Here is a 72,089-nt window from a genome sequence, read left to right on the forward strand (position 1 = left end):
CCAGAAAGCCTAACTGCTTTGGGGAGCTGGGGTCAGACCCGAAGCTCTTAACCCATGTGGCGGACAATGGGGGTGACGCAGGTGCAGCCCACGGTCACCAGCATCTTCTCCAGCTGGAAGGAGTGGGGGCAGTTCTGAGATTCCCTGCGCAGGACCAGGATCTCTTGCTGGATGGGGACGGAGTTCATGTGGAAGTCTACCTTCCCTTCGGCGTTGACACAGCCCAGGTGGCGGCACTTCGCCTCCCAGATCACAGAGGGGTATCTCTCAGGGTCCTCGTTGCGGCTGTAGGGGAGACAAAAGCCAGGAAGAAGGTGAATTCCTGGTCGAAGCAGGAAGGCAATGAGACAGGAGTAAACGAAGGGAGGCAAATACGCAGAGTGACAAATTACAGACATTTCGAAGTCTCTAAGGGCTGTGAGTCTGAAAAGGAAGCAGTTTGCAGAAAACTTGGATTTTTAAGCACACGAAGTGTTATAGAAAAAAAGACAATAATCTGTTTTTTCCCAATTTCTTTGAAGAATGAACAAAATAAGATAGACTGAGACTATAGAAAGGATTTAAGTTTGACACAAATGGTAATTTTTTTAGAGTATGTAGATGGAAAAAGACCAAGGGAGTCATCTGCGAATAAGAGAGCTGTTAATCTGACTTAATGAAGTCTGCCTTTGAAACAGGGAATGCTTCAAAATCCTAACTGACAGCACATTCTTGGGACAGAGCCCAGAGCTGATATGAAGGGCTGGATACAAAAGCTAAGCCCCTCTAGAACCTTCTCTTCTCTCTCCTCCAGCTGAGTGAGTGATTTCAGTTGACTTTTAAATTGATTTATTTGAACTATTCTTACTTATGGGAAGAGGAGAAGAAACCCCACAGTCTGTGAATTTGTAGGCTCCACAGAACTGAGGCTTTCTTTGCATAAAATCAACTTATCAAAACACATTTTGTATTTAATTCTTCATGGGGTCTAAGTAGTAGACGCACTAGGGACACGGCAAATGCAGGTCTGTTGGGAATGTAGATCAAGACTATCTAACTCAAAATGGGATGGAAATATCCAACATGACACTTTCTCTGCTGGGATTCAAGTTGTATTTTCCCAGTGCTAATATGACCAAAAAAGAAAAGGCGGAAAGATCCCAGTTGATTGCTAGTTATTTCAATGGTAGCTCTGGTAAAAAGAATTCAAGCATTAACCTCCTATGATAAATATCTTTTTTTAAAAAAAAAAAAAAAGACTCGTGGTATCATAAATATTAGAATGATGACCAACATTAATCTGGGTGAGTTTTTGGTGTCAGTGACAACGAGATCTAACAGGATAGGTGTTATGGAGTGGAGCAGGGTTGGGGGCTGTCCTGTGTCCTATCAAAGAAGTCTGTAGAAGGAAAGCTTGAGAATCATTGTTTTGCACAATGGCCCTTCCAGGCTTGACTGATGATTCTGAATCAGTAAAATCATCCTCAAGGTGACTTAACTGACAATGTGGTGCACAAAAGGTAGACGAATACAGAGATTTTGTCTGGGGCCCTTACGTACTGGAGATTCCAAGGGGAGGTGGAGCGGTTGTGGTAATCTGAGGCCCTTCTGGAATTCGTTTTCCGGTTAAGGATGTTTAGGTTGATCTTCACATTCTGAGGGAAGTTCTTGTCCCCAGTGTTCGGGCATTCCGGATTTTGTGGGATTACTATTCCCGCCTTCACGATAGCCACCAGACTCAGCAGCAGCAGCAGTGACTGGAACTGAATGGGCAAGGAGAGAGAGGGAGGAGATTGGATTAGCATGGGATTTTGTTAACAAATAGTGATGATGATTGTATTGCTAACCATAGAGAACATACTATGTTCCAGAACAATCTATATTGAATTTTCAGATCCATTAAATGAAAAACTGGCCAGTTCAAAATAATGTTAAGACCATTGAGTTTTCACCAGTCTTGAATAGTCTTCATTTGACTGAGGAAAGACACATTATTCACTGGCTGGCAGTAATTTTAGTAAATATGGCAAGCCATCATCCTGTCAGTATATGCATCATTGTCAGGTCACTGGAATAATAATGACTTTGATTTTCTGGGAGAAAACGTCCTCCTGCGCCATTGTTCTCTGTCCTAGTGTTCTGTGAAACCCTAGGTGAAGGCAAATGTGCACCTTAGAGGGAGGAGCTGGAGAAAATCCATGTGGTTTCAGTTTTAGTGTTAGCAATGCTGTTGGTACCATTTGCAAACATCCAACCCCAAACCGGAGCCCCCTTATGTTTTCTTAGGTATATTTTCCGGTTTTCCTAAATTTGCATATATTGATTCTGTAATCAAATTGGGTTTCAAAAAGATGCTTTAAGTTAAATATTTTAAAAATATAAAAACTATTTACTCTTAACCACAGTTACACATGTACCTACTTAGAATAAATAGGTTTGGTCTACCAAGACTATGGTATAGTAATAGGATGATGGAAAGAAAAGTCACTGCCACAAATTATTAAATCCTCAAGGAGAGTGATCCATCTTACTTTGGATTAAAGAAAAATGCTGTGGGAGAATTATATTAAATCCCTTGTACTCAGAAAACCAGATTTTCAATAAGCATTCCTTCCTACTGCACAGCATCATGTGATGTTTCTTGTGCGGTTTAGCCTCAGTATAGCTATCTTTCAGTTTTAATCTTAACTTTCAGACTGATGTATGTCAGTTCGTGAAAATGCTATACCATGACAAGTATCTACTACCAAAGATTTCATTTGCTATCCTATGTATACAGTATTCTTGAATCTCCATAGTTAGAATCCAGAATTTCATGCCCGCAGCCCAGAAACATTAGCTGGTCCAAATCAACAAGAGCATTGCACTTTAGTGCAGGACTCACCACGGATGAAGTTCTCAGAGGAGCCATTGTAGTTTCTCCTGATTAACTGGAGATGGATGAGCTCTTGCCTGTTGTGAGATGCTGAAGTATAGCGCTATCTTCTCCCTTTTTATAGGACTTTACTTCTTCTGTGGTCACTTACGTTGGCGTGTCGGAGTGGTTTTAGGGGTGACACCATTTTAGTTAAAAGTTCCATCCCCAAATGAGGTCAGAGAAGAACCTCCCCTTTATGACGTGTAATATCTGCTTCTGAAGGAAAATGGGAACGGCATCATAATTTAATGATGACAGGACATATTATTTCATTGAATTAACACTTGCTTTGTTGAATGCCTACTCTGCTCAAGGAACTAATAACTAGGTTCAAGAGATGCAATATTTACTGTTAAAGGCATGTTTAAAACTACATGTTACCAAGCAGCTTGTCAACTCATGCAGTTCTTCAAGAGGAATGAGATGGAGATGAAGAATTGAGGAGAGGTAGCCAGGCAAAGGAAGGAAATGAAAACTGAATTGGAGACTGAAGAATGGTGATGGAGGTAGAGAAAATGAAGACAACAGAGAGTAGAGGGTGATAAGGACAAGAAGAAAGAGGAGGAATGAGGAGGGATAAGAAGGAAAGGGAGGAAGGAATGGTTCTCTCCTTCCTTTCCTCTACTCTCTAATTGAGACGAACTTTGATTTCAGGTCCTTGAGAAGAGTTCCTCCTCAGGAACATGGAGGACTACCACAGGCTGATAAAGATGAGGGGTCAGTGGATAGAGATGTGGCTGGCTACATGTCAGCCTCTCTCTGACCCTCTCCCCAGTGAGGTGGATAATGGCTCTCAGGTCCTCTCAGCTGGTTTCTCACATTAAACGGTAACGCAAGGAGGCTGACCAGCACTTCTGACTCAACAGTTGGGGTGCATAAGAAGTTTGCTGGATCTTGGGCCTCCATTCCTTCTTGTCCTGCTCTACTCTGTATCTCAGAAGACTGACCCTGCAGGTGGCTCTCTTAGACTCCTTCGTCAGGTGGATTCAGCCAAAGGGAAATTGGAGGGCAGAAGAGTTGGAGTGGGGAGAAGGAAAGAGACGAGAATAAAGGGTCTCCCCACCCTCTCTTCTGGAGCGCAGCTTGCTCTCTTTGTCCCTCCAGTCTTGGTAGTAGCTTCTTGCTGATGCCAATCTCAATCACAATGGTAACCAGTTCCTTCCACTAAATTTCCTCTGTTGCAAATGCCTGAAGTGACTTCTGTTTTCCTGGCTAGGTCGACCCTGATTGATCAGTGAGGGAGGCCATGAGCAGCTGAATCTCAGTGGTGATGGTAGATGACCTTGATAGGTGAAGCAGATACAGACAGAAGAGGAGGTAGGGAGCAGCTTCTCCTGACTTTCCTAGTTCTGGTGTTGACATCACCATCTACCCATAAAGACACAGAGTCACTGTGAGCTCTCCTGTCCCTCCTTTACGTCTGGTCAGGTAGCAATCTCAGAAGCTGCTGTGCCTCTCACATCTATTCCCTATTCCCTGACCTATTGCCATTCCTTTAACTTAGACTCTCAGCCACTTGGACTGTTTTAATAGCCACCTTTGCTTTTCCCAGTTGCCGCCTTCCACCCTCTTCAACATTCCTGCAATAATGATCCTTAAAGCATGGCTCTGATTGTGCCTTTTCTTGTCCCATTACCTTGCATATATAACAAAATGAAAACCCCTTAGCATGTGATCTAGTATTTGAGTTAGTATTTGAGATCTGCAATCTTTCTAGCTTCACGTCCCATCATGCTCCATGACCTGGGCTTATGGGGTCCCGATTGTCCTTCCAATGCATACACGGCTTTTGTTAAGGTATTGTCTCTGAAATACCCTTCCCCATCCTTGGTTTATCAAAATGCTACTTGTCCTTCTAAATCCGGTTCAAGTGTGTCTTCTAGGTGTGGAAGTCTCTCTTGATTACCTTAGTTGGAATGAACAGCTCCCATAACACATAGCTTATACCTACCTGTCTAGTAACTTTTGCTTCATTTTGTACTGTCTTTTATTTGACTGGAAACTATGTTTAAGACATATATCCATTTCTGGTTTTAGATTTTACTGTAGGCTTTCAAGGCCAGTGTGTTATTCATCTTTGTAAGTCCCAGGGTGCTAATGTTGAGCTTTATACAACACAGGTCTTCACAGACTGCTTTTGTGTTGCTGGTTTTTCTTTGGTACACAGCCGTTCACGCATATTTCTAGCATATTGCATATCATTTGTTTACATATTTGATTTTCCTGCTAGAGTGCAAGCTACCTAGATACAGGTAGCCATCTCATTAGTCTTCATATCACCTACCATAATATCTAGTAAATAGTTAGTGATCAATATTTGGCTGATTGACAGTATGAATAATGCTATTTGGATAGTTGAGAATCTTGAATATTTTTGGGGGGAGCCAATTGCATTCCAATGGCCATACTGAGCCATCTAACACCTTGACTCTCCATCCTGATCCTTTTGAAAGCAGTGTGACAAGGTTGTGACCTATTTTGGACCACCATGGTGTGGAGAATTCCCTGCTTGTTGATTTCTGGCAAGGATAAGGTGGAAGAGAATGTCTTTGCTGCCAGTTCTTTTGGTTGATGGCCAAGGGGGCAAAGCTGACTCCAGTTGTTCTCTCTGTGCCTGCCTCCTACGCCAACGGAATCCAGCCTGCGTGCTATCCTTTGATACACCAACCCTTGCTTTAAAATGAAGATGGGGAAACAAGGTGTTAATGGCCTGGTGAGGGCTGAGAGACAAGAGACAGAATCCTTTTTCAACATTTGGATTCTTTTTTTTCACCATTGGTCCTTGTAACTCTCGGTGGGTTGTTCTTCCCTGATGAAGACCCTCTGTGAACAGCTCCTTTGAGTAACTAATTTTTTTTCTTCTATTATTGGTTTTTGATGCTGCCCCTTCCTAGTCCCGATTAGAATATTTTTATATGATGGAATCAGATCACAAAACTGTTTGGTCATCTTTTAAAAACAAATCTAATCTCTATGGTCAAAAGAACGTTGAACAGACATTACGTTATTCATGTGAGATATTTGATTGAAAGGCTTTCTGTTCGTCGTGACTTCCAAATACTGCGTAATGCCTTTATCATTTGGGTGAGCGGGGCTAGCTCTTACACATCTTCCCCAGCCCTGGAGCACTGAGATAATGCCTGGAAGCTGTGTAAGAGATCAAGCTGTGCAAGAAGGAAGACACACCACATCACGTCATCTTAAAACAACCGCAATCTATCACCGTTTCCCCAATCCCTACATTAAAATCCGCAATCAACCACATCGTATTAGCATGTCAATTTCTCCTTTGAGTAATAACTACTAACCTCATGGAAACCAACTGTCTTCCTTAGGTGGGTTTCTCACTAGCTTTTTACTGAAACACTGATTTAAAGTGGGTCAGAAAACTTTCCATTTCTTTTCAAACGAATAAATTTAGTATTCTATACCTGTATGTTACCAGGCACATGCAAATTTGTTTTACGGATGTCCTTCCCTTAGGTAATGCTGACTTCATCTGATATCCTGAGAATTAAGGTCAGCAAATGACTGAGGTTTCAAGACTGAACGGATGTCACTGAAAAGTGAGTTCTAAAATTAAACATGCAAACCAAACCTGAGGTTGCACTATCAAGTTATCAGCTTTATTTTCTTTTCAGCAATTTTGAAGTTAATATGACTTAGAGAAAATCACAGAATGTATTTAAAAGGAAAGGTACAGCATATGAACCTGGAACAAATTGCTACTTGGTTTTTCTTCTTTAGACAATTCTATGTGAGGTGGCTGCTCTGCAAAATGGAAATATGACAACATCAGTACATGACGATGCTATATTCCTTTATTCCAAAATCCTTCGAAGGATTTGAGATGGTGTGCAACAAAAATTCAAGTAATAAGTTGACATAAAAATATGAATCAGGCCCAGGGAACATAGAGACAAAAGTCAAGATCTGGGAAAAGAAAACCCAAAGTCATAATCCATAAGGACCAATATAATCATTCTAGTTGAGGTCTACATGTTTCTCTGAGCTTCCTGGCAGCCAAAGAAAAAAGGTAGATATGCTCAGTGACATCGTTTTCATTATCAGAAAGGAAGAATCCTGCTAATTCCTTAGAGGAGATGGAGTTTTTCCTATCCTTATATTTTGAAATAAAATTTTTTTCTGGGGCTTATAAAATACTAACTTTTATGGGATTCAGGGCATGAGAATCTGTCAGAATTTGTCAAATTTTTTTGAGAGAAGAGAGATATTGGATCTGAGGGATACTAGTTATTTGCTCATTTGAACATCTACTCTGTGAGAAAATGGGGATATTTCTTCTGGCTTCCACATGGCTGGAATGAAATAGGCTTTCATTCAACAGATGTTTCTGGAGCATCGATTTTGTGCCCGGCACTGTGCTAAGCTCTGGGGAACAAGCAGACAAGGAACTGCCGTTTAGGGTCATCCGGGACCTTGATTCATATTCTGTGCTTACCAAATTGCTTGCTGGTAACGAGTCAGGCTTTTTAGGTACCTAGATAACCTGGAAACTAGTGCCCTGGATAGAAGACACACGCATTCCCGTTACTGGAAAGGAAGAGTCCCTGATATAAATTACTAGTTTGTCCTTTTGGTTTATATATTATTGGACTGACAATGAGGGAATCTCAAGGTTTACTATATCTCAAACTTAACTCAGAACTGCCACCTCATATATGTACATGTGTGTATATTTATATCTCTGTATCTATCTACCTATGGATCTACGCACACGTGCACCCCCCCCCCCACACAGACACATATGTAGTTTTTCTCCTGACCATGAAAGTGATAAATGCTCATTATTATACAAAATAATGGTGGTGGGGGGAAGGAAAAGCAAAAGGAAGGGTGCAAAATCAATCCATAATCCTAGTTCTTAGAAGCAAGCTTTTGGAGTATACTGCTCCTGTTAATTTACAAAATTGAGATCATTTTAAGTGTATTCTCCTAGTTTTTAAAAATACACTTAAAAAATCGTAAGTATTTTATTTTACACAATTGGGCCATATTAGAATACTGTTTTATAACCCATCTTCTCACCTTTCAATGTATTATAAATATTTTGCCCCTTTTTTTTAAGATTGGCTCTGAGCTAACATCTGTTACCAATCTTTTTTTTCCTTCTTCTCCCCAAAGCCCCCCAGTGCAAAGTTGCATATTCTAGTTGTAGGTCCTTCTAGTTGTGCTATGTGGGACGCTGCCTCAGCGTGGCCTGATGAGCGGTGCCATGTCCTTGCCCAGGATCCGAACCCATGAACCCTTGCCTGCCGAAGTGGAGCGTGTGAACTTCACCACTCGGCCGCGGGGCTAGCCTGTATTCTGCCCCTTTTAAAGCTTTTGTTTGTTTGTTTGTGTACTTGAAATAGATTGGCTACCTAATATTCTGAGAAATGGATGAAAAGCAGACCATTTAACCAATTGCCTATTGTGAAATATTTTGATTACGTCCAAGTTTTCATTATTTCTTTGACTTCTCTATGTCGTGTCCCCATAGCAGTAACAAACCTAATACCTGGTTATCTAATAGGATTACCTAGGTAATTCTAATACCTAGTACTGGGCTCAGTAGAATTATTGTAGAGTTCTACATTTGCAGAGTGACTGAATTTGGCTGAAGAACGGTGTTGTCAAGACATAAGGCAAAGAAGGAGAAAGACCCACAGGGTTATGCATGCTTGGTTGTGTGAGTAGAGTGACTTTTGTGAATTCATGACTTTGGGAAGTTACAAGTGTTTTTAATGATGGCTTGACTCAGAAGGAAGGAACTCCAACTCAAGAGTTAAAAAAAAAACTTAGTGACAAGGCCCAACAGGATGGGTTAGGGGAACACTAGGTGATCTCCTAGGTAATTATAGTAGTATGAAAAGTTTAATTCTAATGGGAAGCATTCAATATTTTAATGATTATGGTAGGTAAATTATTAAACAAAAAGATTTGTTTGTTCAGGCATGTCTAAGTTGAAGTTTTCTGGTTTGCTCTTTCCCATGGTGGAGAAAGGAGTGAATATTTTGGTTCAAAATAGTTTCCCACCAAGTTTTGCTTGATAGAATGAATAGAAATTGTGCTGATGGCAACAGCTTTTTAAAGGGAAGTATGCTATCTTGTCCACAAGAACATGAATATAATGTAATCCAATCACAGATGTATGAAAATCAAATATAATAAGAAAAATAATGCTCAGGGGCCAGCCCGGTGGCGCAGCGGTTAAGTTCACACGTTCCGCTTCTCGTTGGCCCGGGGTTCGCCAGTTCGGATGCCGGGTGTGGACATGGCATCACTTCGCACACCATGCTGTGGTAGGCATCCCACATAGAAAGTAGAGGAAGATGAGCACAGATGTTAGCTCAGGGCCAGGCTTCCTCAGCAAAAAGAGGAGGATTGGTGGCAGATGTTAGCTCAGGGCTAATCTTCCTCAAAAAAAAGAAAATAATGCTTAAAATAAATTGTCAGACACCTATAAAACTTGTTAAAAATTCTAAGTAATGTTATTACAAGGGTAATAACTGTTAAAGACATCAACAAAAATATTTACAAGAGAAAGACCTATGATGGTATGAAAAACAGTGGTCTACCATACGGTAGGTGTCAAATAAATGTCAATGATATAAATTTTGTAATGTCACAAAGCAAGACTTCAAATTTATAGAAAAGAAAACTAAGGTTTGGCAGATTTCAGTAACTAGTGCAAGGTCATCTAGTCGCAGGTGGTGGCCCTGAGATGCATCACAGATGTGGCTGATTTTTAAGTTTGTGGTCTTTTGACTATGACAAACTGAAAACATTGATATTGGAAACGTTTTTAAAACATTTTGCAACTGACTTCCAGTTTTCTGAAGGTGACTTTCTGATATTTTTGAAGTTTCAAAAATCTGAAATCTTAAAAATCCTATTATCTTTTGCTCATTCATTTGATGGTGTCTCCTCTTTGATTTATCCCTGTCCATTATCTCTGTTTTAAGAACAGTCCCTCTCTCTCTAGTGCTATGACTATATCTAGACTAAGATATCTCCAACATGTATTTATTTTGTGATCCCCTTTAAGCGGAGATTTCCATAAAAATAAATAAGGGAAGAGCAGAGAGAGGTGGCTATATGTCTATGTTTCACTGAGGATCCAAGTAAGAGGATTAGTGCTCAATTTCCTGGCTGGAGTAGAAAATCAGTAAGCTTTTCTTAAAAAAAAGGGCTGGAAAAAGTAGAATTTAAGCATGAGAACCACATAGTGAATGTTATATGAAAGCTATGAATCAGATTGGTTTTCTGTTTGATCTGAAGAACTAGGACATTACAGTCATAATGCATTTTATCTATGGAGAAAAACTTTCCAAGAGTCAGGGTTTTAAACATTATACCAGTATTGAGTTAAATCTTGTGAACCTCATGCCAAGGGTGAGATGATAGTAGATTAAGAGCAATTAATTTTGAAAACTCTCCAGTGTACATATCACTTTTAAGTATTTGGTTAGAATTCTGTTATATGTATATATCATAATTTATTTATTTAATCTCCTATTAATGCATTTTAAATTCATTTCAAATTATTCACTGTTAATTGATACAGTGATTTTCCATGTTCTTCTGGCTCTCCCAGGTTCCATGGTCTCAGTTCCAAGCCACAGTCTCAGGAGAGCCCCACTGGCTTAACTTGAGTCACGTGTCTAATCAGCCGTGGTTGAGCAGGATCATATTGCATACACAGGGATGCTGGGGTCCAGCCTTGTGGTTACATTAACCTTGTTCTCAAAGACAACGAGTGTGGGCTGTGATGACATTCTAAAGGGTGTGTGTATTCTAAGTAAATTTTCTCCTACCACAGAGGAAAAGCATATGTAGGTGTCAAAGCAGTTTCTTTCCTCCATACTATCAACTCTTGGTGAAGATGCCTCCAGCTCTTTGAGCTTTATTGTTCCTTCTCAATCTGAGTGATATGATTGTTTTTATTTTGTTGATGGCATTATCGTTATTATTATTTTGGTGAGGAAGATTGTCCCTGAGCTAACACCTGTTGCCAATCTTCCTCTTTTTGCTTGAGGAAGATTGTCCCTGAGCTAACATCTGTGCCAACCTTCCTCCATTTTGTATGTGGGACACCATTACAGCATGGCTTGAGGAGCCGTGTGTAGGTCTGCACCTGGGATCTGAAGCTGCGAACCCTGGGTGGCTGAAGTGGAGTTCAGAACTTAACCACTATGCCAAAGGCTGGCCCACTAATGGCATTGTTTTTTAAATATATATAATTTATATACTTTTACATATATATATTTGTATTACATAATTTACATATGTAATGTGTGTATATCTATATATTTATGTTTAAAATTTGTTTTTGTCTATCTTCACTAGATTTAAACTTATTAGCATTGTACAAAACATATATTGTAGATGTTTAATACATGCCTGTTCATTATCTTTTCAAGATGGTCTCCCTGTCTGTAAAGGCTGGATGCAGACCCCTTGTCTGTCACTTTAAAAATAGTTATATGTTTTATATAAGTCTATGTAACTCCTGCTAAACCTATGTGGTTTTTAAACTTTTCTTTGATAAGATCTGCTGCATAAAGCATGGAGACCAAATGTGGTGTGCTTAACTCCTGAAAGTGAGAGACAGGGAGCCAGGGTCCTATGTGGGCTGAACACACCATCTGCTAGACATGATGAGTAAACAGTCATCAAGGAAGTGGTTGTCAGACCATTTGACCGAGGTGAGAAACTCACTCGTCTGCCTTTATGCTTATTGCCAGAAGAGACACTTCAGCAGGCTTCCTAGTGTATACACAGAAAGGCTCTAGAAGTGCTTTTTTTGGGAGCCTAGGTCTCAGCCCAGCAGAAATATATTGCCCAATGGTTGTCCTAATTCATCAAACATCCCCATCCATCCATCCATCCATCCACCCACCCAGCCATCCACCCATCCATCCATCCATCTGTCCATCCATCCATCCATCTGTCCATCCATCCATCCACCCATCCAGCTATCCCATCTGTCCTTCTAGTAAACATTTATTGAACAACTACTGTAGAAAAAGCAGCAAGAATTACAGTTTTAGATGGAGTACTGGTTGAGACACATTCAGAGTTCACACATTAATGGGAAAGCTTTGAGGTAGACACATCTGAATTCACTCTGTTGCCTGCTAGCTATGTGGCATTAGTCAAGTTACTCACTATTCTCTAAGTCTCAAGTTCTTCATCTTTAAAATGGCAATAATAATAATAGTAGTTACATCATAAAGTTATTGTAAGGGTTAGAAGAGATGCTGTAGGTAGTGTTTTTTGCACAAAGCCATATATATTATTTTTAATCAGCCCCATCATATTCATCATCAACCACAATGAGTTCTTATAGGAGCTCAAAATTGTATGCATTGTGGGCCAGCCCGTGGCGCAGCGGTTAAGTTTGCACATTCTGTTTTGGGCGGCCCCAGGTTCATTGGTTTAGATCCTGGGTGTGGACCTATGCACCACCTGTCAAGTCATGCTGTGGTGGGCATCCCACATATAAAGTAGAGGAAGATGGGCACAGTTGTTAGCTTGGGGCCAGTCTTCCTCAGCAAAAAGAGGAGGATTGGTGGCAGATGTTAGCTCAGGGCTAATCTTCCTCGGCAAAAAAAAAAAAAAAGAGAGAGAGAAAAAAATTGTATGCATTATGGAATATATAGAAAGAAGGGAAGTCTGCTTACCACAGGCTGTCACTATAAGGAGATTGCTTTGTGTGGGTTGTGTCCATAAAATAATAAGACACCTGAAGAAAAAAAAATCCAGGTTATCAGAATGTTTTGCCTGCTTGTTGCCAAATATAACTTATTTCTTATTCACGTACTATGATATCCAGATGGGCTAAATTTTTCACTTGTTTTTTTTTTTTTGAAGATTAGCCCTGAGCTAACATTTGCCTCCAATCCTCCTCTTTTTGCTGAGGAAGACTGGCCCCGAGCCAGCATCTGTGCCCATCTCTCTCTACGTTATATGTGGGACGACTACCACAGCATGGCTTGGCAAGCGGTGCCATGTCCGCACCTGGGATCCAAACCAGTGAACCCCGGGCCCCCAAGAAACGGAACGTGCGAACTTAACCACTGTGCCACCAGGCTGGCCCATATTTTTCCCTTCTTATCTGTAGGTTTGCACAGCATGTAGACATGGCTTTAGTTTCATAGACCTACAGAGTGAAAAATGAAAATAATCCAGAGAGTTTAACCAATCATAGGTGTTTTTAAAAGCTTGCTTAACTTGCTTAAATATCTACGTTTTATCTAAACACGTTCAGAGAAAGAGATGTTCTGACTTGGAAATTTATCCTTATTTCTAACCGAACTCTCCCCATTTGTAAATTCAGTTAATTTGTTTTGTTTTATCCGAAGCGATATCTTCCAAATTAACGAGGTCCAAACTTTTTCATTGTCGTTGACTTCTCATTGCCTCTCTCTCTTCCCTTGCTGCTTCCCTTCTGAGTCTTGTCACCAAGAGTAACTTGTTACTGAGTCATATTGATTCTCTGATATTCTTCTTTCATGTGGTGGGAGAAGCTCTCTTCATCCTTGTTCAGGTCCCCATTTCCTCATGCTTTTCCAATAGTCATCGTCTCCTGCTGTGGACTTCCCTATTGCCAGCCCTCCTCCTTGCAGCCCAACTTGCTCACCACAACCACACCCACCTTCCTTACCCATTGCTCTCCTCCGAGGTTTTCCTATGTAGAGTTCTTATAGGATAGGTAAAGTTTGGACTTCCGTGTTGTGCATCAAGGACACCCATATGTGGGGCTGCCCTTCTTGTCCAGCGCTGTCCTTTATAATGCCCAGCTCTGCTTCTGTTCAGCTAGTTTTCTGTCTTGCAAACATGGTGCTCCCTTCTTTCAGCAAGTCTTCACTCTGTAAATTATTTCTGTGGAAACTAGACAACCCCTTACTTTTTGACTGTCATATAGCTAAATGGTTCCAAAACTGCACAATTATAAAGGTTAAACTTTTGCTGGCAATTCATTATAGGAGAGAAGAGAGGGGAAATGGATGACATAGGATTTGTGGATGTCGTCTCCACCTACACGGCTGGGAAAAGTGTGGTTTCCTCAGACCAGAACCTGGGAACTATAGGAGATTGTGAGACAAGGATTCTTAATTTAGGGTCCATGGATTTCTAGGAAGTCTATGGATGGGATTCAAGAGACCTGTGAACTTACTAAAATCACAAGTAAAGATTCACGTGTATGTGTATTTGTTTTTGGGGGAGGAACCATCACTTTCATGAAGAAAAACAGGACATTTGACAAGAAGAAGCTTTGGTTAGGGGTTTGACTGGCCAAAAGAAGGCAGGATGAAATTGGGACTGAGCCAGGCCAAGATGAAACTTGTCACCTTGTGCCACACCATTGTGGTGAAGTCTTTGTTTGGTTACTATTGAGAAGTTCGAGGTCAGGAATCCAAGTCTCACTAACGGCTGAGCCACACTAGCACCGGCCAGGAGAAACATGTACAAGAGGATCCTAGAATGTGCAGGGCATCAGAGTGCTGAAGACGTAGGCCCAGACTGGCAAAGCGCTTTTCTCACTTAAGGAAGTCAGAGATCAAGCGACCACAGATTTGGGCTGATAAGCATTGATTTTGGGGGTAGGATGGAAGCGTGTGGTTGGAGGAGGTTGGGGCCATGTGGGACATGCTTGAAAGACTAAGAATTGGATTCTGGAAAGGACAGATCCTTATTAATATGGCCGTCCTGAATGACTTCAGGTAGGAGTATCTTTGTAGATGAAAAGAAGAACAGGAACTCTGTGTATTTAGAACCTTCTGCTGATTAAGAAATTTGTGACTAGTTTAGCGGTCTGAGCTTCATACCTGTTATCTTGTATCTTCAATCTTCTTTTGGTGCTTTCATATTTTATTTATTGTAATCTTTCTTTTTAGTTTTTAGTAATGGCATTTCAAAGATGTGAATTTAATCTGTTTTGAAGAAGAGGAAACTTAGGAAAGTGATAGGATTTCATGAGGAGGATGAGAGGTTCTGTCTTAGCTGGACAATGGATGATGCAGCTGTTGACGAGGAGAATCCCCTTCTGCACCTCTAATTGATGGATGCCATGGGGGTTCTTCACACACAGCGCTCCCACTCCAAACGTCCATAGCGTGACTGTCCATTGATCATATTCAAGTCCATGAGGCTATCACTCCCTATTGAACCTCTCACACATCTCTTACTCTCTCTTCCTAGAGCAGTGATTCTTGACCAGGAAGGAGGCTGGGGAGCTTTTCCAAAATAAATTCCCATCATATTGTCCAATGGAACACACACATTGTGTGTACTGCTTGTTAAGAAAAATGATTTGATATTAATTTGTGTGTTATTTATCTTTCCTAGTATTACTGTAAGTTCTTTCAGGGTTGTTGGAGTCAGACGCATGTGTTCAAATCTTGGCTCTTCTATAATCTATGCTATTTGCTATAAAGTATACAAACTTGATATACCATGGTTCTTCATCTTTAATTGATTAGTTTCTAATGGTAATGTGACAAACTCACTACAGGCATCTAAAAATACTGGATACTGAGAAGAATTGAGGTTGATAATATTTAAATGTAGAAAGAACACACTTAAGACTGAAGAACCTGAAACAATGTATCCTAAATTCCCCGTCTACTAAATATCATAAAAATAGTTTTTTTCCCAAAGAGACACTTCAGAAGTAAATGAATCCAAATTTAACTAAGTGGAATTGTTTGGTAAATTAGATCCATATTAGAACTATAAGGTATAAGAAAAGAATGTCTAATAGGTTTCATGCAATTAAGTCTAAATAAGGACAGGGAGACAAGATATATATAGTTTCTTATTAAGAGGTATTATTAAAATTATTAAGGGAAGAAGAATCATAGTTTATACCCCTAGCAGGAAGACCAAATGTTGCCCAACTGTTAACAAAATAGGTTAATACTGTAATTTAAATTGCCGGATTACAACATGTTAATCTTTGAATGTTAGTAAAATAGATGGATTCAGTTAAGAATATTTTATGACCTATTTTCTAAGAAATAAAGTTTCAAGTTTACTTACAGAAACTACGCAAGTGAAAGAGATCATAACTCAATAATGACAAACTGACAGGATGAGAGAGGTAAAAGAATTGTAATTTCCCTACAAAAAGATTTTCCGACTGAAGCTAAAAATCTGACAGTTCAATCTCTCCAAGAAATGGAAAGATACACATTGATAAAAAATTATCAGATGGTTTAGAAGCTTTCAAGACTTGTGAATAAAAGGAAAACAGCATGTAATGGGAAAGCAATATTGAATAACAAGAATCTAATGATTCTGAATTTATGTCTCCAACAAAATAACAATTAAAAAGACAGTCTGGAAAATGCATCAAAGGTAAATGTTTGAAATATAAGAAGGAATGGACTTGTAACTGGAATTGTAAGGATGTTTTATGAAAATAGATATAATTGTGAACTTTGTTCTTCAGATGTAGTTGATGTAGGATTTTGCAGAGTCTCAGCACCTTAACACAACCCAGCAGAAAATAGTCCTCTTTCTTGCATATGACACATTAGGAGGCCTGGGACACTCTTGGATGCCCTTCAGGCACCTGAGCCAAGGACTGCCAGGCCTCAGAGGTTATGGTCTACCTGTTGCATTCCTGGTCATTAGGATACATGCTTCTATGATAAAAAAAAATCCTCTGAGATGCTGGGAACCCTCTTGGAAAGCCACATCCATCTTTGTTACTCTCGGGTAGCTAGAGACGAGTGAAACCTTGTTGTTGACATGCCTATTAGATACATGGAGCTTAGGTCTGATGCTATAAGAAGCAGATGCCTGAAGTGGAGTGGGGAGTGAGGAAAATGAATACAGTTAGTTTTTCTTTTGAGATTCACTCCACATTTGGGTGAGTCTTAAGGATCCGGGTCAAGATTGATAAACTGTGCAGGAGAATGAAACCTTCTCATTGCTCAAAGGGAAAGAAGACAGAAGGTTTAAGGTTCCAAATGCCAAAGCCCAGGCTGCATTAGCATTTAGGCAGTCTGAATGCCCAATGTCTTCAAAACATGGCCCATCATCACATTTCTCTCACCAAGCAGTCACTGTAGCACTTGAGATGTCCCTGTCAGAGGTAAATTTCTTTGCCTGTAGACAAGTATGCCCATTCCCTGGAACTCTCTTTTTATTAAAAAAGTGATGTTAAATTAAGCACATGATGGTGTAGGTTACTTTCTAAGACTCTTTTCTAATACTCCAAGGGTACTTGGGAAGCCTGGGGGTAAGGGTGGGAGGAGAAGAGGGTGCAGAGAGGAGTGTTGAAGGGCGAAAGAGATAAAACTTCCAACTTCATTGTGTGTTCAGAGACCCGTCTTTTGTATTCCTAACCCCTGGGGTTGCAGGCTCGAGTGGGGGCTCCATGACCTGTAACTGTTACTGAACCAGGTTTGTTTTTGCCCATTGCCCAGAAAGCCAAACACCAAGACAATGAGATTGTAGCAGAGAGGAGGTTTAATCACAAGGCAGCCAAGTGAGGAAAAGGGAGAGTGAATATCAAATCTGCTTCCCCAAAAATGGGGACTCAGGGATATTTATGGGGTAGAGGGGTAAGTGGTCTGAAATGTGGAGATAGATGATTGGAGGTGAGGAAGGGTGAGGTAACTGATGATCTGTGCAAGTGTAGTCAGACTTCATGCCTCTTCACAGGATGCATGTTCACAAAATGGCAACATTAGCATGATCTGATGGCTCTTCATGTCAAAAGGTCACTTATCAGACATCTGCACATGCCCAGTTGATGGATTGGTGGTCTCAACTGGCCTGAAGTGGACAAGGGGTTCTAATTCCTGTTAAACAGCTCAAACAACCATTACCATGGGGATCCAGGCTCCAGAGAGATGTTATCTCTAGGAACCTAGTGGGAGTCAGATAGCATGTTGCCTAAATAGCACAGTTACCAATGGATGGGTGGTTAAACAGCTAAAAGCTATAATCAGTAATCACAAAGAGGAAAAAAACCTTAGTTCCTAGCTACTTAATCATCAATGGCTAACTTTTGGCCTGTTTCAATCCCTCCTATTCTTTGGTTATTCCTCATTCTTGAGGGATTCAGGGTGACGACTGATCTAGTTACTTGCTACTGAATCGGGGTGTAGATCCAGGTTAGAGGAATGAAACTGTTTAGCACTCACCTAGAAATATTCTCTTGTTCCTAGCTTCAGGTTGACGTTTTGTATTATTAGAGTGTAACTTGCTCAACAGTTTTTTGAACACTTTAAGGTGCATTTTACAATCAAGTATCTGACCAGAAGGGTAAGAAGTAGAGACAACCCAAATATTAAAAGTCCTTCAAAAATAGACCTAATCCCTTGCGAAATCTGAGAAAATAGTCCTAAAACCAGTTTGGACCCAGTACTTCTGGGGATATCTGCTGAAAACGGGTGTTGGTCATTCATCTCATTGAACCACTCTCTTAGTAAGGTGGTGATTCAAAACGGGTTCCCAAAGTTAGGCCTATATTGTGTAAGCAAGTAACCAGGTATTCAATAAGAAGTGTTTCTAGAGAAACAAAAAGAAAAACAAGGTTAATTGTTAGAGCAAATTATAACCAAGTTCTTGAGCCCAGGGTACAGCCAGTCAAGAAGATTTCTAGATATCAGGGTCAAAGCATCTTTTGCAGTTTGAAATGTCTCTGATGATGTCATTGGGTTTTCAGGTCTCTTTCTGAGTGGCTTACACCACAACGGACGTGAATCTTTCTTAAGTTTATATCAAGTCGTCCAGCTTCAGTTTGCAAGGATTCAGGAAAAAGGGCTGATTCAGTTCTCAATTATTCTTATTTTTCTTTTTTAAGATTGACACCTGAGCTAACAACTGTTGCCAATCGTTTTCTTTTTTCCTTTCTGCTTTTTTCTCCCCAAATCCCCCCAGTACACAGCTGCATATATTTTAGTTGTGGGTCCTTCTAGTTGTGGCACGTGGGATGCCACCTCAATGTGGCCTGATGAGCGGTGCCTTGTCCGTGCCCAGGATCCAAACCAGTGAAACCCTGGGCCACCATAGCAGAGTTCGAGAACTTAACCACTTAGCCATGGGGCCAGCCCCTCTCAATGATTCTGAATGAAAATGATGGAAAAAATTGAAAACGTTAGTTTGGAGATTTGTAGTCAGATATTTCAGGAGATCAGAAGAATTCAGTATCCAGTCCAGTTAACAGATATAAAACAAAAACCTCAAAGACAATTATCAGAACTAGAACCTAGTATCCATGAATGTGTACCTTAGTTTCTATTGAAACATAATTTTTCTCTATAAAATCACCTTCTTTTTTTTAGAAAATATAACCAAATTAAGACTAACTGGCTTGCAAAATAAGTTTAGTTTCAGTAAAATTGGCCCAATTATTTACATAAGTACATTGAGAATAGCCATTGATCATATAGGCTCTTTTAAATCTGCTTTGCTGGAACTTTTTATAAGGAATCTCTGAACTTCAAAGGCCTCTTGAGGCCAGGAGAGCCAAGCTAAGGATTTGTCATCAGGCTTTGCCTGCAATACCTTAGATTTGGGTGAAAATCTCATCTCCTCTCTTGAAGTTCCCCAAGATATTGAGTTTCCTTGCACCTGCCACATAAATGACCTTCTTTACCCAGTATGGTTTCTGGGAACCCTGTAAACAAGGTATCAGGTTGATATTTCCAAGTGGCTTTACTCCAGAAAGTCACCTTTTATTCCCCAAAAGCTGTCTTTTCATATCTGAGTCTATGTTTCCCTCAAATATGACATTCCAGTCAAAGCCTTGGTATTATAACCAATGTTTCCAATTGTGTCCCGTTATAAGGAGAACAGATTCTTATTGAACGTATGCAAGTAACTGTACTGCCATGACAACAATACTCACTCATTAAGAGTTTCCAAATCCTGGAGGGATCAGGTAGGGAGAAAAATAAATGAATGTTTCAATTCTGCTTACAAAGGTATAATTTACCAAACTGATATGTCATAGTTAGCTTGAAAGGAAAGAGAAAAAGATTTCCTTAAATCTGAAAAAAAAAAACACCAAAAAACATCAGCAACATCTTAAATGAAGTCATATAAATTATAATCATCCTCATCAGTTCATTCAGTCTTATGTAACCGATTCTTGATATTATTCTTCTGTTAGCAGTTTTATGAGGTCATCAGTTTCTCTGTTAGAGTTCTGTAATTTCTCACCCAGTTAAGTTTTACAATTGGAAAGTTTATCAGAAGCTTGTATTCTAGAGTGTGTCAGAATCCTTTCCATGAATTTCTCTGAAGACAAGACATATTGCAAAAGTATCGGAGTAAAACAGCAACTATGCAAATGACAAAAGGCCCAAAAGGGCAATTGACAAGGAAACTTGGCAATTTCTGTGACATACAACACTTCAAGATAATAACTAGAAGTATGGCTGACCATCAGGACAGATCAGAATTTTAGGAATGTTACATAATTTTTAAGACATTTATATCAATAACATTCACTCATATAAAACCACCTAAGAAGGTTTATTATCACTTATTTGACAATGCTTCCCATGTAATTTAGCATATCAGGTAAGGCTAATTAGTTTGGTGTCTTTTTCTTTATAGAAAGAGAAAGTACAAATTTCTTTGAGTAGTCCCTGGGGTCCTCTGAAAATCCTCAAAGAAAAATTTTTCTTTCAGGTCAAAAGAGAGACTTCATTTAGGATTTGAGTTTGGGGGGAAGATTGTCAAACTGTCAAAATAGTTTAAAACACTTGATCAAATAGGAAACAATGTTCACTGCAAAACAATGCTCAGTTATCCATTCAATCAAAGTGACAACTGAAACAGTCAAGGGCAAACAGAGAGTTAAAACAGTCAAAAATCTTAATAAAGAGACCTTAGTCCTTTTGAACCCAGGAAGTTATTTTAACAAAACAGATTTTTCTGTCTTTAGGTAGACTTACTCAAAAAATAAAGAAAAACCTTTTATAACCTCTTCATCAAAAGCAAATAAAAGTCCAGGAAGATTATCCTTTTAAGAGGAGAGAATCAAATTTTAATTTTTGCACAAGCTTATTTTTGACACTAAAACTCCTCTACTTGATTAGATTTACTTCAGTCTTAAGCAACTTGACCATGCATAAAACTTTTCTTAGGGTTCCTCTTCCAGAAACTTTCCTTAACTTTATTTTTACATTCATAATTTGTCCTATGCTTTCTTTCTTCTCTTCTAGTACTTTAGGACAAGTTTATCTTTCTTAACAAAACAAACAAAACATTTCCATTTTTATAGCTTCTTTACTGAAAACATACATTTTACTTTCCTCAAATACAAAGATGTTTTCTTTATTAATTTTTAGCAGCTTTAATTACATATATTAATTCGAATTCTTAACTCTTATAGACTTTAATGAAAACGAAAAAGCAAGCAATTATGAACTGTCTTTTACATTAGCATTCTGTGGCTTGGCAAGTTTATAAACATTTTTCAAAATTTCTAGAAATGTGCTGCTTCATAGTACAACTGTTAATAAAATAAAAGACATGTTTACTAACAGATCCAAAAGTCTTCTAGTTTCTTTGTAACAAGAATCCAAAAGTAGATAAACCTAGACAAAGCTAATGATAATGTTTCAGTATTTCATCTTATTTGAAAAATGACCCAGATATTCAATGAGCTTTTTGTCATTCAATTTTACCTAACAAAACTTCAAAGTTTCAAGTTATTGGAGAGATTTTGCAAGTTATCTTAAATACACATGCCATAACATGCAATTATTTTAAAAAGTTCACCAACACTTTTATCTTTTTTACATCTATTTAGTTTACTCACTGTGAATAATTATTTAGATTATCTACAAAACATGCTGAGACATTTGGCAAAATTAGCTATCATTTCAAGTTATTATTTTTGTGAACTACTTTTGTAATAGAGATAACATCAGCTTATTTGACCAGTAAGTGTAGAATAAAGGCTGCATGTTTTCCTCATATGCAATGCTGATAACTTTAAGGACATGTCCATTTTAATCAAAACAACAAACTTAAATAAGCTTTCAGTTACCAAAGATTAATTTTATCATGTTAACTTGAATGACATTTGGGTTAGTTTCTTTTACATTTAGAATTTATGTAAGTGTTTACTTTTAGCCAATTGAAGAGAGCTCTTTAGAAATTATACCATCCAGAGGTAAAATATCACACATAGAAAATATACATATAGACGCATGTTGCAGGAGAGCATAGCAACATTATTGCAAGGCTTTAAGCTTAGCAAGAACAAATTACAAAATGGGTGACTAAGAAATATGCAATTTGCTGATTCTCATAAATTACTGTGTTAGATTGTTTGTGCTTTGGAATCAAAAGCCAGAAGGTAGTGTCTTATCAAACATGAAAGCAAGGGGCTTAAGAACGCTGGGCCCTTGCAGGAACGGAACACCATCTGCATAACTTGCCAGATTGTTTGTTCCCAGGATACTCCCTCAGAGAATTGCCTTGTGTAGGACCAAGGTACATTGAAGGGTGAAAGATTAGAACTGCTGAGCTTTGACTTGCATATTCCTGCTGGCATGAGTTCCTGCTATGCTTGTACTTCTTGGCCTGCAAATAAATACATGGCGATCAGAGGGATGTCACCTCAGTCCTTGAGGCTGATGGTCCCCTGTCCCATTAAATAATATAGAGTGTGTTGTGTCTACTATATAGACTATGTTCTGTCTATTAATTCTGTCCACCCCTTCAGCTGGCTGCCTAGGTGGTCTTGGCAGCAGACAAACATACACAGAATCTCTGCATCTATTGTTTTAAAATTACTGCCATGAATCAGATACAATAATACACTAGTTATGAATCCAAATTTTGTTTTAAGCCTTTTTGCTAATATTTGTGGAGAAGATACTCAAGATGCTAGATTTTTGGTGAGAGCACTCTTATGATCATTTTTCTTTCGTTTTTCCTTTTTCTTTTCTGTCTTAGGAATTAATCATGGGCTAGATATTCCCTGGAGGGTTGGCAAGCTCTTTGAGATAAGGGAAATGAATGGAACGTAAACTGCCTCTAGAGCTGCATTTCCATCTTGCAAGGATTTTTTTAAGGACAGTTGCTCTTGATTTCTCAGAAATTGGGTTGTAACTCAAATGACATTATAGATTGATCTACCTGTCCAACTACATCACAAAGGCACAGGGAAGCCACTCAAGTTTTCTCCAAGATGGAGTTTCTAGGGCATAACCCATCCAATTGAAAGTGTTCCTAATTAGTTAAAATGCACCCCAGGGGTGAGTCTCTGGGGATGCTTGGGGAATTCCCTGTGGCAATAAAGCTAGTGTCCAACTATCAGCAGACTGGAGAAAGGGTACAGAGCCTGACAATGGGTGTCAATATAGTTATACGATTTAGTCAAGTCCCATTCAGCCTGACACTTAGTCCCTGAGCCAGCACAAAGCAAGCCAGGGAGGCAAGAGGCAAAGGCCTGGAGCAGGCCAGGGGCTGGAGCTCCCGACACCAGAGTTGAGAGTTAAGTCCCTGGCAGAAAGTTTTTCAAGTTTTCGATTTTACAGAAGGTCCAGGTTCTTCTCAGGTCCAGCCTGAACTTAACCTTGACTAGGTGACAACAGAGGAAGTGGTGAACGAGACAGACAAAGAAGAAAAAGAGGTGATCAGGTCTCCCACTTATGGAATCTTCCCAAATGTTGTCAAGAAAAGCGTCACAAAAACAACAGTTCCCAGACAGGACAGTTTACAGAATAAATTACATGTCTCCTGTCCCCATAACTGACTCAGTAGGTACCTAAAATACTCAACAAGTTCTTGACAGGAGACAAAACAGAGTTCCAATTGTCAGTCAAATGACTGACCCAGGAGCAAACTCAGAATCACTCCAGGTGTCCAAAAACCAGAGAGCTCCCAGGAATGGAACTCGGACTCTCTGAAACCAGCCAGAGGAGAGCTTCTAGGGGTGGGGGTGGGGTGTGCAGCTTTCATTAGCATCTGTAAGACCACGAAAGGAAGCTGAGACTCCAAATTTCATTAAGTTTTTAAGACTAGTCATTGCAAGAGCTCTTTTATTGTGGCCATATGGTGTTATAAAAGAATATCACCTTTTCCTGTGTCATGGGCTTGTAGCTAAAAGTCATCCAGTTCAGGAAAATGCAGCCCAAGGGGTTACAGGTGGGGATCTAATTAGCATTTCCTATTGTTTCAGAATTTAGAGACAGCTGGTCAAAAGCATATTTATGTTGCAGCTAGAACCAGATCTCGAGAATTTTGAGTGTCCCGGAAACAAGACTCACACAGCAAAGGCCAAACCAAGGCTGTCTTTCTGGAAGTCATGGAGGGTGTCCCCCAACTGCCAAACCAAGCCAAGAGAATTTCTGTGAGCGGATCTCCTAATTCTTTCTTAATATTGAGTGTCCCTGAAACCGAGACCCTCACAATGAAAGCCAGAGCAAGGCTTCCTTTTTTGGAAGTCATGGAGGGCATTCCCTGTTAAATCAAGGCTTCTTTTTTGGAAGCCAGACTAAAAGGAAGAAGAAGTAAGAATCTGGTCACTTGTACTGAAGTTTACTCACCAAAAAACCCTTCTTCCAGTCCCAGAAACTGTCTCTCTACTGCAAAGTGAAAATATATGCCAAGGAGTCAGCAGTGCCAAGCCAGGAAAAAATCTTGGAAGAGTCACAGGAGAAATGCTCCTGGCAGCTGCTGGGTTCATCCACAGGTTCTCTACACTGGCAAGGGGCTGACAAATCTTGGACAAAAAGGTCCCTCTGGACTTACCTCCAGGCTGGCTCCCCAAATTGTTACTGAACTAAGTTTGTTTTTGCCCATTGCCTGGAAATCCAAACACTGAGATGATGAGATTGCAGCAGAGAGGGTTTTAATCACAAGGCAGCCAAGTGAGGAAATGGGAGAATGAGTCCCAAATCTGCTTCCCCAAAAATGGGGACTTACAGATATTTATGGGGTAGGGAGGCAAGGTGGTCTGGAATGTGGAGATAGGTGATTGGAGGTGAGGAGAGGTGAGAGAATTGATAATCTGCACAACCATAGTCAGACTTCATAGGATGCATGTTCACAAAATGGCAGCATTTGTGTGATCTGAGGGTTGAGTTTTTAACCTCTTGATGTCAAAAGGTCAATTATCAGACATCTGCATGGGCCCAGTTGATGAGTTGGTGGTCTCAACTGGCCTGAAGTGGACATGGGGTTCTAATTCCTGAAAAACAGCTCAAACACCCATTATCGTGGTGATCCAGGCTCCAGGGAGATATCATCTCTAGGAACCTAGTGGGAGTCAGATAGGATGTTGCCTAAACAGCACAACTAACAATGGGTGGGGAACAACTAAAAGCTATAATCAGCAACTGCAAAGAGGAAAAAACGCTTTAGTTCCTAGCTACTTAATCATCAATGGCTAACTGTTTGCCGGTTTCCTAGCTCCTCTTTCCAGTTCAGCTCCAGTTGCAATCCTGGGGCTCTCCAGTCACATGCCCATGTCTATTGTTACTGGCTTGGAGGAACATTAAAGCAAATAATACTTCTATGTACATTTTGAAACACTGGAATCTGTAGAAAAATATTCATATAATAAAAAAAATTCACCTATCACCCCATCGCTTCATAAAAGCATCACAACAAATACTGTTAGTGTTTTGGTGTATTTCCCTCTTTCTATGTCTATGTCATATGTGGTTGAATTATCCCCAGATATACAATTTTATATCTGACATTTTTAAAATTTAAAATTGTATAATATGTATTTCCTTATATGATTAAAAATCTTTGTAAATGTTTTTAATGGATATCTAAAATTTCTTTTTGTGGATATACCATAATTTAACATTTCCATATTATTGAGCAATTACACTGTTTCCAGTATTCTGCTATAATGCTGTGATGAACATCTCTGCATATAAATCTTTGTTTCCACTTTGAATTATTTTCTTAGGATCCTAAATGTGAAATTTATAGGATATGAACAATTTTGGGAGTCATGTCACATATTGTCAAAGTTACTTTCTGAAAACCTGGGTTTCGATTTATACTCCTACTTGCACAAAAGTAGAGTATGATTTGTAATATGTTCATTATTTCACTTATTGAGTGAAATGAATAATAGCTGTATGTTTATTGAAGCCCTATTGGCACTGTTATCATGAACAATCTAAACTGAAAGAAAACAACAATGATGTCAGTAACAATACATGTCTTGCTGCTTGATACACAAGTGCTAGCTGCTATAATTTGCATTTCCTTCAAGACTAGTATATGTGGAAACATTTTCTCATGTTTATTAGCTCTTGGTTTTTCCTCTTCTGTGAATTAGTAGCTACTTTTCTGGGTCTGGAAATTTATGGAAGGCATTGTTTCTATGCTGACACCTGGGACTGTCTGGAAGTAGGTTAGCATTTGTAATTTGAATTTTGGGGTCTGGCTCAGACCCCAAAGAAAATCTTCCTACACGAGCTATGAATAAAGAAATTCCCTAAAATGGGCTTGACTGCAAATGGATATTCCAGAGAGGTCTCCAAAATCCATTTGAATCTCCAATGATCATAGCAAACCCTTGGGAAATAGTGCCTACCATTTGCCAAGGATGTTTTAATTGACCCACTAGTGTTGTGTATTGACCCCTAACTCCTTTCAACAACTCTCAGAGGTAGATACTACTATCATCACACCTATTTTTCAGGTGAGAAAAATAAATAGAGTGGCTAAACAACGTACTCAGAATCACACCACTAGTAGGCTGTACAGGTGGATGTTGAACCCAGCAGTCTGCAGAGTCTGATTTCCTCACCACTAAGCTGCCTCGGCTTACTATGCATGTCAGAAATTTCACCTGGACAAGGTGGGTGTCCTGTTCTAAGCCTTTCTCACACCCACTGTTTGTTCTTCATATTTTGTGCTAAGTTAAATAATCATCTGTGCAGTACTTTCTTATATGTCTCTTTGCTAAAATTTAAGCTCCCTGAGGGCAGGTGTTTTTTCAGTCTTACTAATGTCCTAGCCCTAGCATCTATCATGTGCTTGAGGACAGTATATATGCACTAAATATTTGCTAGGTGAATGAATGAACGGTCTCAAGATTAATGTCATCTTTTCAGTGGGTGTTTGGCTGGGGGCCAGGTTGGTATCTGTGCAGGGTCAGATAATGGGAGGTAAGCAGGGTGAGAGGTGGGGAGGGGTGTGAGAAACCAAGTGGATGGGCTGTAGGTGGTGAATTGATGTGCAGACCTTGTCCTCTCAGTGCGTGAAGATCCTAGGCTGGTCCTCCCACACTCTGTCCACACAATCCTCCTCCATTGCTCAGAACCTATCCTTGATGCTATCTTGCTGAATCTGTGAGTGTGGACTCGCTTTGCTCTGACCTGAAGTGGAATGGATCCTGACAACTCGGTTTAATCATGAAATTTACAACATGAACAGATCTTAGGAAGCATCTAGCCCACCTGGAGTGAGGGAGCAGGTATGAGGAGATTAATGAATTTAGTCAAGGCTAAGGCTAGTTTATGAGCTTCCTCATGTCTGACTCCCTAGTCAGTGCTCTTTTCACCGCAACACATGGATTTAACCAGTTGTGCTAAGAAATTTTAAGCCAATTTTTGTGTTTTGTTCTAGTTCAAGCTCAAGCAACTCATACATTCAAAGCACCAGGGCATAGCACCAAGAAGTGTATGTGAGGGACCAAATCTTCCATCTCAGACTCTTCCCTGAGGATAAGATGATGACTCTCTGAATGTAACCTCCTTCAGACCGGCATTGTGTGACAGAGGTCTCATGTGAGCCACATATGTAATTTAAAACTTTCTAAAACGTAAAAAGAAACAGGTGAAATGAATTTTAATAAAATATATTATTTAACCCAATATATCTAAAACGTTATCATTTTAACATGCTGTAATATAAAAAATCATTAACAAGATGTTAGAAAAGACAACATGTGCCAACACACACACTACAACACAATATCTTAGTTGAGACAATGGTTAAAGGGAAATGCAGTTCTACCAAAACAATAAATTTGTGTTTATCAGAGAAATATTTTACACTACTTCAATTGTTAAATTTAAATTAATTAAAATTAAATAAAGTTTAAATTTCAGTTCCTCAGTCCCGTTGACCACATTTCAAATGCTCAACAGGCACACATAGCTAGTGGCTACTACCTTATACAGCATAGCTTTGAGAGCTCCTGGAGAGATGCTTTTGTGATGACAGAGGGCTCTTGTCATTCCCTTTGGGGTGAGTCTGATCTGTAGATGTCCTGGGGATGCTCGACAATCCCTGGTTCATTCTCAGACCTGAGGACGTCAGAGAGATAATATCGGTTCTTGGGTGCTGTTTGATGTGGTTGAAGATCTGTTTTTCAGTTTCTGTTGGTCTTTTTGGAGTCTCTCCAAACTTACTTTAGAGAATACTCCATTATAGTTTGTTCTTTCCAGATAATAGAGCTTAGTAGTTCCTTAAAAGTCAAATGTCAGGAACCAGATCCCGGCTATGCCACTTACTGGATATATGACCTTGGGCATGTGACCTAATCTCTTCGTGCCTCAGTCTTCTCATAGGAAAGATGGGATTGCAATAGTGCTGCATGGGGGTTATTTTGAAGATTAAATGCATTTATAGACGTATAGTGCTTATAAGTGTTCTTGGCACATACTAAGCTCTTGGAAAGTGTTAGTTATTATTAACCACAAGATGGATGCAGACTCTGAAATCCAGGGCTTAGTGGGTGCTGTTCCCTCTGCTGCAGACACTCCACCTGGGTAATGCTTATCATCCCTTAGTTCCCAGTTTAGATTTCACTTCTTCTCGGACTGATTTAAGCGCCTTCCTTTGGGCTCCCACAGGATCCTACTCTCTCCCTTTTGTGACCCTTATCACTCTATATGGGTTTATTTGCTTGTCTGTATCTGACCTATGAAGGTATATCTCTAGTTTGCTCTCCACTGTATTTTCAGAGACTTGCATGTAATACTTATGTAATGATAAAAGTTATATTAGTAGTAGCTAACATTTATGGAACACTCAGCAATTAAAGTTCACATAATCCTCAATTATAAATTGTTGAGGAAGGTACTATAATTTCCATTTCATGACTCAGGAGACTAAGGCTTAGGGAAGTGAAATAAATTCTCCAAAGGCAGCCAGGCAGCAAATGGCAGAACCAGAATTTGAACCCAACTTGTTTGACTCTGAGCTCATCCTCTCAGTGGATCAGCTCTTGTGGGTACCCTGTGAATGGTGCCCTCCAGCAGACCCTGGACCTGTTAGACTAGAATTCCTCATTTGTGGCCTGAGGACTCAGGAGACTAATTTTTACTTCTTTCCACCAACTCTCTGTAGCAATCCTTTTGACCCCTTCTCTCTTACTCTCCTGAGATCTGCAGGTAACCTTCGGCAGCATAATTTGGGTTGGAAGGACTGAACAGGATCCTGATTTGCTCAGTTTTGGGGGTTTAATCAGACTCATACAACCCTGTGTTCTGCATAAACCCTACGGCTGACTCTTCATGCTTCAATGAAAAGTCAAACAGGGCTGGAATCTGTGACTTTTTCCAGATGCTTGGGATCTTATTTCATGCACAACTGCTCTTGTTGGCTTGGACATAACGTTTTCACTGTGAAAATCTGGTTCAACGTCGATCATATAATTTCTAAATTTTTATTATCATTATTCCCTCAAAATGCTGAGTGACTCCATGTATATTATTAGAGTGTGTTCTTCCATGTTTAAACCCTTGCTGCAGCATACATTTTAGAGCAGAAGTTCTAGAGAGAAAAGGACATTGTCGTTCTATTTAACAGAGCTTTGCAAAAGTGTGTGTTTAATAAAGACTGTTAAAGGATGCTCTTATTGATGTTTCAAATGGAGGAAGCATTAATCAACTTGTTGACTGAACAATCTTTTCTATTATCAACTGCTGTCATCTGGTGGCAAATTTGAGGAATAGCAGAAAGCTTCAGTATCCACAGTAATTTTCTCTTACTTTCAGCGAAGTAAATTGAGTATTTTCACTGTTTGCCTCTATCATAGGATCAAATTAAGTGGTTCTTGACAAAGCTAGAACTTATAAACTAACACCTTAGGTCATCTTTCTTCAGGTTATAATAATAATAACCAATATTTAGAAAGTGTGTTAATTCCAGGACGTGTTTTAGGTGCTTTACATAGGTCATCTCATTTAATATTGACAAGACTTGTACGAGGTGGATATTATTATTGTCTTCATTTTATCCCATTGAGGCATCAATAGGTTGAGTAACTCGCCCAGATCACACTGCTGATAACTGGTAGAGCCAGAACTGTAATCCAAGAGATCCAATTGCTGCACTCATGGTCTGAACCAATGTTTTACAGTGGACACAAGATAAGGTGGCCAGTGAGGGAGGACAAACCAGAAGTGGGAGATTTGGGTATGAATTTTAGCTCTATTGCTACCTAGTTAATAATAATTGCTGGTTCGAAAAAAGACTTACATCAGCAGGCATCTGACCTTGATCACCCTCCCCGTTGATCACACCTCTGGGTCCCGTTTTCTTTTCTATAAAATCATGGGATTGGACAGGATCCTTGGTTTTCAAACTGGGATTTGTGATGTGCAAGAGGTTCTACATAGGATGGGATGGGTGACAGAGGAATGGAAAGGAAGGGAGCACTGGGCTGTGGAGTGGGGACCCTCATTCCTGCCACTTCTACCTTCTTGGCTTCCTTTACACAATAGGCTTCTAGTTAAAGTTTTGGTTCTACAAATGATACAGTAGCCTAAAGAAAATTTGTAAACAACAGGGCAAGACTTTTTTGGCGACTTCCAGAAATAGTTGGTTGAGAGAAAATGCCTCGACGGTTGTAGGTAGGGAGAGGCAGAGTGCCATTGATCTTCAGGAGGGAAGCAAGAGAAACTCCACTCCTAAGTGGACGCTTCCAGCCCAGCTTTCTGAAATACAGTTGCTTCTATGGAATATTTGGAATAGATCTTTATAATATTCTTTTTTTTTTTTTAAAGATTTTATTTTTTCCTTTTTCTCCCCAAAGCCCCCCGCTACATAGTTGTGTATTCTTCGTTGTGGGTTCTTCTAGTTGTGGCATGTGGGACGCTGCCTCAGCGTGGTCTGATGAGCAGTGTCATGTCCGCACCCAGGATTCGAACTAACGAAACACTGGGCCGCCTGCAGCGGAGCGCGCGAACTTAACCACTCGGCCACGGGGCCAGCCCTAGATCTTTATAATATTCTTAAAATATTGCAGAGAGCTTTATCTATGGAGAGGACTAAGAGGAAGTCTGTTTTATATTTCAAATAGATGCAGATTCAAAGGCAAAACTTCTACTTTAAGATCTTTTAAAGCTTTTTCTTTTGGGAAGGGGCAGGATTTAATTTAATAGAAGCAGAAATGAAACAAAGCAAATCATGCAGTATTATCTTAATGTTTCAAGCAATTCTTTTGCTGATCAAAAATGCTTTAATAATTATAGGTGTATTTATATCTCATTTTATTTTACGTTGTGTTACCTCAATTATACTACACTTTGGTTGCTTACAGGATATAAAGTCTTTGAAAGTTTTGGTCTGGGTAGTAGATTTTATCTGAAGTGTTGAAATCTGTGCCCATTCCTACCACAGTTTCTAGTGCATAGTGGGTGTGATACTGGTCCTGATATCAGTTTCCCTACATTCCCAGCATATATGAGGTCAAAACACTCATTCCCTCCTTGCTCCTTGGCTTCGTGTCTCCAGAATCCACTATATGCCATGGAGACAAATGGCCTAGGACAAGCACCTGGATTCGTTATCTCCTCCCCTCAAGGAGCTACAGGCTGGTGGTAAAGGTGCTGACCAGCAGGGTCCTGGGTTCCCTCCTCTCTGCAAGTAGTCTCAAGGCCAAACACAGGCTGATGGAAAAGTGCTGACCAACAAGGTCATATGCACCTACCTAAAACCCCAAATAAAAATCCTTACTTTCAGCTTTTCGGGGAGTTTGGGATTTCAGCATTAGACTTCCTCTCTCCTTGTTCAGTGCTATGCAATAATAAAATTCCTACTTTCTTCTACTACGCCTGGTGTCAGAAATTAGCTCCTGTGCTATATCAATATCAGGTGTCCAGTAATTTTTGAAGGAATATTACTGTCCTTGCTTGAAAGAACATGCTGCATTGGAAACTATCCAATTTAATTCTTTGGTTTTTGGGCCTACTGAATATTCATTGGCTTATAAAGTTTGCTGAATATTCCTTGGTTTATAAAACTGATTTGTTTTCATTTATTCACTCCCCTATTTTATAGAGACAGAAACTCAGGCCAGGAAAATGATATTGTTCTAATGTCTTATGGAAATCTGGTCAAAGAGAATCAGAACCTAGGTTTTCTTCATGGCTGTATGTCAGCTCTTCAAAAATCAATTTCCTGGAAGCCAGTTCATCACTTGATCAATGCACCACATTTACTTGTTTCTCTTCAAGTAGTCAGTTTTGGGTGACCTCCTTTCATAACTCCATTTTAAGGGATGTTAAATTTGTTTTTGCCTGGCTCCTAGGCCTACAGTTGAATGATGAGGGGTAGAGGGAGCTGGAAGCTGAGGAGGAGCGAAGGGTGGTAGTGGGCTTATTCATAGACAAAAGGCTGTAAGAAATCTTCATTTTCAAGGGCATATTAATGATTCTTCATGAATATACTACTTTTTTTCCCCTTCTTTGGATCATAGGATTAAGCTCGTCATTCTTCTCAATTTATTAAACGTTATCATTGGTTGGCTCAAGGTCTCTTTCTCTGTCCCTCTCTGTCTTTCATTTTATTCCCACTTCCTCTTCTCATCTTCCCCCAGCCCACCCTGGGCAAGCATTAAAATGAGCTTAAATTGTATCTTTTTGCTTGTAAGTATTCTTGCAGAATAGTGTTTTGTGTATACGTATTTTTAACTTACACAAATGATATCGTGTTATAGATCTTATTCGGTTTCTTACTCAGTTTCTCACTGACAACCACCAATCTACTCTCTGTTTCTATGAGTTCCACCTGATAGGCCTTAATATCTAGAATGGCAGGATACCTATCTTATTTTATAGGTTGACTTAACCATTGTTAACAGTTATTCTTTCATTAACTTTTGACTAAATGCAATTGGTTCCTAAAAAATTAAGTCAGTCAAGTGTCATTTCATTTGGGATCATGTTAAATGTACAGGTTAATGGGGAGATTTGACCTCTCCATGATATCAACCATCTAGTCCAAGAGCAAAGATCCTATGCCAACTTATTGAAATCATTGTCTGTGTCCTCTATTGAGTTTAAAAGTTTTCTTCAAAGAAAACTTCTCAGTTAAGATAATGGATAGTGTTATTGCAACTCCAAATGATATCTTATTTTTAAAACATATTTTGCGATGAGTTATTGCTGATGTTGAGAAATGCTGTAGACTTTTTTTTTGTTCTTTTAAAAAAATCTTTATCTTTTATTCTGCCACCTTGCTGAACGCTCTTTTTTTGTTTTCTTATGGTTGGTCTATTGATTTTGTTAGTATTTATGGGTGGTGGGGGGAATAGTCATATCATCTACACATAATCTCAGCTTTATCTCTTACCCTCCAATCCTTAAACCTCTCCTTCGCTCCTCTACGTTGTCTAGAACCTTCAGTGCCATGTTTGACTGTAGTGGTGTGGGGAATTTCTTTACCTTCTTCTTCATATTAAAAGAAATGCACCAAAGTTTCCCCATGAAGTATTGTTTACTGTTGTTTTTTGGTCTATAAGTTTTATCAAGTTGGAATATAACTTAATTTATTAACAGTTGTTTTTAAAGTAGTAAATAGTTGATGAAATCTACCCAAAGCCTTTTCTGCACCTATTGAAATAATCGGATGATTTTGCCCTTTTACTCTATTATTATGGTAAATTATACTGATAGATTTTTTTAAATGTTGAATTATCTTTACATTCTTTTGGGGGAAAAGTCTACCTGATCATGATATATCATTATTGTTTCATTACTCTTTGAATTTGTTTAGCTAATATTTTACCCAGGATTATCACATCTATATTCATAAACTAAAATGATATAGAATTTTACTTGTACTGCTCATAAATGGTTTTAGAATCAATATTACGCTAATCTCACAAAATGAACTGGGTAACACTTGTTCTTTTTCTGTTTTCTGGGCAATCTTTAAAGTGAGGAGTAACTCTGCTTTGCTGATGTTCACTGGTAGAGGCTTCTGGGCTTTTTGGTGGTCTTAAGACTACCATTTACATTTGTTTAATACTTTCCTGTTTCATGATTATATTTATCACAAATATGTTTGTAAGAAAAAATGTATACGTAAGAAGAATACATTCCTTGGAGATTTTTGTAATCACTTGGCATATTGGATATTGGTGAGTTGGTCTCTTTCTTTTCTTGGCCAACTATTGAGGTAGATGTTCTTTTTGTACATTTAAGACCATTCTGTTATTATTTTTGATGAAAAAAAAACACTAAAAAGCAGTCTTTTTAAATAAATCTTTGAAATCAGTAATTTTACTGATGAGAACACAGGTTCTGGTAGTACTGGTGTATTAGCGTGCGGTGGAGGGTGAGATCCACCTACTGGATTCCAATGAGTCAGAGAAGCTTTAACTCCGACTGTGCCCTTGCTCTTCAAAAAATTTCTCTCAGCCTGTCTGTATCTAACAACCAAGGACAGATGATACTTTAAGCAATAACATAAAGATTGAAATGTTAAGCTACTTAGTTTGTTGAACTTTGTTGTCTTTCCTCCTCGCCTTGCCTGCCAGGATGCTCCTGGTGAAGTTTAATGCCCAACTGCATTGACCATCTTCTCCCAAGTTCTGGGTTACTCCCCTCATGGACATATTTCAGATCATACTCTCTATCTCTGTCTTTAAGTGCTCTTGAACCTTCGAGACTACCTAAATCTCAACTCCCTGATCATAGTATTTGATTTTGCAGTTTCTTCGTCTTAAAATGGAGATAAGGATACTCATCTCACTATGTTGTTGTGAGGGTTCCATGAGACGGGGGACTAAATGAGAACCCCCAAAGCCGAGGGGCGGATGCGGGGCAGCCGCGGGGGCTCACTCACTTCCTAAATGACTCAGTTCCACACACCAGCCTCTGAGGGAGCACAAATTCCCATCTCAGCAAAATTATAAATTATTGCATCATGGGCTTTTAGAGTCACTTATGAAGAGTCAAAACTGCAAATGCTAAGGATCTTCTGTATGTGTTCATTGGGAGAAGTAGGAGTGGCATAAATGACAAGTGCACACACATCCCATTGAGAGCCATGGAAGCAATATCTGCTCTGCAGAGGCTCTGACTAATGCTTCTTTCAGCTCCAGCCCCCAGGTCACTCTTGGCTTCTCTTGGTCTGGCCTTATTTGCCCCTCTTCTCCTTCAAGCTGATGTACAGGGAAGATTTGCTGGCTCAATTCCACTATGTCAGCCAGTTTGAAGCCTGGTAGCTCTGACTGGGTGGACTCAGTGACATTCCTGCAAATCACTGAAGTACTGAGGGCTGGGTGGGACCCCTGGGGGGGATGATCACGGACTCAGCCCCATCCGATGAGACTGTAACCTGTTGGGATGTGCAGAATTAAGGCAGGGGCCTCCAGGGAGCCAGGAATATGCAATGAGGAGACAGGGAGGGATGAAGAGAAATGAGAGAAGGAAATAAAGTCACAAAGAGAAATATCTGAAAGTAGTAACGCATATGGAATTTTTAGTGTTTACTCTTTTCATTGGATTTTTCTTTTTTGGGGGGGGGTGAGGAAGATTGGCTTTGAGCCAACATCTGTGCCCATCTTCCTCTATTTTATGTGGGACATCTTTACAGTGTGGCTTGATGAGCAGTGTGTAGGTCCGTGTCTGGGATCTGAAACTGTGAACCCCAGGCCGCTGAAGAGGAGCACGCGAACTTGACCACTCAGACACGGGGCTGGCCCCCTGGATTTTTCTTTTCTAAATATCTGCCTCTCCATAATTCTCCAAACCAATTCCCCTATAGTTCTTTCTGAAATCCTTCTTCTTCATCAAAAAGCACTTCTGTGGATTAAATAAAAATGCATTACGTTATTGAAGTTTGAGAATTGGCGTTTGAGAAGGAGTTATTGCCTCCTGCTTAGAAACTTCCCAACCTGCAGCAATTTATTTGGAAGACATACAATTCAGGATAACAATATTTGCTCTCAATATTTAAAAAAAATTTCACTTTCTTTTCCCTCAGTACTCTTCCCCATCCTTCTTTCTTTGCTCTTTTGCACCTCGTTTCAAACATTCGTGTCCCAGTCTGCCGCCTTCCTCGCAGACATGGGGGTGCTGATGAATGAAGCACATTGATAAGCTTCAATGGAGGGTGACTGAAGGTGCCATTTGCTGCTTGGAAAGGCTGGGAGCCAAAGGAATGTCTGTAACACAAGAAGCTTATTTTTTAAAGGATTCCCTTTCTTTTCCCTTCTCTGGACTTCATTTCTCTACACTATTCAAGTGTGCTTGTGTGTGTGTGTGTGTGTGTGGTGTGTCCATTGCCGTAGGCAGGAGAGAGGTTTCCTTTGTTGTAGAGGGTAAGTGTTTTATTTTGGGATGTGCCCCTTGCCATTGTGGAACATTCCAGGTTGGATGAATCATGCAGAACAGTGGGTTACTCTGGCTGATGTGCTTTACTGAGCACCATAGCTTTGGGGGAGGGGATCAAAACTCAGGAAAAGCCAGTCAACAGGTGCTTGTTTTTCTAGGATGGCCTTTTTCCGATTCTTTAAGGTGCCCACAATTGCTGCCTCAGGAAGAGGATATGAAAGGCAGGGGGATGGGCAGGGGAGACAGAGGCCATGAGGGCTGTCACATATGCTAACAGCAGAGTCAGGGAGGGTCAGGCAGTAACAAGGACATCACGGTGAACTTAAGCCACTGGGTAGAATTTCTCTGTTATTGGGGATTTATGTGGGGCATACAGGAGAGCTTTCACAGCGAGGTTCTGTCAATGATGTGTATGAAGCTTCTTTCCTTGGGACATAGGATGGTCAGAGCAAGGGCCACACGGGGCCTTGAACAGAGTGGCTTCTGCAGTGACTCCTTCCCGCTCCTCCCAGCCCTCTCTGCCTGCAGGGATTGCGGAGGGCACTGCACAGGGGTGGAGTCAGTGTCAGAACTCAGCTCTGCCCTTCAAAGAGCCATCGGGCTTTTACCTTAAGTAACGGTCATGTTTAGAGCAGGGATGGCATGACCTGACTCACAGTAGATCTCCAAAGTGCATTTCCAATCATGACCCATGTTCTCTCCTAAATATTTCTCTTGTTTTGAATATAAAATATTGCTTTGGATACCACTGGAGAGTGGAAATTGGGGATGGGGTAGAAAACTACTATTAAAAAATATGCTTTAAAAATTTAAACCTTGTACATGTGTAGCTTGGAGAAAAATAAAAAATATATAAAAATTTAAAAAAATCTCTGCAGTTTTTTTGTTATAAAAGTAATATCCCCTCTTAGGGCAAAATTTAGGAAATTCACAGAACAGCTCCCAAGACCCATTGCCTAGAAATATTTACTATTGACCTTTGTTCTAGATTCTTCCATATTTTTCTCAATATATACACAGATGTATTTTTTCTTTTTTTAAAGATTTTATTTTTTTCCTTTTTTCTCCCCAAAAATATATTCTTCGTTGTGGGTCCTTCTAGTTGTGGCATGTGGGACACTGCCTCGGCGTGGTTTGATGAGCAGTGCCATGTCCGCGCCCAGGATTCAAACTGACGAAACACTGGGCCGCCCGCAGCAGACCGAGCGAACTTAACCACTTGGCCATGGGCCAGCCGCCACAGATGTATTTTTTTAAACAAAACTGAATCACATTGTTTTGCTTTTGTCACTTAACAATATAGCTTTAGAATAAACTCCTAAGTTGAAGGATGTGCATTTGATACTATAAGAGTTAGGACTCTTGTTTCCAAGTGTTGGAATTTCAGTGTTAAATGCTTTAGGTAAAATGGGGTACAGGATATGGGAACTGAGCCTTGGGAATAAGTGGGTCCAGGGCTTAAATGCCTTGTGGATTCTGTGTCTCTTCTCTCTTTGGGTTCTCTTTATGTAATTCGTTCACTCTCTTACTGAATACTGGCAGGAAATACTGAGACCAATCGTGGAGCTTCACATCTTTCCATTTTAGCTCTCCAAGGAAATGTATTACTGATTTTTGTAGACCACAAGTCCAAATTCCCATAAAAGGGCTCACTGGGATTGCTTAGATCAGATGGCGGTGTGTGGTCGTGAAAGGTTCTTGTAGAAACCTGGTGAATGGAGCAGAGGAAGAATTTTAAGAAGAATGGCCAAGAAAGAAAGACTGAGCTGTTAACAGAGGAAGGGAAGGTTCTGGGCAGAGAAAGTAATAGCACCCTCAGTGGATGCGTGTTGGTAAGCTATGCTCTGGGGAGTATATAACAATATTCACTCCCTGCAGCAGCGTGGGAGCTGTCTGTTGGCCAACAGTCTTGCCAACACTGAGAATTATCATCAAAAAGAAAATCTTTGATGAACTTTGTCGAATGGGATTTTCCTGTTTTCTCTGAATTCATGCAAGATAGATACCCCCAGCACTATTTTCCATCAACTGCTTCAGGGGAAGAGCTCCTTCAGCACTTGTGTGTTATCATTTTTTCCCTCTTAGATGTAATGTTCACCAGATGTGGGGGTGGGTCCATTTTGAAGGTGACCCCGAGTTGTCAATTTTGACCACTGTGATGTCACGCGCTGCTTCTTCCTGCCACAGGAATGATGATTACACAGGAACATGCATGAAGGGTCACAGCAGCAATAACAAAACCACATGCTCCACTGGGTAGGCCTAACCTAGATTTTTGCCCTGAAAAGGGGCTGTGGCAGGATGAGAAGAGCAGCCCATTGGCACGATGCCCAGCTCTTTGAGTGTGCTTGATTCCTTTCTAAAACACAGAGTTTGGTCTTGCGGGACCTCTGGATGAAGAAATCAAGACCATTCAAATTGCCAGGAACCATACGTTTTCCTAAGGGTTCCACTTTTCTCTTTAGTGGCCAGTAGGAGCAGGGGTGCATTGGCTCCTCTTCTGGTTTTATGCAAATCAGACAGAAACTGGAATTGCAGTTGTATTCTCAGGGGCCAAGTACGAGGGGCCAGTATGGTATCTTTTCATTATTATTATTATTATTTTTTTCCTTTTTCTCCCCAAAGCCGCCTGGTACATAGTTGCATATTCTTAGTTGTGGGTCCTTCTAGTTGTGGCATGTGGGACGTTGCCTCAGCATGACTTGATGAGTGGTAACATGTCCGTGCCCAGGATTCGAACCAACGAAACACTGGGCCACCTGCAGCAGAGTGCGCGAACTCAACCACTCGGCCCCCCAGTATGGTATCTTAAGTTTGGATGCAGGCTGTGGTTAGAACTCCTTCCATCCTGTGGCCCTCAAAGATGGGCTAGTCAAAGGGAAGGGTGGAAGAATTTGAATAGTAATGTTTACCCTGTGTTCTCTGACCCTTGTTGGAAGTCTTATGACCTGCCATAGGTGCAGAGTCACTTCCAAAACCACCCAGTAGTGAGGCTAGCTAGGTATCCTTCAGGTCAAGCTGTGAAGGTGGTCTTCTTTCTAACATAGGGGAAGACATTATTTAGTCTTAGACTTATATGGTCCTGTCCAGTTTCATCAGGTACTTTAGCCATAAAATCCCAAATTGGAAGTGACCCTTTCTTTAGCCTCCCACTGCCTGCACCTGCCATTGTTCATCTCATCTTGACCTACATGACCTCTGGTCTCCAGATGGAGAAGAGCCCTCCTCGTCAAGTACATCTGGTCTTTGACCATGCCATATTTGTTTTTACATCTGTTAACCCTTCTGTCCTCCCAGGTGTCTTTTTGAGAGCTCCGTCACCGTGCTTCAGGATCCCCCTGCCTCTAGCCACTGTGGCGTACATCTAGCACTCGGGGAAGCTCCGTCACACTGCAGAACTGGGAAGGCAGAGAGAGCTGGCCAGCATCCCACCCCTTACTCCTGGTGTGCACAGTGTGCTGTATCTAAAGAGAAAAGCTGAAAGAGTTGGCCCAGAAATTACAAGATCTCATAGTATGGGTTTAGAACAAGAAAAATAGAAAGCGATAATTTATTAAATAATTTTTTATTGAACACCAATTTCGTTTCAGGAATATTTCAGGTACATTGTCAAAGACAAAAACTCCTATAAGCTTATGATGTACCCAGCACCAGTTTTATATCTTTTCATGTATTTTCATTTCATTCTCATGAAAAGCCTATGAGATAGATACTATTAATAATATCCCTGTTCTACATATGAGGAAACGCAGGCCCTGAAAGGTCAAGCAACTTGCCCAAAGTGGCACAGCAGGTGGGGGAGAGGGTGTTGGGATTTGAGTCCAGGCAGTCTGGCTCCATTGCTTATGTCTAAACTCCACACCTTTGGAATACCCACTCTGAAGCCTTGATGTACTCAGGAGGACACGTGGTTCCAGACTAGCATCTCAACAGCTCATAAATGAAGGCTTTCCAGGCAAGATATTTCTTTAATATGCTACTGTCGGTCTCATGTGTGAAGCATTTTTTTTAGTAAAAATTATTACCTACTAGTAACATATACAAGGATGAATACATGCTACATGACAGTAGAATTAACAGTTAGAATAGAAAAATACCCTTAATGAAGTTTTAGTTTTTGAGGTTTTCTATTTTTTTGTTTTAAATCTAGTCTTCCCCTTTTAGCTACAGGTAACTGTGGCCACAACATTGTCCTTGAGCTGTTGCCATTTACAACAACAAAACAGCAGCTACCATCTCTTGAGGAATAATATTTGGCTCTTCACAAACATTATCTTTTGAAATCCTTAACTTTAAGTGTCGTTGTCCCCATTTTATGATGAAGAAACTAAGGTTTATACAATGTTAATGGAGGCTCAGAGAGGCTATATCACAGCTAACAAATGAGAGGGGCAGAGTTAAAACCCAGGCTTCCTGCCTCCAAGTTACATGCCAGTGAGCCCCAGGCTTCCCTGTGTGGAGACTGCGGTGGGCTCTACGCATCATACGAGCGTAATTGTGTCAGAGGGTGGCTTGTGAACACATGTGCTTCTGGAATTCAAACAAATGTTCCTGAGCACATCTAAGTTCTGGGCACATTGCCAGGTGCACTGTCAAAGACACAAATCTTGAAAGAGAAATTGGAAGGACAGGTCAGGATCTCCTCTTAATAACAGATAACAATTATTGAGAGCTTTCTAACTCCTTTCCTTGTATTCTCACTTCATTCCACATAAAACCATATGAGGTAGGTGCTATGATTATTATTCCAATTCTACAGATCAGGAAACTGAGTCACATATATATGTCTTAAGGAATAGATATTTTGGGCTGAATGGATCCATAGAAACTTGATGGTACACAGTGTGCCAGGTGTGTTTGGTGGACTAAATAAGAAGAATCGCGTCTTGGAACTAGCCATGCTCTGACTAGCAATTCCGTTAAGTTGGGCCATATTTATATGTCCAATTTCTTTACTTAGACCGTTACCACTTATGAGCAGGGGCCCTGTCTTGTGTGTCTCATGTTTTCCCCCTGGTTGGCCCAGGGCTGGCACAATTTCCATTCTTAAAATCTTTGCTGTGTATGTCAAGAGTGTGTGACTGGGTCTAGTTGTGGGTACAAAGGCACAGAGCTCTCTGTGTTGAGCCTTCACAGCTTTCTCACTTTTGAAGCCAGGGCTCCTCTTTTCTCTCATGAGACTATGATAACAAAACCAGAGTGGTTTTCTTAAGGGAAGTATGAGCAGGTAATTTCAGCCACACGTGAGTTCCTTCTGTTTCTCCAAGGACTGGGCATTGCCAGCCCTGCTGTAGCTGGTTGAAGGGGACCAAACCTCTCAGGAAGACGGACTTGGTTCCGTTTGACCAGCCAGAGCAGGGGGCAGCTCCTTGGGAGGTGACTGCAGCCTCTAGTGTGAAGAGTCTTTGGTACATCCTGAACATCACTTGTCCGAGCCTGCAACACAGAGAGAACCAGCATTAGCACGAATCCAGTCCCAGAGCTCGCCTTGCCCAGAATGTCCTCTCACAGGATTTATGAAAACCATGCCCAATTTGTATTTTGCATTGTATGACTTTGTTTTATTTTCTTTCTTTGATCCTTATTCCTTTTTCAAATATGGACATTGTGAAGAACCGAAATGATATAAAATTGTAGAATGACAAAATGAAAGTCTCCCATAATTCTCTCTCGTCTCATCTTCCAAAATAAATTCAACATTTTGGTGTGTATATTTTGAATATCTTACATCTTAATTTTTAAAATAAATTTTATCATTTTTTTGTTCAAATATGGTGTATTTATAAGAGAACAATGTAATACATGTGTAGTTATGACACATAATGATAAAACCAATACCCACAATCACCTATCTTAGAAAAAGAACTTTACCAACACTGTTGAGCCTTCCCGAATGCTTTTCTTAATTTATCTCTTTAGTTTCCCTTCAGAGATAACTGCTATTCCTTTTGTTCTTACAATTTAAATGCTCTTCTCTATAGCTTGTGTATTACTTGTTTTTAATATAATGGTAGCCTATCACAGGTATTCTTATGTGACTTGATATTTTCACTTGAAATGACATTTGCAAGATTCATCCATATTGATGTGGCTGCTATAGCTTATTAATTTGCATTGTTTGATAGTTTTCTACTATGTGAATATAATAGACTTTATTTAGTCATTCTCCCACCGATAGACATTGAGCTGGTTTGGTTTAACAAATGGGCAGAACTGACTAAGTGGTTTCTCGAGGGAGGTGGTGATAACTTTGATTCTTACGGATTTTAAAGGAGAAGTCTAGATTCCAATATGTAGGAACTTGTAGGTTGCCTTTGCAAAGGAGAAACAATATTTACCAGTCAAACACCTGGGAGTGGGCCCAGACACCCTTCAGGTGATTCTGATGCAGCTAAAGTTTGAGAACGGCTGGACTAGCAGAGGTACCCACTGATTTCTCCCTGTTTCTACGAAAGTGCGATCGAGGGGGCAGGGAGCTGATTAAGAAGGAGATGTTCCCCAGACAGGTGGTCTGGCCATCTGTCAAAGACAAATGTATTTGAGCAGGTGGGGAAAAGGTAGGATGGAAGGATAGTTTGTAGGATGCCAGAAAGCTGCCCTTCTCCCTTGGGGGCAGGTGTGCCTGCATTTTATTTCCTCTCACTGACAAAGAGAAATGTAATGGAGTGGAAACCGTGTGACGTTGGAGTCACACTTATTGGGTTTGAACTCATTGATGCTTCCTAGCGCTTTTGCTCTTAGGAAGTTAGATAACATCTTTAAACCTCAGTTTCTGTATCCGTACAGTGGGGGAGCATCAGTGCTTCCACCTCGCCTGCTTGTTGCAAGGCTTAGTGATACCAAAGGAAAGGTCCTCAACATTAAGTCCGCTGCGGCACAGTGGACACTTTCAGGGGTTGAGGGAGAGTCCTAGAGACAATTCTGACTGCTTGTGAGGCCAAGAGTTTCACTCTCAACTCCAGACTGTCCGTCACACGTTTCCTTTCCCTCGGCTGCAAGTATTTTCATTTCATGTCTGAAATTGTTGAAACCGCTGATCAGGAAAACCAGAACTGGTTTACCCAGCCAAGCAGGACCCCAGTTTAGGAGCTCTGTCTGGAATAAATAAGATGTCCCAGAAATCAAAGCACTCAGTGAGGCACCGTAGAAGCGGTAACTAGGTGAAACACACTGTGGTGGTGGTGGTGGGAAAGCAGGGGCCCCACCAGCTATGGCTTGGTTCTAGAATGGCTTGGGCAGGATGATGGCAAAGCTTCTTTCTTGTACTGAGTCGTCTCTTCCTTGGCACGTGTCCTACTAGCTCAGCTGTCTGGCATCTTAACTTTCCCCTCCTCCTCCTAATGACTTAGGTGTCTTGGGGCCACTGCTCACCAGCGTTTCCTCTGGCTAACCTCATCCTAGCCCAACCATCCTTCCCCAGCTCCTTCTGGGGAGCGAGGAGTAGGCAGCTGTGGAGGGGGAAGTCAGCCAGACAGTCTGACATCAGGATGGAAAAAGTACGTGCATCCAGCTCGTCAGTCAGAAAGACAAGTCTCTTGCAGTGCAATTTCTTCAACCAGGACATTACTCTTCATCATCTTACCTCTGGTCTTCTTTACTCACGTCCTGTTGCACCCACACAACACACCCCCAGTCTCTGAGCAGACAACATGAAATCAACCTAAGGCTCTGAAGGGAAAACTATCTTTAGAGCAGATATGATTTAGAAAAGGGAAAGGCTTGTCACTGGAAAGAAGCACAACTTTGAGGCATCTGCCTAATTTACAGACAGGAAGATGAACCAACGTTCTTAAGAGTAGGGCAGTGATTTTCCTCGGAAGATGGTGTGCCCTAGTATGCTGATGTCAGAGACCTTATTCATTGAAAGCCCCACTATCTAAAGCAGGTTTCTCAGCATATTGACATTTTGGGCCAGATAAGTCTTTGCTGTGGAGGGCTGTCCTGTGCCTTGTCAGGTGTTTAGCAGCATGTCTGGTCTGTACTCACTAGACGCCAGTATAGCCCCCTGGTTGTGACAGTCAAAATGTCCCCAGACAATGCCAAATGAGCCCTGAGGGGCAAAACCACCTCCAGTTGAGAATCGCTGATCTGAAGCTGTGTCTCTGTGTTCAGTCCTGCAGCTGCCTCAGCTCTAGTAATTCCCCCATGTTCTTCTAGAGTCCTCAACCCCCAAGCAGGACAGGTTGGCATGCCCTTGAAGACCATTAGACAACTTCCCGGTGTCTGGAAGAGGTGGGTGGGTGGTGTCACCTGTGTTGCCGCAGCCTGGTGGGGGCTTGGCCCAGTGTGCTCTGGGTGCTGTCGCCTCTGAGGGAATAGTCCCGTCGTCTCTGGCCACTCCACAGTCATCCTTCCCTGTCCACCTCTTCCCATGGCCTCGTTGTGCTGCTTCTCAGTTCACTTTTATAGCCCTCTCCTGTGCATCTTGGCAGATGTAGGTCAAATCCTTTCATGGTTCTGTTTAAGAACTCATAGTAACAATTCTCGTGTGGTCCCAGCCCTCATCTCACACATACTCACCCTAACAACAAGGAAGCAGAGCTGTGGAACTCACGAAGCCATTCTGGAGCTGGGGTTTAAGTGAGGGAGGGAGATCCCATCAGCCTCCTGGCTCATTCTGAAATGCTGGGGTAGGTGATGGCCTGAGCCTTGGGTGACCAGTCTCTCCTCATGCTCAGGGCCTCCCTTCGTAAGTCCAACTCCTTTGTGGTGTGGGTTCAGGCTCTTTAGGGTCAGGGTGGGAACTCAGTGGTTCAGGGAAGGGAGGAGAAAGGAACTTAGCCAATCAGATGAGTGAATCACCATTTTAGCACCTCAAAGCTTTTCTGCAAACAGCCTCACCCCACGCTGATTTGTGACAGGGTTGCGATGTGAAGTGGAAAGGAGAGCAGAGCAGGGTCAGAGGACTGACTGTGTGACCTGAGGCTGTAGTCTCCTGAGTCTCACGGCACCTGCCTATCTGCAAGGAAAGCCCTTGGAAATGTGCAAACTGCCACTGACACAGATGAGTATAAAGAAAGTGATACAGATGGAGTGGAAGGAATTACAATTCAGTCTGGTTCGTAGAAACATCTTTCAGGAACAAAAAGACTGGAGGAAGGAGCTTGGAGGGCGAGGGCTGATTCCGGGGAAAACCTTTAGATGATGTGGCCTCTCTCTGCCTAGTGGGCATGGGAAGCTAGGACAACAACCAGTGTGCCTGACTCTTGGGCTGAGCGGTGAAACCTCAAGAAGGAGGGAAGGGCGGGTGGGAGAGGACATCAGACGGGACTCAGAGGCCGTCGCTTCATTGGTGAGGGAGACAGCTTCTGGTGCAAAGCCCTGATGAGGAAGAAGGTGAAACCTGTGCTCTGGGGGGCGACCGTGGGGCTGGCGAAGAGGCACTTGCAGAAACCACACACTTCCTTACATTCCATAGCAAAGTAATCCGTATGGGGATATAAAGAAGCATGTGGCCTCGGGAAGCAGTCTTGGCTCCAGCCTGGCTTCTTCTGTCGTCCAGATGCAGCCCAGCATCTCAGATGTGGGCCACTTGCATCCTTCCTCCTCCTCTAGGTGGGCAACGCTTAGAGGGAGGGACCACTGGGAACTTATCTCATCCGTCCTGTCATCCTCCAGACCATCCTGGAATACAGCTATTGTGAGGGTTGGTGGCACTCTTTGGGACCTAATTTCTTCCTTTACTGTTTGTTCACAAATAAATGGCAGACAACTTTCACCGGCTTATTTGGGTGTAGCGATAATCTTTGTGATTAGTATTCATTAATTTAATAGCTGCTGCTTATATATTTCAATATGATGCTTTTTTAATGTTTGGAATCCCATGAAGCAAAAGTTAAAAAAGAGAGAGAGAACCCAAGAGAACTATTCTGCACATGCACAGAGAGCAACTCCTGCTTAGAACTCCCAGGCCCCCCAGTTTCCTACTGTATGTCTGTCTGTCGTGGGCGCATGTCGATGGGCCGCAGCTGCCGGCACAGCATTCCAAGCCCAATTGTTCATTGTGGAAAGGATCTTTTTGTTCGGCTTCTTCTCCCCTAGCCCATCACCTGCCCCACAATCTGTGAGGCCCGAGCTGTGAAAGAGTGAGGGACGTTGGCAGCTGCCGAGCCCCTCGGGGTCTGCACAGGCCACCCTGGCTGGAGGAAGGTGGGGGTTTCAGCTTCATGGCATCTGATTCTCTGGCAGGAAACAGGGAGTGTGCGAAGAGAAGAATTGCACCCCAAAGAAGGTTTGAGGCTGAAGGCACTGACAAGGGCAGTTCATGAAATCTATTAATAAAAGTCATAAAAATAAGAACAAATTCTTTTTAAACATCCTCTCTATGACAGGGATTGTTCGGGGTGCTTTGCTTAGACGAGCTCCTTAAATTCTCACTACTCTGTGAAATCGCCATTATTTTTATCTGGTTTTACAGATGAGGGTCATAGAAATGAACTGGTTTACATATACATAAATGGTAATCGTTTAAAAAAACTAATTGGGTTGGAGGGACAGTCTTGGACCAACCCATGGAGATAGACTTGCAGGGTAGGAGTTGAGAAGGAAGCAAGGGAGGGAGGAAACAGTATGGGCTTTATGCTTTGTGCACGTTTATTCCTCTGCAGCTGTGCACTTGGTTTGCTGGTGCTGGTGGTGGCTTAGAATTCATAGTTTTTCTCAGGAAAATAGGTAAATGTCCTAGGCACCCCATTTAAAATGTTTCTGGCTGACCTTGGGAGTCATCCAATAACTCATATAATACAATCCAGCGGCCATATGAGCTTCTGCTACGAAAACATGGTTCTCTCCCATAGTCAAGCGCAGGCTTCATATGAGTGAGAATATGGGGCTGCTCTTCCTCTCCCAGGTTTGGGGACAGTGGTCAATCAAAAGCAGCGGCTGATGGGCAGGAGAGGCGGGGGGCCAAGGAGAAGCTGTGGCTGTGCCTTTGAGAAGATTAAAAGGTCTCATCTCTTCCAGTGAATCAGGGAACTTAGGAGCTGAGACAAGTTTCCTTATAACTAGTGAAACCTGTCAGATCAAGATCTTCCAAAGGGTTTGGCATGTGAGTTTCAGAAGTGAAAGTTTGCACAGATGAGAAAGACCACTGGGTTCTTTGGTCCAGAGAACTAGAAAGAACCAGCGTTAATAGACTTGCCATTCATGAGCCAGCTGAGGCCCAGAAGGTGATCAATTTATGTAAGAATACAAAAGAAATAGATTTCCAGGGAAATGATGTGAGATAACCAAGACAGTGCTAACCATCCACTTGTGAGAATGTCCCCAATTTGGGTGTGAGTTGTTGTCTTTGTCAAGCTCAACCTCATATGGTCAAAAAGTCAAAATTTGCCTTCAAAATCTTCAGGAAAAAAAAACAACAATAAAAACTTTTAATAGCCAATTACTTGATCATTCTTGAGTCTGAGGAACTAAATTCTTATTGACTTAGAACACATAAAGAATTGTGAACCCAAAGGTCAAGTTCGAAATGGGAATACCTATGACAAAAGTCTTGTCTTAACACTCGTCCTGGTTTCCCTGGTCATAACAAGATGCAAGGAAGGAAATCGATGGAACAGATTAGAAAATGGAGTGAAAGTTGGGCTGGAAAAACAAAACGAACAATGACAACAAAATCAAAACGTTTCAGACGAGGCATAAATGCGGAAAGGAAGCCTAGGATGGAATATAAAGGCACGTTTCTCTGAGTTTTGCACAGGGCAAAGGGCATTGATATGGCAGGCGCATGTAGGTCTTTTCCATACTATTTGTTTGGTTTCTTACCTGCCCAAATCTTCTGACTTTGGCAGGTGATGCTAATAGGAAGAATGGGGAGTTTTGGTGTGTCACTTGGCCACTTGTGTGCTATGTGATATTGGCGAAGTCCCCACCTTTCTGTCCCTCCTCTCTGCACCGGATCCCATGCCACTTATCTGCAAATAGTGGTTGTGTAACCCCATCTGCCCATCATGGGGCAGGTTGGAGATTAATGACATAACACACATGAGGGTCTTGAGTTTCTTAGAACAGGCCGATGGCAATATAAAATGTCACTCACCATGTTATTGAAAGCAAGATTTATTTCTCCCTCCCTCTGCCCTGTAATCAGACAGTTGTTTGAAAGCCTTAAATTAATTGTCCTTTCCCTTGTTCTTGAGAATCAAGTACCATTTTACAGCATTTGGAACTTAAGTAACAGTAAAAGTATCATCAGAAATGTAAACAGCAGGCACAGTTCTTTTTCCTATTTCTCTCTCCGAGCAGGGGAGTATTTGAACATAAATGACTCAGACACAACATTACAGAGAAGTGAGGATGGTGATTTCGCATTAATCGTCCTCAGAAAGCCTCTTAGATTTGGGAAAAATCAAGGGTGGGTTGAGACAGAGGGAAGTCTGGATTATAGACTAACACCATGTAATCTTCAAGGTTATTGGCGGCAGAGGGGTGTGGGGAGGAAGAGCATGGCCGGGGCATCTGTGCATTCTGGCTCTATGACCTTGAGCAAGCTACTTAAGCTCCTTGAGCCTCAGTTTCCTCATCTGTAAAGTGAGAATAATAATACTGACTCAACAGGAGGCTTCAATGAGGTAGATTTATGTAACATGCTGTGAACACAGCATTAGATGTCTAATAAGTAATTCGTATGACTATTATTTAATATTAATTAATATAAATACAGCAACTGAAACTACTCAGCACATGAAGGTCTTTATATTTGATTGACTAGTTTCATTCAGATGACAATTGTTATGCAAGGGGTGGTTCTAAGATACTTGGGAAAGCTTAAATATTATCAAAAATATTTCTCCCACAATTTTGGTTTCTTTTTTTTTAAAAAAAAATTTTCATATTTTGCTATGTTTGAAAAGGATTTATTAAGAAAAGATATCCATCAGCACCATTTCTGACAAAATTTTCAGGACTTTTATGAAACAATATAGATGATGAGATGCCCTGAGTGTCCCCTTATTGACCACAAGGCCTTTGCCCTCTGACAACAGATCTGACCTTGGTTAGACATGTGTATGCTGGATGAGGAGAGGAAATCAGGACTTCCTGCAGAAGAAAAATCACCGGTGTCTCATTCTCTGAATTTCGAATTTAGGCATCTTAGCGCTCCCTATCCTTTCTCTGCCCCACAGTTAGGCCGGGAAGTTTTAAACAATCGGTACTAATTTCTTAAACTATAATCAAAATTGCATGCTTTTATGGAGATTAGAACTCCTCTAGCGTCTGCAGGAGGAGCGTCTGCAAAGATACGGCCACCCCAAAGTCTGAGCACTTGTGACCTTATACACTGGAATCACTGCTGGTGTTCTTGGTGGCTGTCCATGAAACAAGTTATGCTGGAGTTCACCAAGTTACAAGCCAAATTATTTGTGGTTTACCATCATCTGGCTGAGGAGGTAGGAAATAAAGCAGAGGCCCCTCCTTTTAAGGCAAGTATGGGGTAGTACGTTGGGGTAGGACCTTCTTTTTCCTAAGGCTCAGCCAGAACGTCTTGCTATTTTTAGAGGACCGGCCAGTTCTGAATATTGATTCAGTCATGGGCGTGTGTCCCATTTTAACTTCCCAGGGGCAGCCAGGAACAAGGCCAGCTTCGAAAGCCCATCTTCTCTCCCTGCAGGCATCCTGCCACCTTTCTCAGAAGAGGTGAGTATTGGTGGCATTTTGCCGTCACTGTTGTCCTTGCCCTGCCTCTCATCAGAGCTGGAGAGCTGGAGCAGGCACTTCTGGGGAGGATGGGGCAAAGCGTGGAGAGGGAGCCAACATCATACTAAGCTGTTTACTATGTTGCTTCCAGCAATTCTGTGGAGCATGTCTTACTACACAGGATGAAATGGTCTCCAGCAGGTTAAGTACTGTGGAGGCATAGAGTGCTTAAGAAACTCACCCAAATCACACAGCTAGTAAATGGCTGACCTACGACTTGACCTCTCCAACCCAAAACACACCTTCATTCAGATATGCCGTATTTCGCAAACCTTGCCTGATCCTTGGTGCTCCAGAGGCACTTTTTAAAACTCCCATTCTTACACCCCACTCCAGAGCCAGGGAATCAGAATCTCCAGGGGAAGGGCTTGGTGTCCATATTTTTAACAAGCACGCCCACGGTGATTTCAACCCTCAGCAAATTTGAGAAAGAACAGCTCTAGGAGAGTTGCTTTTTGAACTTGAGTGAACATCTGAATCACAAGGGAGCTGTTAAAATGCAGATTATTCTGATTTGCTCTTAAAGGTGCTGAAATAAGCCATCTGGACTGGGGCCCAGGAATCTGCCTTTTTGCAACCACTCCTGATTTGTTCTGTTGCAAGTGGGACTTTGAAAAACATTGATCTAATGATAAACAAGAAAGAGAGACACGGATACTGAAGTAATGAAATCATCAATACTGGAAAGGACTCATCTTACAACAGTCTAAGGGAAATGACTTAGTTTGGAGTAAAGGAAGAATTTCTTCAAACATGGTGACAAATGTTTAGACCCAGAACGGGGGATCCCTCTCCACAACACGAATATTTAACATATTAACAACAGAAAGGGGAGCGGGTACTACTGTCCACAATGGACCACTGACATCTTATCTTTCCAATGTTCTCTATGCTCAGCTTCCACCTGGAATGTTCTTTTCTCTTTGCCCATCTTCACCATTACTCCCTCTTTAAGGCTCAGCTCAAAAGACTTTCTCCATAAAATTTTCTTCCAGTTGTCTAGTTCCTGTTATTGCACATGTACTTGGGCACTTACCACATCTCACCTAGCGGTCTGATTCCTTGTGTCCCTGTAACGCGTGCATCTCCTCTCATATGGGCTGGCATCCTGACTGCCTCATTTTTGATTTCCCACACCACCCAGTGAAGGCCTTTGCTCGGTAAGGGTGGAGCAGATAAAACTACCACCACCACACTTAGAGAGCACTTACTGTGTGCAGGCACTGTTCTCAGTGCTGTAACAAGTAACTTACATTATAATAATTCATATTTTATGGATGAAGGACACAGGCAGTGACGGAGAGGTTGTTCTTTGTGGAAGGGTCTCCTTTAGAAGCTATAGCCCTGTAGGTGACCAGAGTCGCACCTGTAAGGGGATCCGAGCTCTGTGGATTCTGGAAATAAAAAATCTTAACCTTTGAATTTAGTCTACCAGAGGCACCTGGAGGGCCAGCTAACACACAGATTGCCATCTCTGACCCCTAGAGTTTCTGAGTCAGTAGGTCTGAGTTGGGTCTGAGAATATGCATCTCTAACAATTTCCCAGGTGATGCTGATGCTGTTGGTCTGGGGACTGCACTTCGAGAACCACTGTTCTAGTGCAATGTTTCTGACACTCAACAGTTCAGGGCAAGGAATGGGACTCTTACATTCTGACCTTCCTAAAAATGAGAAGGTGAAGAAGAAGAGTAAAGCCACACAGAAGTCAGGAAGGTGTGACCCCTCTTCAAGAGTGTGGTTGTAGGAGCTTTCACCAATGAGGGTGCAGACAGATGGTCAACACTACGAAGAGAGGGGAAGCCCATCTGTGAAGTTACCAAGGGTTCTCACTTAACGGCTTGTAAATAACTGGGCCCATCCCTTCACCTCCCAGTTCTTACCAATAAAACTTAAGTGGAGTTTGGAGAAGAATGGATAAAAAATGAGGTGAATGTTTTTCTTGAGAAGACAGCCCAACAGAGGGTCCACTGACTCATACGACCTCATATTGTATTCGTGAAGGGATCATAATGATAATACAACGTAATAGAACGTAATAATACAGAATGATGATAAAGCTCTTTAGCTCCAAAATTTCTTAAGTTTTTTTTAAGTGCGCCTGTTAAGTTGAGTGAGCATTAAGAATTGCTTAAGGTCCAGGGGACAAATAGGAGAATCTGGTACTTGTCCTAGTTTTCCAAAGAAACACATTGCTGAGGGACTGAGTTTCTTAGTTTTTAAAAACGAGGTAACACTTCACATTGTCTTAGTGGGGACATCTGTGAGGTCATCCAAAACCTACTCCCATTCAAGGATTGACATTGGAGATAAATTACTTATCAGAAATAAATTCCTTTGAGTTACTTTGAAGAAAATTTCAACATACATTCAAAATATTTTACCAAGGCACTGAAAGGGCAAGCAGCAAGTTCAAGGTCATGCGCTGTCAAACTCTCATCCATCACTCCTAAAATCTTAGCTCTTCTTTAGGTAATTGAACAGCCCCTAGGGTGATTATGCGTGATCTCCCCCTTTGAGCTTTCCTTATCCCTCTGTCTTCCACGCCCACCCTCCTCCCCGCGCCTGCCTTTGCTTTAAGCCCCAGCACACAGAAACGAGTCCGCTGTCAGTACCAGCCGACAAGTCATTCCCATGCACCAATAATGTGGGCAGGGGCGATCTCTCTCATTCATTTCACCTCGCCTCGCACTGCCTGAGGGATCTGGATTCTAGTAGTCCTCCCCCGCCGGTGTGAGATGCAGAACGTGGAGCTTCACCTGCCCCTATAGACGCTGCCGTGCTGGCTCCAGATGACAGAAGCAGATCGCCTGCAGGGCTTCCCAAAAATTCACAAAGAAAGAAAGACAGATGGGCCAGGCAGGAACGCCCAGAGGACAATTAGAGGAGAAAGAAGCCCGCGGGAGCAGCTCGGTACATACCTGGGGAAAAGTTGCAGGCGGGTCCTTCTCAGCTGTGTGCCTTCTCCGACAGCTTTCGGCCCCATTGAGGTGCTCAGAGCACGGTTGTTATTTATTTATTTTTTTTCAGCGCTGGCAGTGTTGGCTTGCCTTTCTATGCCTTCCTGTCAGAATTCTCTCAAGGAAACAGCAGCTGGTGAGCTCAGAAATGTCAGTCAGAATCTTGGCCTAGTTTGGGGCCTTGAAGATTCTTACAGAAAGTTAAAAAGGTTTCTGGGCCAGTGTGTCCTTTGGGTTTTCCCTCTTCTGCTTCTCACCTTTTCCTTCTTCAATTTTTTTTTTCATTTTTACCTAGTAACCAGCTACTTAAATTGCCTGCCTCCGTCTTTCTGATGGTCCCCTCTTGGGTATGGCTAGGGCTCGTCTTCCAGCTCAGCCCGACAGCCTGGTGATTTTCTAAGCATTTAACTAGGACTTGTGCACTGCTTGCTTCTTTTGTCTCCGTCTTAAGACCCTTTTCCCTGTTACTCCTTTCTCTTTCTTTTTAACCGCCCTCCTTCTGGTCACACATGGAGAAATCATCTTTGTCTTTCCTTTATGCACGTTCCCTTTCCTGATTGTCTGTCATTTCTCCCTCTCTGTGCCCTGTCCACTCATTTCTCTTCCCTTCTTTTAATCCTGTCCTTCATTCTAGCTTTACCTCATATTGTGTCCTGTTTAGATGTGACCGAGCTTTTAGCTTCGGATCTCCTGTCCTCCCCTCTCCTCCCGTTCCTCGGGCAGTCTCGCTGTCTGCCTTCTCCCGTCTCTGCTCTCCGAAGGCGAGCCTCCTCCTTTTTGTCCTCTGCAGCCCTCTGCCCACCCCCAGCACACTCTCCCACCTGTTTGTGTCTTTTAAGGGCCTTGGTCATGTCCATGCCTTCTGTCCACCTCAATCACCACAGTGACGGCCTCTGAGAGCTGTTAAATTACACCTCTTCAGCTGTCCCATTGCAAGGAGAAATGTCCTTTGCTAAATCCTTTTTCAGATGGGCAGATCTATATGAATGCTTCTGTTTGTGAAATATACTGAAATGATGCATGTATTACTTTAGATAGTAAGAACATCAATTTTTTCAAGTGAATGAATCCCCATCTCTTTCTCCTGGGTTTCTTTTAGGTTAGGCCATTACATACCACCTCAGATACAGCCCTTTTAGCTTGTTTCTAACTTATTTTGGCCATTTTTCATATGGGAGGGTGGTTGTGGTGGAGTTATGGAAAATGTGGCTAGTTTGGGACTTGACTAGATGTTCGATAATGCGTATTTAGTGAATGCCTGCCAAATCGCAGTGTCTGAGATCAAGCACTGGAAATACAAAGAAGTGTCTATGTTCCCCGCCTTGAGAGACTTCAACATGTTCTTTTGGGGGCAGAACTTGAATCCACAGCGGGGTGGGGGGCAGAAAAATATGGTCATTGCAAACTGATATTACAGAAAACAAGTACAGTTGGCATCCAGAAGCAGAGATTGATAAGTGGTGGACTGGGTAGTGACAGCTTCATGGAGGACGCTGGGTGCCAGCTGGGTCTTGAAGATAGGGAGGGCCTACATACCTGAAGAGGTGAGGGAAGGGCTTTCCCACAGTGGGGAACAATTTCAGTAAAAGCATAGAAGCAGGGATGTGCAGAGTGTGTTCGGGAAATACTAATTAACCTGCGGCTGGCTCTAATGCTTTGTGAAGGGGTCAGCCTGGGGAAGGCCTTGGGCATGAAGCAGCCATTTTGAGAAAATAGACTCATAGTAGAAAATCTTGATTTTTTTAGAGTTCTTTTAGACCACACATTTACAGGTAACAAGTTAAAAAGAGTGATGCTATAGTGTTATAATTTCTGTAACTTAAATGAATTTGAATTTGGATTCTTTGATAATTATCGGCTGGAAAACCATAGTCTGAAATCTGCTGCTAATGAGTGTTGAGAAACAAACATTTCTCTTCAATCCTCAAAATGTGGACATTCTTTTTCTTATCTAATTCTGGCATTTGTTCTAACGTAGGAGGTCTACTGTCATAAACGTAGGAAAGTTCTCATCCCACTCAATGACAATCTGTCTCCAGTTCTGTCTCCTTCACACAGCCTGCCTCAAACTCTAGTCAACACCAGTCTTTCCCCTTGCTGAAGGTTCAGATCCCAGCTTGGCTGGATTAAGCATTTGTTATAGGTCTGTATACTCTGGGACATGTCGTGTTACTGTTTTAAGATTTGTTTTACAATTTTGTGTGTGTGTAAGTCTTGAATTTATAGAACTATAAACACCTGGAAGTCAAATTCATACTTATTTTGATTTCTTCCCTTGTCTCCAGCAGGATGTAAGGTATACAGTAAGCTCCTAATAAATGTTTGTTAAATCAAATTGTATAAAGAGGTTTGCTAAAACTCTACAACAAAATATAAACCCACCAGGCACCCTACTGATAGGAAGATAAGCATCTTTTTAATGTTGTATTAATCTTTTAGTTCTTCTGAGATTTATCTAGGTTCAAAAGAGAGAAGTAACCTTCACTTAATGACTTATCTGTATCTAGGGTTACACTTTACATTTTTAAGCCACGTTTTCTCGCGAGCCTCAAAGGCTATTTGGCATAGGTAAACCAGAGAGGTATTGGTGTTCAAATTTGGAAGATGAGCCATCAGAAGTACAGAGCAGTGATGGGACTTGCTGAGGGCCACATGGCTAGTTATTGAAAAAGTTGGGATGAAACCCACGTCTTAGGACTCCTAATCAATTCCCTTTCTTTTTTTTTTTTTTTTTTGACTTAGCACATTTTAGGTGAGGAATTCTGATTTCCCTGATAAAGAGTTACTTTTGTTTTCCCCAAAGTCTTGTGTAAACCAGGTTGGTTTTTAACAAGGCAAGTTGTTCAATGAAGTAGAAGTGGAAGCAAGGAGTGCGGAGGATCTTTTCGTGAGTCTTTCCTCACAAGATTCTCTTCCCTGTGGAAATCTCCAGAAGCCAAAAAATGGGTAAAATTAGAGCTAGTCTGAGCAAGGTTATCTTCAAGATTAATCTTCCAGATAATCTCGCTTGGTTACCTCATTTAGTATATGAGGAAACCAAGGCGCAGGTTAGCAAAGAGACTTGCTCTCGGTTACAGAACTGGATCCCCTGATCGCTAGGTCTTTGCTCCTTGTCTTGCATTCTAATTGCCTCCTGTTTGGTAAAGAGCCCCTTGGAGAGCCTTCTCCCCAACAAGGTGACACTGGGAGAGGGCAGTGAGGCTGGAGGGAATACACGGGCTGACTTATCCATGGCTGCAGGCCACCTCTTAGAGCCTTCCAACAGTGAGCAGAAACTGGGGGAAAATCCCTCAACTGTGTGGGGAATGCAGAGAACTCTGTTCCATGTAAAACATGGGCTTAATGCTTTATAGTGGGTTCAGCTACCGAATTTCATAAGGGTGATAATAATAATAATGAAATCATAGGATGATAATAATAAATCCTTTGAGATGTTGCCAGAACTACATATTGCAGGCTTTAGACGCCAATGGGCAGCTGCTTGGCTAAATGTGGCCCCCAGTTGTCAAGGAGAGACCCACCCTGATACAGGAGAAACAAATCAACAAGGATGTGCAGGGCACACACAGGGCAGAACCACTTGGAGGTGAAGGTTTCAATTTAGATGCCATCGCTTCCCTGAAGGAATTAGCAAATTGAAAATATGCTCAAAAGTCAAGTTTGACATCGAGGCATCCATGGCCCCATGAACTGGTTTGTATGTATGGATCAGAGATCAGATAAAGTTTCATGTGCCCCTGTTGATGATCCTGTTTTCAACCAAATGGTTGGCAGTTGTCAGCGTTGTGGAGCTGGATGCTCACGAAGGTAGTGTTAGCAATAAAGTTGTCTTAACTGTTGCATTTCAAAGATGGTTTGGTTTCCCCAGAACTGCAAGGTAGGATTTTGCTACCTACTGCATAATTGCTACAAATCACTGATTCTCATCTCAATTTCCTCATCTAAAAACTAGAGGTAACAATAGCTGAGCTACCTTCCTTATTAGGTGTGTTGGGAGGATTCAGTGAGGTCGCATGTTTGCTATGAGGTATCCCAAGGTGGTTCTTGGTTTGCTTTGGTTGTATCTGAGTGGGGAGAGTGAGCAGTGCCATTGAGGTAAGCGATCAGTTTGAATTTCATTCAGTGGGGCATAGAGTTGATTGGGGAAGGTTGCTTTGGGCTTTTGTCCATAAATGTTCATTTTAAGGGGAGATCATCTCATCCAGTCTTCTCATTTGGTAGTAAGGACATGGAGTTCTGAGAGTTACATTGATTTTCCCCTTAACGTCATTCAAGAGATCAGCGTCAGAGCTGGAGTCAGACCCCAGGCCCAGACCTCTGGCTCCTGACTCAGAAAGTTACAGAGTCTGCCAGGTTTGTTCTGAAGACCTAGTGAGACCAAAGGAGATGGTGATTGTGACAGTTATCTGCCAATGGAATAGTACTACCTAACTGTGAAGTGTTATTTTAATGAAATGTGTCCCCAAATACTGTTGTTGCAGAAAACTACCCTTCGCCCTGGGTCGTGGCAGAAATGTGGGGCCTTGGACACCAGCTGTTCCCCAGGAGGTTTTCCCAGCTGCTGCTACGGCCAACTCTGTGGTGGAGGAGCCCAGGGGTGGGGGATTCCAAGAGCAGACATTCCATGTAGGATGGAGCCAAACCAGGTCAAAGGCAGAACAGTTGAACTATTTGGGAAACAGGTGGGAACAACGGAAAATTCATTTGGTTAAATGTGTGCTTCAATCAACACAAAAGTTATCACAGTTGCTTGGTTTGGAAAGACAGTGCATGTAGCGTTTAAAAGCTTTCATGCCTTCCTTCATTTTTTCCTTCCTTCCTCCCTTCCTTTCTTCCTTTCTTCTTTCCTTCCTTCCTTCCTCTCTCCCTTCCTTCTTTCTTCTTTTTTCTTTCCCTCTCTCTCCTCCCTCCTTTACGCATTCTTTTAAAATTAATATTTGAGGCATGTCCAGATTTTGAAAGAAACTAGAAAGCTGATTTAACTCTCTTCAGCTGATGAAAAAATATTCAATGAAAGTTAATTACTAGTCATGTGACTTTTTCCCCGTGTTCTCTAACAAGAGGACATTTGATTTCAAAGCAGAAAAAAAAGAAAAAACTTAGTTAAATATAAGGGAAACTAAGTTTTATCGGTTCCCTGGCCCGGGACAGCTCCATGCTTTTACACATTTTCTCATTTAATACTCACAAAACTACTGTTTACCCCCAATGGATGCTAAAGTCCTTAACGGCAGGGGTTGTCTTCTTTGTCTTTCATATTCTGTCATGGTTTTCTGCATTTAGATTATTATTTTAAAAAATGTAGCTTACATCTTTTTTGTCTGTGCACCACTTAAAATAATTGTGAAAAAGGACATATTCTCTAACACATTTTTAAATTTATATTTGGCTTTTTAAACTGTAATTACTTGAGACACAATTTCTGGTATAAGTTTGACATTTTAAGTTCAAATATTATGTCATTCTTTTAACTGTATCCAGTGAAACCTAATCCAGACACTCATCATCTTTCGTTGAAGGAATATGAAAACAAACTCTTCTAAACAGTTGGAATTTTGTAATGTTTTTTTTTCCCCTGGAACCTGTTACTCTGTTTTATTTCCCATAACAAGTTTTATCCTAATGAGTGTATTATGTTTGAAAGTATTTTATTAATTACTGTATCAGATTTTGCTACAACAAATGTATATGCAAAGATTGAAATTAAATTTAAGATGAAAATTTTCTAATTAAAAGTCAAAATAAAAATTGTTTTAATTTCCTGTGACTACAGAGCTAAGTATTAACATTTTTCTTTTGGATTGAATTATCGTTATGATTATTACTAGTACACAGTTACTTAAAGTGGCATAAATATGTTGCAAATGATAATTACTAAACATAAAAATTAATGTCTATTGGTAATATATCTGTTATGAAATTGAAAGGGCTTTTACAACTTTTCCATGAGTTCGTATATCCCTGGACGGATGTTACTTATTGTTAGAGTGGAAGTTTGACACTGACTCCTGTTCTTTTCCATTTTCCACAGATATGAATGCTGAGAGCACTTGTTTGCACAAATAAGAAGGTGGAAATGGAAGGAATTTTATGATGGCAATTTCTCAAAATTCTTTGATCAACAGGTGAATTTTATGGCAGAAATTGTAATAGTATTTTCTTATCAAAATTATTATTCATGATCTGTCACTTGCATCTTGATGAGGTTCTCCTTCAATTTTGTTGAAAGCTAAGAAGTGGGAACTACATGACTTGCAGAAGAATTTGTCACCCAGTTCTGAGAGCATTTTATTGGGAGAGGCAATCTGCCATGGACCCTGAGTTTCCCTGCATATCCTTGCTGACTATGCCAAGAAGACAAGGCTCTGGCTGCTTTTTATCTGGGCCATTTCTCAGGGCAGTGAGCTACCTTGAGATGAGGTAGCATTTCTACCCAGTCAAAGAGCAAGCTTGCTTCTGCTTGCTATAAAAGTGTTGAATCCCCCAAGCTCAGTGTGATACAAATCCACAGTGTAGACAGCATGCATCTAAGTCCATCCATCTTCTTGTGTTGCCCCCATGGGACTTGAATGACATAGGAAACCAATTCGAACAATCATCATGCCAGGCTTCTTGCTGTGCCAAGAGTAATAAAGGCCATAGTCTCTGACCCACAAGTTTCATGTCTTTTCCACCATCCATGAAACCTTAACAGACTAGTTTATTAGCTTTTAAGTAGGATAAAATCCCAGATCCCTCACAGACCCTGACATAGTTATGTTTTTAATTTCTGGGGATAAAACCGAGAAGGTAGTACCATGACTCATTAAATGACTGTTAATTGTAGCAGTTACTCTTCCACGTGGAGCCGTCTTGTTTACTATAATGCAATCAAAGTGTTAGAAAACCTAAATATTATTAATTTCAAAGCATGCTTGTCAATATGATATTTTTGAAAAACACTTTGAAAATCTCATCATGTACTTTAAATATATATTCATCAAAAGTTTGGAGCCATAGGGGCCAGCATGGTGGTGTAACAGTTAAGCTCGTGTGTTCTGCTTTGCTGGCCTGGGGTTCCCTGGTTCAAATCCCAGGCATGGACACACACACCACTTGTCAAGCCATGCTTTGGCAGGTGTCCCACATCTAAAATAGAAGAAGATGAGCACTTGTTAGCTCAGGGCCAATTTTCCTCAGCAAAAAGAGGAAGATTAGATCTTAGCTCAGGGGTAATCCCTCCCCCCTCCAAAAAAATTTTGCAGCCGTAGATTTAGTTCATTCAATTTTTAGGAGTATTTGCCAGTATAACCTGATTGGCAAAGTCAGTCTTTATAGTCAAACCAATCAGCCAGAATAAACTTAAATAAATTTATTCAATGCCACCTATCTGTCTTTATTAAACATGTTAATACACCTTTTTGGGAAACTCGTTTTATTTCTGAATGCAACAATAAATGGGTATTATCTCAAACATCTCAAAAAAAATGAAATTCAGTGTCCCTAAGTTCGTAACATTTGCAAACCTAAAGGAAACATCCAACGTTCTGTGTAAATTCAGGCTCAACATTTTGGCAACTCAAGGTTGTTCATGAATAAAACAAGTTTCATTAAGGTTTAAAGCATGGATCTGACGAAAGAAGCCCCTTTCATGCCTGGCCATTGTGGTAGCTCCACAGACAGACTTTTCTATTCGCTGTCCCCAAAGAAAGCCCAGTCAACACAAATAAAAGTAGGAAAATTTGAAAATCACTTCCCCAGTTACAAACCTAGAAAAGTCTTTGAATGCTATAATTTTTAACATAATGCTGTTTCCTGTGCTGTAATGGGGGATATAAATTATTAATTGGGAATGGTTGGAAATATCCCTAGATTCATCAAACTGTAAGGCAAATATTTTGTTTACTGCAATTTTTGTCACAATCTGCTCAATGACTTTTTGGTGATTTTCCAGGATATCTGAACACAGCATCAGTTTAATTGCAGGAATGCTGTTTCCTGAATTCCTGAACCACATATTCACCTGCCTGCTGAATATCTTCCTCTACGTTTCCAATAGACATCTCAAACTCGAGATCTTGAGCACTCAACTCCTAATCTTCAATTTTAAACTCCCTTTATCTTCAGTCTTCCCCATCTCTCTCGATGGCAACTCCATCCTTCCAGTTGTTCAGGCCAAAATCCATCCTTGGAGTCATCCTTGACTCCTGTCTTCATTTTTATCTCATATCCAAGTTATCAGGAAGTCCTGTAGGCTGGCCTTCAAAATATATCGAGAGTCAGGTTATTTCTCGCCACCTCCACTATCCCTCCCCTGTTCTGAGACACGGTCTTCTTTCGTCTGAATTACTTCAATCACCTCCTAAGTGGTCTCTTTGCTTCTGCCTGTGCCCTCCCCCAGCTTATTCTCAACACAGCGGCCCAAGTAATCATTTAAAAGCATAAATCAGATTATGTCAATCTTCCACACTGCAATGGTACCCTTTCACCCAGAATAAAAGTCATTATCTTTACAATGGCCCACAAGATCCTACATGACATCCACAACACCTCTCACCCGTGATCCCCTGATCTCATCCCTCACTACCCTTCCCCTTTGCTCACTCCCCTCACCAAGCTGATGGGCCTTGAATGCTTGCTTTACATAGGAAGGGTACTCCCCCTTGGGGGGCTTCATACTCAGTGTTTCCTCTGCCTGAAATGTTTTCCACAAATATTCATATGTCTTTGTTCTATTGTTACTTCAATGAAACCTACTAGGAGAATGCTATTAAAATTTGCTAACCATATTCCTTGGCTTAGCACTTCCAATTCCCAGAGGATACGCAGGTAGCCTCTAAGATGGACCCTGGTGATGCTTACAATCTTGTGTAATCTTGTGTTTTTACACCTCTGGAGAATGCACCCTAGGAAGAATCATGAAGAATTAAAAGCATATGTCTTTTTGTATAGTGCAAGAAGTAGGGCTGTGAAAAGAGAAGTAGAAAAGGAAAACGGGATTGAGGTAGTAAGAAGAGATAAGTTTTAGCGGAGAATATATACGAGAACCAAGGATCTGGCAAGTGTTCTCCTAGAACTTTCTCTGTTCATGTACCTGTGAGAAGGTGTTTGTTTTGTCCAGTTTTCAGACCTCCGGCCTAACCAACTGAGGAGCGTTTGCTTGGGGTTGGGGGTAGGGGCAGAGAAGGGTTGAGGAACCATGTGGCTGTTTTCATAGTCTGAGGGCTGACTTCCTTCAAGTGAGAGGTTTACACTATTATGGCACAGAGCTAAGTGAAGAAAGTATTTATCATCCTTGGAGCCCATGAAATTTGAGTGTCACAGATTCTATGGAAATCAATGTACTTGCACATAAATGGTGAATTGTGTGCACTCCAGTAGAAAATATCTAAGGGCACAAAAGCAGGCAAATAGAGATCTCGACTAGAGGGAGAGTCCAGGTGACTGTCTTTTACATTTTTCAATCACAATGAAAAATCTACTTTATTCTAACATCAGGTTGGATTCCCTTGTTCTGAATTATGCTTTTTCTTCAAGTAATGGAGTGACAGTTTCACGTATCATTAATTCCATCTGGAAGACATCACACAAGCATAAATAAGCCGTATTTCTATGTGTGTAAGTATTTTATTAATACTTCAAATATGTAAAAGAGATAAAAATTAAATTTGGAAAATGGTCCCATCAGAGGAGGTGTTTGATTGTGTTGGGCGCATAGTAGTATGGCATCCACTGTTTGGTGTGCGGTACTCAAGGAAGTGTTAGCGGTTCTTAGCAGAGGTCTTTGGTAACTGGTACACTTATTTGTGAATAAATAAAAACCTCATTGAGGAGGCTCAGAGATTTTGATGTATTTGGGGAGAATTGTAGGAAGCTAAAGTCTTGCTGAGCATATAGGTAAGAGCAAGTGCCGTGACATTTGGGTTAATGACACCCATTTGCCGCCACATTCCGGAGTACGAGGGGGTCTGGTGGAAACTCAGGTTACATATAAAAACTTTAGTGCTTTTTGAGCAGCAACTGGTGAAACCCTTCTCTTTCCCCTCTATCAGCTGCCTCTTGAATTACCCCCCGGGGCCCTCCCTGCTCCGCAAAAGGCTAGGACTGGGAAGCACCATTTTTACAATAATTCTGGGTGAAGCAAACCTTTTTTCTTTTTGACTTTTTCCAAAGCAAAACCTGGAACCTCCTCTCTAAGCCCTATGGTGGACTAGTTGAGATAGATCCTCAGGTCTCTTGGGAATCATTTGAAGAAGAAATGAGAGGGTTGTCTTCACAATGGTGGCAGGAGAATGATGAGTGCAAAAAGTGATGGTTTCCAGCACTCCCATCTGTTCTCCCAGCTTAACCCTGCCCCCAAAGCCCAAGGCTGGCAGATTGCCTAGTTAATGTTTAAAACAAAAACCTGTTATACAGAAAGAAATTCCCCCAAAGTACAAAAGGTCTCCACACTGAAACCCCCTTCTAAATGTCTCCTGGACAAAAAATACTAGACATATTATCTATAATAATGTTTGTTGAGAGGACAGTTCAGCTTCTCAGGGAAGACTACTATTAGCATTAGGTCAGGAAACAATAACATTCTGAGGAAGAGCCCAGAATTTTCGGGCAAGGGGAGGGAGCACTGAGAAGTTTAGTGGACCCCGGACACCAATGTGTTCAGAAGAGGGTCTTGGGTCTTTTGAACACAAACCCGACAAAAGGTTGGCCATGAGGTGGGTCCACAGAACAGCTGGATTTTCAGTGGAGGAGTCAGTCAGAGAGGTTTCTGAGAAGGGCCGTCCTGTCAGCTCTTTTGTCATAAGGCAATCATTAACCAGCCCTAAGTACACTGGAAGAATGTTTTGGAATTTTGATTAAATGTGGTTAACATGGGCAACAAGAGAAAAGACTGAGTAAATATTTGACGTTCAGCCTGTGATCGGGAAGAGAGGAGGCAATGGAGGACTCTACTGAAATAAATGGTATTTTATTTTGAATTGTTTGATAAGAATGAAAGAACATGTAACAGGAGTGTCCACACTCCATCTCGACCTGGGAGAGCCCTAGTAGACCCCATGGGCACCCTCCCTTCCCTACTCTGCTAGGAGACTAGAGGTGGCCCCTTTAGGGATTATAATTGCATGGGACATATCAAGGGTTGACCCCCAGAGGTGGACAAATGAAAAGTTATTGGAGGACTTTTGCCTGTAGGGTCATGTTCCCACATTGGTGAGACCTGGAGAGTGAGAAGTGAGGTTTCTGTGCACAGAAAAGATGACAGTGAAATATAAATTCCCTATTTTCTTCATGGATGTATCCTAAATGGTTACAACAGTATTTGTTAAATGAATGGCTCTGCTCACGTGATGGGATGGATAGCTGTTAAGGGTGGCACAGCTTCTGGACACATGGTGCTTCACATAGTGGTGGCTTTCCCAGTGCGCTGCTCCTGCACTTTCCAGGCCATGTCTTCTTGCCCCTTGTCTCAGCCTTCTCAGACTAAAAATCAGGTAAAATTGATTCTACCTCTTTTTCCAACTGTTAGCATTCCTGCTTCCTGATTTAGGGTAGCTGCTCTGACCCCTGCATCCACCCCTTCCAAAGGGGAGCTACCTTTATAGTTTTAGGATGAAGAAAAGTAGACAAAACCACAAGTTTATAGTCTATCAGGATATTTGCTACAAGGCAAATGAATTATCTGCATGTGAAGTCTGACTGCCTCCCTCTGTGTGCTCCCACCCACCAGTACATTTCTAAAAGCCCTTAGGGAACATAGATTTTTTAATGGAGTATTTTATGAGATAGAAGAAGCGACAAAGCTTCACCCCATAAGGAATAATACCTGGTCCAGCATCAGCCAGGCTGATGTGTCATGATATATCACATGATGGTACAGAATGGAGGAGTGGGAGAGCAGAGGGGAAATGCTATTCCTTCTCCTTTGTCATTCATCTATTCATTCAACAAATATTTATTGTGAGCTGACTCTGCTAGGCACTGCTGCTAGAAGCTGGGGATGCAATGGTAAAACAGAGACAAGATCCCTGTCTTTCTGGAGCTCACAGTCTTCCAGGGAAGTTAAATTTTTCCTACCTATGCCAGTGGATAACTAAAGAGAGAGGAATTAGAGACAGCTAGAAGGCCTATGGCAACTTGTGAATTCTCCCAGAGGAACTGATAAATAGAAGTCTGGGAGTGTTTTGGTGCTAAGTTACCCTGATAGAATGAGATTATTTTAACTCCAGGAGAGATCAAACCTGATCATGGGAAAAGAATTAAGAACAATATATAAAGAAGTTTTCTGATAAAGTCTGGTTGTAAGTCAGGGTACATTTTTAGCTCAGGTTTAGTGTTATAACCATCAAGCTAAGCCTAGGGAAGAAAAAGAAAAAAAAATTCTATGTATGGCAAAGAAATAAAAAGACAACCTTAAAAGAGAAATTACAGATTGGGAGAAAATACTTGCAACATATATATCAGCAAAGAGATAAAATATCTATGATATATAAAGAGCTCCTACAAATCAATAAGATAGTAACTATTGCAATGCAAAAACAAAGGTTATTACATCAGTCAGGTCTCAGAAGAAAATAATGGCTTGCTCAAAGATTTCAGTGAAGAAGAGTTTAATGAAGGGACTATTTACAGACATGAGGACAAACAACAAATGTACTAGCAGAATTGGGAAGCCATTACCACTCCTACATCTAGAGGCATAAGGGGAAGAAATGGCTTCTTGAAGCTTGGAGAGAGCTGGGGTTCTGGATAAAGGGCCTTCCCTCCTAGATCTGAGCTGGAGTGATGCTGCCTTGGTGTAGAGCAAGGCATAGAAGGGTGGAGTATGGGGGTAGGGGCAAACAGAATAACCAGGACAATCATAAATGGGAACTCACAGATTAAAAATAAAAATCTAATAAATTTTTGCTTTATTTAAAACCCAACTTTATGAATGAGCATGAAATGTAATTTTAACAATAAGAAACTCTTTTCTCGCATCAGACTGGCAAAACTGAAAAAAGTATACAATTCAGTATTGGTAAGGAAAGTAAGAAGTGGGAACTTTCATTCATTATTGACAGTATAAATTGACAGGCTTTTTTAAAAGAGTTATTTGGCAGTAATCATCCATTTTTTAAAATACCCTTTAACCCAGCAATCCAGCTTCTGGAAGCAGCTTAGCGATAGTGAATTAAATTGACTCTTGTTTTTGGAAGGAGACCCCCATCCCTACCCTCCAGGAAGTGATAGTCTCTAAAGAAAGATAGTCTTTTCTTATTCATTGTTCATAATTTGTGTCTTAAAGAAGCAGTTCAACAAATATTTATGGAGTACCTACTACATGCCAAGGTCTTCACCAGACACTGAGGATAGAAAAAGAATAAGACTTTGGGTAAGATGGTTGTATAAACAGATAATTTGAGGGGCTGGCCCCGTGGCCGAGTGGTTAAGTTCGCGCGCTCCGCTGCAGGCGGCCCAGTGTTTCGTTGGTTCGAGTCCTGGGCGCGGACATGGCACTGCTCATCAAACCACGCTGAGGCAGCGTCCCACATGCCACAACTGGAAGGACCCACAACGAAGAATATACAACTATGTACTGGGGGGCTTTGGGGAGAAAAAGGAAAAAATAAAATCTTAAAAAAAAAAAAAAAAAAAAAAACAGATAATTTGAATATAAGGTGGTAAAAGAGGGGTGGCAGATACATTCATAGGCTAACACAGGAGCAAAGAGGAGGGAGGGTGTCACTCAGCCTTAGGATACATGGGAGATGTTCTTAGAGAAGTTGAACATTTATATTGAGTTTGAGAGATAAGCAAGAGTCACCCAGGTGAATAAGGGGGAAAAATGCACTCCAAATAGAGGGGCTAGCATGAGCCAACCATGAAAACAGGAAATGGAACAGAGTGTTGGGGAGAAATGAAATAAGCTTAGTAGAGACTACCATTTCTGCTAAGATGGAGTAACAGGGAACAGCCTTACCCTCCTCCCTGAAAAAACCAAAATACCCAGACAAAATATATAAAACATGGTTTTCAAGAAACTGGACATCAGGCAATGTCAGTGATCTCTGAGAGATGGAAACACATGAGGTTAGTTTTAAGATTTCCCCAGCTGACTGCTTTGAGACAGTTACCAGGCTGTGGTGCAGGGAGGGGAAATCCAAGCGGAGCCCAGTAGACTTCTCGAGTTGCAGAGATGGAATTGAGTCCTAGGGGACCAAGACGGCTATATTTCATTGAAAATTACAAAACATTGTTTGAGAGAACGTAAAGGAGGTGTAACATATGAACAGATATACTTTGTTCATGGGTTGGAAGACCCGGTTTGTTAAGATACCATTCTCCTCCAATTGATCAGCAGATTCAATGCAATCCCAGAAAAAGTATTAATAGATGGGAATCCCAGTAGAAAATGACATGCTGATTCCAAAATTCACAAGGATCGAGTGATAACAAAGTGTTCTTTGAAAAAGAACAAATTTGGAGATCTGACACTACCTTTAATATACCTTTAACATTACCCATAATAAAGACTTACTATAAAGCCACAATAATAAAGACAGTGTGGAACTGGCATTAAGATAGCCAATGGAACAGAATAGAGAATCCAGAAATAAACCTGCACATATATGGACAACTGATTTTTGACAAAGGTGAAAAGACAATTTAGTGGAGAAAGGATAGTCTTTCAACAAGTGGTGCTGGGACAATTGGACATGCATAGGCCAAAGAAAGAGAGAAGGAACTTTGATTAATAGTCTCACAATATGAAGTTAACCCCAAATGGATCATAGACCTAAATGTAATATCTGAAACTACAAAACTTCTGGAAGAAAACATAGAAGCAAATCTCATGAACTTGGGTTATATAAAGATTTCTTAGGTACAATACCAAGAGCATGATCCATAAAATAAAAAAAATGATAAATTAGGCTTCATCAAAATCAATGTCAAAAAAAAGTGCTAATAGTTTCCATGCCAAAACTTACAAAACTATACCTCTTACATAAGTACAGTGTACTGTATGTCAATTCTACTTCCTTAAAGCTGTTAGAAATTGGTTTAGTAAAATGATGGAAGCTAAGATTGGAGAGGTAGGCAAAAGCCAGGTCGTGGAGGTCTAGCACGCCATCATCTTTTAGATGATGCCATCTGCTAGCATCATATAAACTAGCACATAAACTAGATGAGCAGCTTGAATAGTGGTCAGACTATGCTTTATATAACCCTTTCTGGCAGTTATGCAGAGGATGAATTAGTAAACAAAGTGATCTATTATGAGGTCATTGTGATATACCACGTGAGAGATGATGAAGACCTGAACCAGGGTAAGGGTGACAGATATGGAAAGAAAGGGGTGCATTAGATGTTAGAGAAATGGAAGGAAGACAAGTGGGTCTTGATGGTTGACTGGACATAGTGTCAAGTGAGGAAAGGATCTAGAATGAATCTAGATTCTGATCATAAATTGAGAAGAGGACTAGAAGAGTAAGAATAGGTTTAGCAGAAAAGACGATAGCTTTACTTTTGGACAGGTTGAATTTGATGGTTAAGTCATCTAGCTGGAAATATGCAGCAAGAAGTTCAGGAGAGAGGTCAGAATTTGGAGTCATCAGCACAGCGGTAGTCAGAGGAGATGATTTGGATTAAGGAGAATATGATGAGCTAGCAGAGAAGTGGTCAAGAGTGGAATCTTGGGAAGCACCAGGGTTTAAGGGACAGTTGCTGGAGGAAGAGCCCTCATTGATTTAGAGATAATGGAGTAGGAATAAGAGATTTGAAGAAATAAATGATCAGTGCTTCTATTAGTTTCTATTGCTATCTAACAATTTACCACAAACTTATTGGCTTAAAACAACATACATTTATTATCTCACAAGTCAAGCACGGTTTAACTGGGTCCTCTGCTCAGGGTCTCATAAGGCTGTGATCAAAGTGTTTCCTGGTCTGCATTCTCATCTGAAGGCTTGACTGGGGAGGAATCTGCTTCCAAGTTCATTCAGGCTTCAGGCAGTATTCATTTCTCTGCAACTGTATGACTGCTTCTTGCTGGCTGTCAGCTGGAGGCTTCCCTCCTTTCCTAGAGGCTGCCCACAGTTCCATGCCATGTAGCCCTCTTCATAGTCAGTTTACAGCACAGCTATTTGCTTCTTCAAAGTCAATAGGAGAACCTCTCACTCCTGTTTGCTAAGATGGATTCATATATAATGCAACATAATCAAAGCATTGGCATCCAATAGCCTTTGCCATGTTCTATTAGTTAAGACAAGTCACAAGTCCTGCACACACTCAAGGGGAGGACATTATACAAGGGTCACTTTAGGGTGTGTCTGCCATAGAACTGTTAGATGTAGAAATTTCCAGTGAGGTAAGACCTGAATCTTCAGCAGTATAGGTGTTACTGAAGCTCTTTCTCTGACCAGATTCAAAGGAGTGGTGGGAGCAAAAGTTGAGTTGGGAAGAATAAGGAAAAAATGCTGGGCAGCGTAAGCTACTCTTCTAGAAAACTCAGATGAGAAAAGAAGCAAAGATACATCAGAGGCTACAGAAAAGCACAGGAACAGAGAGAAGTTTTGTTTTGCTATGGGCAAGATCTGAGTGTGGCTATAAGTGGAGCAGAATCAGTCTGCAGAGAAAGAGAGGTTATGGTATTAGAAGGGAAAACCAAAATCAAGGTTCTTAACCCTAATGGCACATCACTTCCAGAGATTCTGACTTAGTGGGCTTGGGGTGGGTTCTGGGAATTGATATTTTTTAAAACTCTCCAGTTAATCGTATTATACAGGTAACTGAGAGAACAAGTTTTATGAGGAGGCTTGGGATTAAGAGCACAGGTGGAAGATATCATGGCACTTTGGGGGTTTCTGAAGGTGTTTTTCAGATGCTTTGATATTCCTATAATTCCTTATTCTTTTTTGTTCTTGCCAGTTTTGACTAGAAAAGTGGCGGACACATGGGATGAGTATGTTTTGCTGACTCTCTCTAGTTTGGGGAGTAAGGAGAGTAGGCACATAGTTCATTCATTCATTTAATAACTATTGTGTGTCCATTTTGCTCTGTACTGGTTGCTGAGGATATAGACAGGTAATAGGAATTTATTATGGAGTCTGGTAAGTGCAGAGACAGTGGGAGCAGAGAGCTCTGAAGGGGAACAGTGTTAGACCGCGGAGGGACAGGGAAGTGATGCCTACACAGAGAACTAAAAGATAAGTAAGAATCAGCCAGTGACAGAGAAGAGGATGGAGAAGTAAGAGCTTCAGACAGAAAGAATAGCCAGGCAAAGTCCTAATGGGGAGTGCAAACACGCCATTTTGGGGAAACTGGTCTTCAATGTGAGGGCCCTGGGGAGCTGCTGAAGGGTTGGAGCTGGGGAAGTCAAGGTCTTATCTGTGCCTGAGAAAAACCACGCTGCCCACAGGCTGAGAAGGCATTGAAAGGAAACAAGGCTTGAGGATGTGAGGCCAGTTGGGAGACAGCAAGGGTAATTCAGGTGAAAGGTGGTGGTGCTTTGCCAGGGTAATGGCTGTAGAGAAGGCGTGGGGTGGCTGGGTGTGAGAGATGGTGAAGAGGACCTTGCAGACTCGGCTACTGTAGGGGCCTTTGAGGTGAGGGCCACATTTAGGAAAACGTCCATTCATTGCTGGTGGGGTTATGAGGGTAGATTATGGGCTCAGTTCTCGCATGTTGTGATGATATCCAGTAGGATGCATGATAAAAGCCTTGAATTGTGAGAAAGAGAGAACGTGGTTGAAGATGATTATTTAGGAATCAGTAACATCTTTGCTTTACTATAAGGCAAGGGAGTTGGCTGGTGCCCTCTTCCACTTCTATACATCTGCGTCACAAAATAAACAAAAGTGTGAGGAGCACTCTCTATGTTACTGAGTGGTATAAGTGCATCTCCTAGCTTATTTTTGACCATACCTGCAGAAAGCCAGAGTTGATACTCCATGCTGTTCTGGTGGCAAGGGTGGAAAGGAAGACTCATTAATCTCACCCTTCCCCACAGGCAGAGCATCTGCTGCCCTTAGGATGGGGTGGCCGGGAGCACACCTCCTAAGCCCTAGAGATATAGCAGGGCTGCACGTGGCTGAGCTGATGGCTGAAACCAAAGAAGTCCCAAACCTGTTGTCAGAGCAGCTGCGTGAGCCATAAATTGCCGGTCGAAGCAGACCCAGTGGCTTTCCAAGGGGAGGGAGGGAAACAGGAGCAGCTATAGTTGAGATAGATTTCCCTTTGGATTCTTCATCCAGCTCAGAGCTGCAAGATTCCAGTTCTTTCTTGGAGACAAAAATTCCCTTTAAATTCCATTAGTCAGTGTGGGGCAGGCAAGCTCCACCACCGTGGTGAGAGGTTCCACCACTCGGCTGACTCCCATTCCCAAGTGAACATTGAACAGCCTCCCCTTGTGAGGTCAGTAACAAAGCACACCTTCGCTAGCCTTCCAGGGCCTTCTTATGCTGTTGATCTTTATGGCACCATACATGTCTTTTTACAGATGAGGGAAAGCAACCCTGTGAATTTGTCTCTACTTCATTTTCTTCCTTTGCAGATTACAAATAAAAACTTTGGTCAGTCAAATAGGGTCTTGTGCCTGTCTCCCAGACAGGGCCATATACCATACATAAATTGTGTTTTTTACATGAGTAGTGTGTGTGTGTGTGTGTGTGTGTGTGTGTGTGTGTGTGTGTGTATTGTGAAGGGGTGGCTTATTAATAAATTCTAATTTTAACAAGTGCTTTAGTTTACTTCCTGTTACTGAAGAGTTTTAAAGAAAGGAGACATATGGAAACTCACACTGGTCATTAGAGCTGTGATAAGGGCAGGAATCTTACATCTTACATTTTATATAAGTCCTTGCCTCCACTTCCCTTCCTTCCTCCCTCCCTTCCATCCTTCCTTCCTTCCCTCCTTCCTTCCTTCTCTCCCTCTCTCCTTCTTTCCTCCCTTCCTCTATCCAACAAATCTTTTTTGAGTAGTAGTTCCTATGTGTCTATTATTATACTAGATGCTGTAGATATTGAAGTGAATTAGAATCACTTC

The 72,089-nt window shown here is 41.2% G+C and overlaps 1 protein-coding gene and 2 long non-coding RNA genes across 3 annotated transcripts in view; 1 reads left to right on the forward strand and 2 right to left on the reverse strand.

Moving 5' to 3' along the window:
- Positions 1–3,000, reverse strand: part of IL17A (interleukin 17A) — a 3,652-nt gene extending 652 nt beyond the window's left edge. The window contains exons 1-3 of the mRNA XM_070516826.1: positions 2,864–3,000; positions 1,540–1,742; positions 1–285 (exon numbers count right to left, since the gene is read on the reverse strand). The exon at positions 1–285 is cut by the window's left edge and continues 652 nt beyond it. Of these exons, the coding sequence (XP_070372927.1) occupies positions 48–285; positions 1,540–1,742; positions 2,864–2,890 (468 nt within the window). The 5' untranslated portion in view covers positions 2,891–3,000 and the 3' untranslated portion in view covers positions 1–47. The remainder of the gene's footprint in view (positions 286–1,539; positions 1,743–2,863) is intronic.
- A 36,978-nt stretch (positions 3,001–39,978) lies between these two features.
- LOC139045824 (uncharacterized) lies at positions 39,979–53,931 on the reverse strand. The gene is made up of 2 exons (XR_011504950.1): positions 53,049–53,931; positions 39,979–52,945 (listed from the first exon to the last, which is right to left on the reverse strand). It is a non-coding gene; the product is annotated as an uncharacterized lncRNA (long non-coding RNA).
- LOC139045823 (uncharacterized) lies at positions 52,903–60,477 on the forward strand. The gene is made up of 3 exons (XR_011504949.1): positions 52,903–53,040; positions 57,569–57,769; positions 59,119–60,477. It is a non-coding gene; the product is annotated as an uncharacterized lncRNA (long non-coding RNA).
- Positions 60,478–72,089: the final 11,612 nt, after the last annotated feature.

This window comes from Equus asinus, chromosome 8, assembly GCF_041296235.1.
Source record: "Equus asinus isolate D_3611 breed Donkey chromosome 8, EquAss-T2T_v2, whole genome shotgun sequence".
Lineage (NCBI taxonomy): Eukaryota > Metazoa > Chordata > Mammalia > Perissodactyla > Equidae > Equus > Equus asinus.